This window comes from Dermacentor andersoni, chromosome 3, assembly GCF_023375885.2.
Source record: "Dermacentor andersoni chromosome 3, qqDerAnde1_hic_scaffold, whole genome shotgun sequence".
NCBI lineage: Eukaryota > Metazoa > Arthropoda > Arachnida > Ixodida > Ixodidae > Dermacentor > Dermacentor andersoni.
The window spans coordinates 30044391-30116479 of NC_092816.1; the positions used below are offsets into that span (position 1 = coordinate 30044391).

At 44.8% G+C, this 72089-nt stretch overlaps 1 protein-coding gene across 1 annotated transcript; it reads left to right on the forward strand.

Moving 5' to 3' along the window:
- The first annotated feature begins 14998 nt into the window (after window positions 1-14998).
- ksr (kinase suppressor of ras) lies at window positions 14999-56099 on the forward strand. The gene is made up of 19 exons (XM_050167975.3): window positions 14999-15294; window positions 17122-17262; window positions 19982-20126; window positions 21416-21779; window positions 22329-22477; window positions 25470-25524; window positions 27373-27453; window positions 28475-28572; window positions 32376-32630; window positions 36875-37005; window positions 37495-37596; window positions 39435-39520; window positions 39663-39750; window positions 39868-39956; window positions 40521-40617; window positions 41899-42032; window positions 44385-44522; window positions 47190-47319; window positions 54101-56099. Exons 1-19 carry the CDS (start codon window positions 15136-15138, stop codon window positions 54251-54253), a joined length of 2595 nt encoding a protein of 864 aa, XP_050023932.2. The 5' UTR covers window positions 14999-15135; the 3' UTR covers window positions 54254-56099.
- Window positions 56100-72089: the final 15990 nt, after the last annotated feature.

The window sequence follows — 72089 nt, forward strand, 5'->3', positions numbered from 1 at the left end:
ATGGTAAAAAAAAATAACCTTGGCTATATTCAAGGAGGATTAGGCATGTCTTCTTCAGACGACGACTCTTTTTGCACTGGCCCCGTCTGCTCTCCGTGTCGCACTTACTGTCTACTAGACGTTCTTTTTATGCGGAAAGCCTTTCTAGGCTCATGGTGAAGTTTGTGTCAGCAGACTTGACCACCGGAGTGTCCGCCGAAGCGTCGTCACGCCATGTGAAGACAGATTAACGACAGATTAAAGAATGAGAAATGATTGATAGTGACAGTTAGTGAATGATAACGTTATAATAGAGATTGGTTAATGACTAGTAATGACTAATAGTGACTAGAACATGACCAATATGTCTTACGACGGCTTGTAGTAACCACAATTGATTAGAAATGACTAGAAATGTATAGTAATCAGTAGTAATGACTAAAATGACAACTAACGACTTGTAATGACCACTAATGACTACGAAATGACCAATATGTCTAACGACGGCTCGTAATGACCACGCTTGACTACAAATGACTAAACATGCTTACTAGTGAGCAGTAATGACGGATAATGACTGAGATGGCTTGTAATGACTAGTAATGACTATGAAATGACGAATATGTCTAACGACGAACTGTGACGACTACAATTGTTTAGAAATGACTAAAAATGCCTGGTAATGACCAGTAATAACTAAAAGAAAGAAGAGGAAGAAAAAAAGGCGGATGATAAGAGAAGGAAGAGTAGGCTTTCGTCGTCCACCCCTTAAGAGAGATCTTAAGAGGCCCTACAATTTTTTATCTCGCCCCCCCGCACGTGCGCATCGCTTCGTGGTCGCAGTATCTGGTGGCCGCGTCTGGCTTCACACTTGTGCACCGTGACCGGCGCGTCAGTCCCTGAGAGAGTGCGCCCGCAGGCTGTTCCAGTTCCCCGGATGTAGGTCATACCTTATGTACCTCGTTTGAACCAATCCCAGTGAACTGCAATGTATCCAGTGCTCCTCGGGCGCACGGATCCCTGCGTGTTATCCACAGCAACGCTATTTGGCTGTGACCAACGTTGAGCAGCAGATATGACTTACTCCAATGAGGAAAGAGCGGTAATGGTTTTGGCTCTAGGTGCGTCAAGTGGACATAGAAGGCGCACAGTTGAGCTATTTCAACGCTTGCAGCCAGGTATACGCGTCCGAGCTCAATGACGATTGTTCGTGCATATTAAACGCTGAGTCAGACTGGGACATTTACGAAGAAACGGCATAAATCTTCAATCCTGGGCGAGGACGTGGAGACAGATATTCTTGTCAGTTTTCTTCAGACCCACATGCAAGTGTTCGTAGTGTGGGTGCTGAAGCTGGAGTGTCAAAGTTTTCAGTGTGGAGAATACTTATGAAGAGGCAACTTCATCCGTACCACGTGCAGCTGCACCAGATGTTGGAGCCCCGCGATTTCCAATATCTAAAGGGCTTTACAAACTGGGTTATAATCAAGACGGAAGAGGACCCAGGCTTTGCCAACAAAATACTGTGGACCGATGAAGCTACTTTCTCACGTAATGCCCAAGCGAACATCCACAACGCTCACTATTGGAGCGACGAAAAACGTCACTGGGTTTTGAAGATACATCACCAATATCGGTGGTCGGTTAATGTGTGCTATGGAATTTACGGTGGCACTGTCATCGGCCCCATGTTTTTTGATAACACGCTTACAGGCGAAAGACACGTCAACGACATCCTTGATGGGGTGCTTGAGGATTTTCTTTGCGAATTGGCTAGAATCAAGGATATTTGGTATCAGCATTATGGCGCTCCCACGCACGGCAGCAGCAAAGCTTGCAAATGGCCTGCATGAAGTATTTCCGTAGCAGTGGATTGGACGGCAGGGGCCGGCCCATTGCTTGGCTTGCACGGTCGCCAGATTTGACTCCCTCGATTTCTTTCTCTGGGGCTACGTCAAGGATCAAGTATACCGGACACCAACCACAACATCAGAGAACCTAACAGAAAAAAATAAGGCAAGTCTGCAACTGCACGCATCCCTGATACCATGATCAAGAACGCCTCGGAAAATGTGCCTATGAGATGTCAAATGTGCATTGCAGCTGATGGCGACCTCTTCGAACACGGATTATAATAAAAGGGCGCTTTTTGGATTGAAGGTCACTGGAAAATCATTCCCCCCCCCCCTCCCCGCCCCCCTAACACCGCCTCCCCACCCAACACCATTACACTCCGTCGGCACGCTGCCAGCTCTTGCCCATTTCAAGAATCAAATAATAAAGCTGTGCTCTTGTTCTCTTCGTCTTCTTAGACGCTCTATCGCTTTGGCACCGCTCGGCCAGCAGCACGCACTTGCGCCGTCATGCGATAAAAGCCGCATGCCCAGATACTTACACCAGACATAACGCCCTGTCGCGGGCCAGTCTCGCTGCAGCCCACCTTGTTCATCCATCGCATGCTTGAGGAAAGCACAGTAACAGTGCGCAATTGCCCCGTCACACGGTATTTTTTTTTTCATATTTCACGGACTTTCTTTGGAACTCGGAAGAAAGGACCACGTGAGATATATCGTGTTGGAAACAATTTATTGAGAGGTTTCTCAAGGTGCTCTACAACTTTGCGTATCACACTTGGGGTCTGCAGCCAATACTTAAAAAGTTGATTAATTAAACATAACTAATCCGTTAGTTAAGGGGAAAATAAAAAAAAATAGCCTGAGTAACTCTATAGGCATGTGCCAACATTGTGCATTCGGTTCAACTCGCGTCCGGAGTGCCTTTCATTTTTAAAACTTTGGCTCAAGATGTGTGGGATAACCTGTATATGCGTTTCCAGGATAAAAGAGCGCGGGCACGCAAAATGTAATTTATGCAGCCACTTGCGAGACGCGATTCGTTCTCGCATGACGGCCGGAACGAGGAAAAGTGAACGGATTAGCTCATTTTGCGCGGAGCCTCGTGACTTGCGTAATTGGATAGAGCGCCGGGAATGCCGCCTCGTATAGTCTTCGCTAACTCTACTACGCAAAGATTGAGACTCGAAAATAATAACAAGGAAACGCACACAGCGACTGTAGGCGTGGAAGCAGACTCACTTACCCGAAACATGAGAAAGGCAGTTCCGTACAGAGGGTATGTACGCGTGATAGCCAGCTGCTGAGACCAAATACAGGGCGAGGTTTAATTTCCAGTCATGCCCGGCAACGATATAAAGCGGAGACGGAGAACACCGCAAACAGGGAGACATGGACGCTGTGTGACAGCAATTGAAAGAAAGAAAGAAAAAAAAGAAAGAAAAAAAAGAAAGAAAGAAAGAAAGAAAGAAAGAAAGAAAGAAAGAAAGAAAGAACCAGAGCCTCGTCCCTAACCCGTGAATGCCGTATAGATTGCTGCGATCCGCGGACTGAGAGGTAAGGGCAAAGTGAGGGGAAAACGAGCGGTCGTCCAAATGACAAAGAAAGGCTTCGCACCGAAGAATCCTGTTACAAACTCAAACTATGCGAAGTAAACGGCACTGACGACTCGGAACGGCCAGCGAGTTCTGATGTTTGCGCGTTGGCTCGGAATTACGTTAACTGCGCTGCGTCTGGATGTTCTTCTTTCTCTCTCTCTCTCTCTCTCTCTCTCTCTCTGGATCTCTAACAAGCGTGCACCGTGCCTGTCGCGAGACACACACCACTCTTAATGAAATCTCATTCCTCGCATGGCTGCCGTCGCTGGCGTATAGTTTCCATCAATTGCCTCTTCTTCGCTCGTTTGCTCCCGCAGGGTACCCGAGGACAAATGTAAAAGTAGACGCTCCGAACTTCTTCGTCGTTAGACTGCCAGTGTTAGTCGTGATCGATAAACGAGCCGTACCAAATGAAAGGACCGCGGATAATCGAGGGAGGGAACGAGGGGTGAATGAATCGTGGAGGTCCCTTGTAGCACTTTTGCACTCAGTGAAAGAGAGAGAGAGAGAGAAAGAGAGAGCAAGCGAGAAAAGAAAGAACGGGCACTTATACGGTAACATTGCTGCAGTGACATTGCATCGTACACTGTTAACCGATTTACACCCTTACGAATCCTTAAGAGTGCAAATTGGTCTACAACTCACACCGTTACACACCTAATGGGTGTAAGAACGGGAGTTATGTACAGGTAAGGGTGCAAGTCGGTTTGCAAGAGATTAGGAAAAATTTTAACTCAGATCTTACGGCGGCGTTCATTATCAGCTATTGTGACCTCTGGTATTTTCATCGTAATATACGGTAAAATAAGAATCACAGATACCTCCACTAAGAAGTACGGTTTAGCAGACTTAATACATATCTATATTGATAAATCTCATATATGTGTCATTAAAGGGGCAGTTATAGGGTCAACGCTACCTGCGTAAGTAATGCACACGACCTTATAACATAGACGACAAGGCAGCGCCAGAATATAGTATAGGAATTGGTGGTCGATACGCAACGCGACACGTAAGAGCAAATGCATTCAGCCGAGACGCGTTTTAGACCCAACGACGGTGTGCAATTGCATTCATTGGAGCAGAGAAATGAATTGGTTCATTTCATATGCAACTACTTTTTATATGACCAGGCAACAAAAATGCCTAAGGACATCCCTCGCCGACGTTCTCTTTCCTATGCACGGTTTCTTCATCAGGACGTTGCAGCAGCTAGTAGCCCTGCATAACAAAGCAAGCTCTCATATTTTGTGTTATCTTGTTGTATAGGAGCGCCGTCTGCGGTCCCATGAAGGACGTCACCAAAATTTACATACCTTCGACGAGGATGCCATAGAAATAAAGAAAAGGCTGCGCAGCCTTCTCGCTTTCTCATTATCGCCCACGATTGCAGCGTCGGGCAATAATTTGCAACTGCTTCTTGTCCGCTTATCTCCCCTCCGTAATTTCCTCGCATTGCTTAACTAAGCATACCAGGCGAGATTTTTCGTCTAATTCTTTATGGCGTCACCACTCCCATTTAGCGCTTGCGTCTCTGAACGAAAGAAGGAGAGAGGAGCGCTGGCCTAATAGGAAACCAGAGGACGTAAAAATGCATGAGATAAGGTATGGAGGTTAACTGTAGAACAGCGTTCGGTTTGAGGCAGAGGTAGCTGAGGGTGAGGGGGAGGGGGACTCACCTGTCGTGGAGACCATGCTGTCTCGTTCGAAATGGAAAACCACCTTAACTATACTACGTCGGAAGTTAATCTCAGTAACATTCGTCAGTACTGTGCAATGACGAATGCTGTTGAATAACCAATGCTGCTTAGCTCAGGTTACGTTTAGACAGACAAGACAGGACAGGATGGGATATACAGCGCCCTTGACCTGTCGAAAGCAGGTGCATTCAGCATGACACGGCATGTGGGGAAGACAATGGGGCCAGAAAAAGAAGAGACAGATGAAACGAAAACTTGATGAGTCGCACGCACGAGGAACCGTGCTGCACAACTAAGAATGTTTAGACAAACCAGTCAGTCAAAGAAACCATAGCAGGGCCTTCATCGTCCTGTGACGGTGAAGGGGCCTTACGGTCCGCTTACCTGTGACGTCACACCTTGTGATTTGTGAAGCTACCACTAAACTATACGAGCGGCTTCACTTATTGATCTGCGAAGTCCCTCGCCTAGCACTGTCATCGTACAGGGGCATACAAGTGGACCCATACGCCGAACCTATTAGTATAACTAATTTCCTACTTAATACTTCATTATACATACATATATATTTCTTTCCTGCTTCTTCGACCGAAGCCGCGATCACTCAATTCGAGTGTTTTCTGTACCGTGACGTTTATGTCGAAGAAGAGCCGCGCACTAATGCAAGTTCCCACTTGTTTCTAATCGCGTAATGGCGCCCGTCGTTCTCAGATGAAATGCGTGCGTCCTCGCTTTAACTCAGGCTGTTAGCTATTTACACGTTCGGACACTACATACCACGTTCCCTTTCACACACCTTAGATCACCTTGACAACGGTAACGTGTTGAAAATAGGAGAGAGGAAGACGGTTGCATCCCGTGCCCGTATTATCATCACTCACTTTGAAAGTGCATTCAAGACTGTAGGATAGCCGGCTAGCTCTGTCGGTAGGGCATGAGACTGCTAATCCCAAGGTCTTCGGTTTGAGCCTCACGTGCGCGCCAATGTAAGGGAAGTAGTGGGTCAGATGCTACGGCCGGCAGACCTCGGCCGTGGCCTAGCTAAAGCACTCCGGCTTTCCCTGAGCCCCCAGTGGCCGTGAGGTGAGGCTGTTCTCTCTCGCCCGTCTCCTGGCACCTACTTCCCACAATACGTAGATGGATATTGGGGAGCCACGTGTACCACACGGTGTGGGCATGCCCCTCTAACCCCGCTTACCCCCCTTTCCCCTCACCCACCCGAGAGAGCTGGGAAGCTGCCCTGCTCGGCTGTTCTACCTTAGAGAGCCAATGAGCTCTCCCGGCTAGGGCCCGAGCTGCCACGGGAGCTCCTAGAATGCGTAAGGGGCTGGCCCTTAAAGCCAGTTCCCACTCTTTCCTGTAAATAGCCTTGAATAAATGTTCTCCACCACCACCGCCTCGGTCACATAGACCTCTGCACTGATGCAGACAGCAAGAGTTGGATTAAGAGCTTGGTCAGTGAAGAACGTCTCCAAACAAAAGCCGGGTCCACAACCTTGCGGTCTGTTTACGTGGCGGTGCTTCGGTGTGGTGGCGGAGTCAGCGGCAAGGAGTATATAGAGCTTCGACGAGTATCGGCCGCCAGCGTGAGGGGATTACCGAGAACGGTACTGCGAAAGTGGCCGGCGGTGGTTTGTTTTCGCCCTTTTTTTTATTCTTTCACCCACTCTCTCTTATAGATATATCCGCCACACGCGTTGTAAGTCACGGTCACGCTACGCAGCCACGCCAGACCGCGCAGCGCGCGCGTGCGTCTGACGTGCGCTGCATTCTGATTTTGCGTTTGGTAAGCTGAGCCGCGAGCGCTATTGCACCGCCCGAGAGCGGAGTGTTTGCGAGCGTGCGTCAGTGTATGCGTTGCTGCATGTTTGCTTCGGCCTACAAAGGTGCCATAGCACAGTCTTATCACGGTAACCATTATATAAACGTGCTCATTTGCCCATTCTTACGAGGCATGGCTTCTAAATATAGGGCACCCTGCATTGGCCAGAGGGCGCTGCGACGCTCTCGTTTATCATCCCAACGTTGCCGACACTGGCCGCTAAGGATACGAAGGAAAGGAAACCGTGGAACGACATTTAAAGTGACGCGTGGACTCGGGATTCCTCGTTCGTCCGAATGTTACGCAAGGAGCTTTGTCGAGCTGAAGCTCGGGGATGCTCACGCTTTTGATCGCGATCGCAAGCATGGCGAGTTGTGCGGAGCATGCGCATTAGGGCCTTTCTCAGATCTCGAATCACTCTTACTTCGCGAAAAGCGAGCTGAGACGTCACGCTGAATGTTTATCGCCTCCTTCGATTTCATTTTCGGTCTCCCTGATGCCCTTGTACTCCCTTTCTCTATCTTCATCTTTTATCCTCTCTCTTTTCTCTCTCCAAGCGCAGGGCAGCAAACCGGATATTGTGATCTGATTAACCTCCCTGCCTTTCCCTTTATTCTTGTGTATATCTCTTGATATCATTTTGCTTCCATTTTCGGTCTCATTTTGGTCGCTAGTCTGTGCATGTGTCCTGGCGTTGCTGTCATTTTGTTAAGTTTCAGCGGAAGGTGCCTGTACAGAAGTAACAGCACAGTAGGGGGCATATTCTCGGACGGTCACTTACGGAGATATCGCTTTCAGTGCGCGCGGATTGGTTGGTATAGAAAAACCGGTTGAGTTAATTGGCTGGTTGAGCGAAACCGCTGGAATCATACAACGCATCGTGTACTATGTAATGCGAAAGTGTTAGTATCGCCGAAAGGGATTGTCCGAGAATAGGCTTCTCTATATTTTCGCATGCATTGTGTGTGTGCGTGTGCGTGGTTTTGAAAGTTACATAACCTGAGCGGTGCGTGTTATGATAATATGCAGAAAGCCTAAAGCCAAGGAGCCTACATGCAAGCACCGACACTAAACGAGTTCAGACTGGTAAAGTACTCTTTCGAAACCTTACCTTAATTAGTTTATTTATTTAAAAAAAATGTATATTATTACAGGAGAAAATCAAGGCCTTGCAAACTTACACTACTTTCTTATTTTTGTGCCGAAGCTGTAGCTCCAGTACGTCAACGTGACATCACGGATTTCATTGTTTTCTTGTTTCGCTTTTGTTTGTTTTCTTTATTTCTCCTATATAGGCTGTTCTTGTGGAGGAACATTTTTAACGTCCAAAGGTAAGTCACGGGCTGCCCGAAACGCCGTGAGGTGCTCAGGATTAATTTCTACCACCTGGTGTGCTTTAACATGCACACAAAGAACTGTCACGAGCACCATTTTATTGTTGTTGTTGTTTTTCACTCCACCCTTCACACCCATCCAATGCGGCCGCCGCGGCAGGTAACCGAACCTGCGACTGTGTGCTATTATGCAGCATAACCACGGAGCCATCGCGGCGGGTGATGTAGGAAATGGTTACCGAAACATGCTAGATTGATACTTTTGTTCTCTTAGAATGGCGATGTAGAACTTCTTTGCTGATATACAATTATATATATATATATATATATATATATATATATACATACGAGCAGACACTGCCGATATCGATGACGTCACAGTGAGCCGGTGCGGGAACTTCAAAGCGGTGTGGTGGTCCTTTCTGAATTACGAGTCCTTCTCTCGAGGTGGTTGCGCGGTGGCTCAGTGGCTGCACGTTGTGCTGGCGAGCACGAAGTAGCGGGTTCGATTACTGCGGCCGCGGCTTCCGCAGCCCGATTGGGACGAAATGTAAGAGCGCTTGTGTGCCATGCTTTGGGCGCAAGAACCCCAGATGGTCGCACACCATTCCGGAGCCCTGTGCAACGGCGTGCCTTCTAACCCAGCCCTGTGCAGTTCCGGCAGATTAAAAGCCGCGATTGTTTGGCCACAATGCAGGGGCGTAAGTTACCCGTTTAGCTTTACAGAACATTTAACCTTCATCATCATCACCATCATCATCAGCCTGGTTGCGCCCACTGCAGGGCAAAGGCCTCTCCCATACTTCTCCAACTACCCCGGTCATGTACTAATTGTGGCCATGTTGTCCCTGCAAACTTCTTAATCTCATCCGCCCACCTAACTTTCTGCCGCCCCCTGCCACGCTTCCCTTCCCTTGGAATATCCAGTCCGTAACCCTTAATGACCATCGGTTATCTTCCCCCCTCGTTACATGTCCTGCCCAAGCCCATTTCCTTTTCTTGATTTCAACTCAGATGTCATTAACTCGCGTTTGTTCCCTCACTCAATCTGCTCTTTTCTTATCCCTTAACGTTACACCCATCATTCTTCTTTGCATAGCTCGTTGCGTCGTCCTCAATTTAAGTAAAACCCTTTTCGTAAGCCTCCAGGTTTCTGCCCCGTACGTGAGAACCTTATTGCGTCCCTTTTTAGACAATGTTTAACAGACTGACGGAATATAAATGATCAGATAATGTCAAGAACGCTATTCGCATTAATAACTGTCGAGAACACTGCCTTCGCAGCGCGCAATCGGCTGTGTAGTGCCGGCACGGGATGACCCAAGTTCGACGTACCCGATGTCCAGTTCGTTATGCGGCGGTTATGTTGCCCGAGTATCGGTGAGCAAGAAATACGTGTTTGATGTGCAGGATGATTCGCTTTATCCGGGTTCGTTATATCCAGCTTAACGAGTGTACCTCGAGATCGCTATAAGAATGTTCTTCGTCTGGTTGTGAGCCTAAATATAAGGAGAGTTTGCTGTTGGAATACTTGGCACAAATTTCAAAACTTAAGTTAAGAGCAGCGCAATGAAACTGCACAAGTGAGACACACACAAACGCTGTGTGTTTGTGTGCGTTTCACTTTCTTGTCCTGTTTGATGGCGCTGTTTTTAAACTTATAACTTCAATATTTTTAACGTGTACTTTTTTGTGCTAATTTGTGCAATGTGAAATCGCGGTGTACATACGTTACCACCTGAAAACACTGTCGTTTTTTTTTTAATTGTTTTGTAAATACAAGCGTATAGTGCCAAAGTGCATTCGCGTAAAGTTGTACTCCTTTTAATTATGTAACCAATGTTTGTTAGCTGAAACATTCATTTGTTCATTGAGAATTTCTTTACCTTTTTTCTGCCTGTCTCCCTTTCTTTCTATCTCCCCCTTCCACTCTGTTTCTCTTTTTATCCCTCTTAACCCTTCCCCCTGCGCAGGGTAGCCAACCGGAACTACCTCTGGTTAACCTCCCTGCCTTTCTCTGCATTATTTTCTCTCTCTCTCTCTCTCTTTACCTTTTCGTTCGGTGGACTTAATTTTACTTTATATTTACCCATTTGTGATCCTTACTTCGGACTTTTTGTATAGTTGTATGCCCACCAGGCATGCACACAACTGAGAGCAGGAGTATCGAAAATAAATAAATAAATAAATAAATATGACAATTACAATGATGATGGTGAAAAGTGTCTCGCTTCCCTACTCCTTTTTATTTCTTATTTTTAACCACAGTGACAAAACGAGAGATGGTACTTAAATTAAAAGTAAAAAAAAATCAATATTTATAATTCAATCATTGTTCAACGAAGGAATATCATCTTCCTTTATATGAAGTCTAAATTAAGCCGATTAAGGTCGTTTTCAGAGCATGAACAACTATGGTGAGCTTGGTATTCATAATATTTTTGTACATAACTTTTCCATTCTATACCTTCATAACTTTCTTTCTAGTATTTTCTCTTCAAAAACAGGTATTGATTGATCGCGCGAATTATATACATCGACCTAGTTGCGTGTCCTTGAGAGTTGACAATGGCCCTAAAGTGAAAGAAACTTTTTATTAAACCAACCTGCTTAGTAAGCCTTTTTTTTTTCTTCAATACTGCTCGAAACTGGAAACCATTACAAGTGATATCGTGAAGATGATTTCAAATGATGTATTTGTAAAGTCGGGCCAAGTTGTCGTTTGGTCGGTGCTCCGTAAAAGTATAAACAGGAAGATATTGTATTTTCCTACGTTATCCGCGTTATGTTTGTGAATTTTTCCCCACAGCTCGCTTGATTTCTTCACGACTTGTATTCATCTATTGACGCCGGATTCCAGGTTGACGCCGTATTCCTAGCCTTCTCCAAAGCTTTCAATCGTGTGCCTCATCACATACTCCTGGCTAAACTTACAGAACCTAACATTCATCCTCCTGTTTCAGAATGAATAACTGAGCTAATAAATAGCTAAAGCACAACTCAAACTATGTACCTTTAGTCACGTCATGTCCGGAGTGCCTCAGAGAAGTGCGCTTGACCCGTTGCTGTTCTTTGTGTATACTGACTTACGTAACGGTGTTTTGTCTTGCATTAGACGTTGTGCCGATAATTGTGCACTTTATCGTAACATTTCTTCTGATAGGAATCATGTAGCTCTCCAAAATTATTTAGACGCAAACAACCCCTAAAACTTAATAAAACCTAATTTATGCCTTCTTCTAAGCAAGCGACATGAGACCCCATATTTGCATCCTTTAGAACGTAGTGTAAACTCGTCTCAACCTGTCTAGGCGTTCATTTGCCTTACAACTTAGCGTGGAACCATCACGTTTACCGCACCCTTGCAGCTGCTGATCGCTCCCTTAGCATCATCAAACGCAACCTAAAGCATGCTTCTGTTGAAGTGCGGAAACTTGCTTATATATACGGTAGACACTGATCCGCAGGAAGATCGAGCGCTCATCGGCAATATGGAATCCAGGTAAGGCACACAGTATATCATCAACGACAATGAATCTGTGCGAAACCGGGCTACTCGCTTTATCTTTTTTACACTAGCGTTTCATCATTAAAAGCTGGTGTCAATTTACGAAAGGTATTCATTCTCTGTAAAATCAGCGTGTCTTTGCCTGTTTCACAACCTTTATCATCAGGCTTCCCTTCATGACGATTTCTTTCAGTCAACGTCTGCCGTCTTTCCATGCCTGGATCACCGTTTCAAAATCAAGCGCGCATCATCATGAGACCCGTTACAATATGCAAGATTTTATTCCCGCACCATCACTGAATATAACAGCTTGTCTTCTGATATTGCTGCGAAACCTGCCCCAATAAAGATTCACATGCTACTCACTGTCAATTAGACGCCTTTACATTAGCATTTTTGTGTGTGAGTTGCTACGAAATATTTAAATTACTACCGTAAGCTATGTGAGCCTGTATATTTTCGTCTTACGAATATGGTCTCGTATATTACTATTTCCTGTGGCCTTTTTTGTTGTTGCTGCTGTTATTTCTTTATTTTGTTCTTGCACTTCGTGTTTTTCACTAGGTGAACTCTGTTAGCATACATTTTCAGTATTTCGTATTATTGTTATTGCGACTACTAGTTTGTAATACCACTCTTATATTTATATTGCACCTCCTCCTCCCCTCCCCTGATTATCATATACCCACAAGTGAGGGCGATTCAGAGGGCCCCTCACCAGGCCCCATAGAAAATTTTGGTTATATGCTGAAAGTTGTTACGTGTCCTCCAGGGAGCGTTCTATCACACAAAAATTTCAAATCGGCTCATTAATATCCGAGATAGAAATATTTCAGTGCTGCAAACCCGTGATTTCAGCAGGCGAGCTCCACTGCCAAGCGAGACACTCTCTCCACCTGCCCCGTCTTACCTCCGCAAGCGAAATTCCTTCCCTGCCTTCTCCCATTCCGGACCTCGAGGATCACGTGACGCAGACGTCACGGGGCATCCTCCATTTTTTTTTCTCCCCACTTTACTGCGGCGCGGCGCATTGTCTGGTTTCGCGCAGCGCACGATTTTGTGCCATGTGCACGAGGACACCTAGGGCGCTATAACGTAAAACTATTCCAAACTTTTCTATTCCAATTCTGCTATCAGCCCTCCACGATTGGTCAAAAACTTTTTTCGACCACGCCCACTTCACCTGTCTGTCACGCGACGTCACGAAAACCGCGATACCTCCCCATCTGATATAATGTGTACACACTGATTATGCATGGTTTGACAGAAACAAGAAAAACAGTTATTTCTGATTCGACCCCTTTTCGCCATTAGCCCTCGGCTATTGGTAAAAAGTTTTCGGGCTGCACCCACTTCACCTGCCTGTCACGCGACGTCACAAAACCGCACAAACTCACCGCGTCAAAGTGACGTGTACGCGATAAAGACGCATTAATAAGCCGAACAAAACTGAATTTTCTTCGGAATAGCCGCAGGCTGCCCCGTTCCGAAAGGACTAAAAGATGGCTGCCGCCGATTACTGAGACGCTGGCTACTCGCACCTGCCGGAGAGCATGGGTGCATTTGCGTATAATAAAACTTCTTGCGTGGCCGTGTAACGTTTTCGAGCCCTTTCGGCACGTTTACCACCTCATTCTGCCAACTCTTCTTTGCTGAGGGTCAGTTTTAGCGCCATTCTTAAGCTTCCGTTGCACGCGGCCGTGATTTTCGATCAGCCACCACAAGCTAAGTAAGGGAAAGCCGACCAATCGCAGATGCCGGCACCACCCTCTTCATCCGGTTATCGATTTTCAATGCACTGGCTCTGCCCCAATGAATCCCTCTCCACTTCAGCGTTCTCCTCGCCTCTTGTCAGCCAATTAGATACGACAAGCCGCTCAGTGTAGGCAATGTTATTCGTTTTTCAAGCAAACAAAAGTGACCTCCTATGAACGAGGAGAGCGTTTGATTGGTCTGTTCAGACAACTCTGCGCGTGACCGCCCGGTGCTTGCGTCGGTGGTTACGCAAATTTGACGTCAGGAGATTGGAATAGAAAAATATTGGAATAGTTTTACGTTATAGGGCCCCTGACTAGCGCTATAAGTCCGTGCTACACGAATACTGAGGCAGACACAAGTCGATCGAAGAGCATGGTCCCGCGCTGGAACACGGTAGAAAACAACATCAGTGTCTGCACACGCGACAGCACGACGGTGGGGACAAGCAGACGACATGGAAGTACATCTCTCTTGCTGCGGTGCGAAGTAAAACAAAAACATGCAGACATTCGATTTGTGTGTTTTATTATTTCTCTAAGCTTTAATTTGTGAATTCGAGCAACATATCACGCAAATAACAGATGTTGCCTTGAGTAATTCATAGTAATTCTCAAAATAACGAGTCTCGACGATTATCGTCACACTGCGAATACGAGTATGTAGGCACAGGAACACGTGTACGTCACCATCCGGCTAGGTGCGCGGTGGCCGCTAGGGAAAGGGAAAACGGCGTTCGGATCGAAATTTCCTACCTTTCGGCGGCGCGTAGCGATGTAATACTTTGCAAACACGATCGTTAGCCGCATTGTATGCTCTGCGCGTGTCAGCTCAATATGGCCAGACCTGGTGATGGGCCCTGGTGAAGGGTACTGTAAATAAATAAATAAGGAGCCTTCCCACCTTAGGGTATGCTCGGGACACTGTATCAGTATCTCTCTCGGTATCAGTATTCCGAATTTCGGGTACGAATTTAGTAACCTTTATTTATACGCATTTGATCGACACTCTCAATGCTACGTCATGCTGATAACGCGCATGCCCTTCGTTACTGGGAAGTACCGAGCTCGCCGCGTTAAAGTCAGGAAATGCGGACAAGACAGATGACGATTATCATTGCGTGGCAAAAGGGTGTAATTTTGCTTAAGCTGTAAGGTGTATCGGAATATAGCGTAGGAATGACTTTTTTCGCAGTGAAAGGATCAGCTGTGATTTTATAGCGCGGCGTAACAAATAACATTGTAAAAACACTGAAAAACGCTTCCTCCGAAGGTGTAGCGCTTACACGCTAGAGTGAATGTGCAATGATTCTTCGAAAAGCCGCTTGCATAGTTTGTTGTCGAAGTCGACGATTCGGTTTCGGTTTCGATGACGTCATTCGCGAGTCAAACCTCAGCAACGCCGCATCTCGTGCATTCTCGCCAGCCACAGTGCTTTGGTAATGGCGGGCATGGTATAGTGCAGTGGGTGACGATGGGAGAACTAAGTGATGGTTACAAAGCTGTCTTACCACCGGGCCCAACATGCTGTCATGATGCGTGGTCGTCCAGTAGCGCAAACCACTTACAAGTAGCAGCCAAGTCGCCATGGCCGACGCCGAGGCAGAGAACAAAGTAAAAAGTGCCATTGAAGTCTGCGCCACAGCACAAGCGATGATTGATATTAATTCCGAGCATCTCGAAGGTCTTCGAACACGGTGTGAGACCAGCGCAGAATTAACGCAACATGAAATACGAGCTCTCGAAGTAAGTACAACTGTTGCGCTTTTCTTTTTCTTTCTCTTTCCGGATTCCCAGGCGTCGGCCGGAAAGATAGCCGGCTGCTCTGTGGACACCCAAGTTTCCATTGACTGTGAGACAGCCAGCAAAAAAGCCGGAAAACACGCTCGCTGAACACCCCTGCAATGAAGTTCGATGCAGTTTTCTCGTGCGGCTTAATCTGCGACTTAGAGTGGCAACTTCTCTTTTTTTTTAAGCGCCGTAGAATCTGGGACGCATTGTTTTCTCGCTGTGGGATAAGTGTGTCACCTGTTTTGTTTCTTTTTTGTTGCTAGCAGTACGCCGGGCGTGTTTTCGCTCGTCTTGCCTCTATGTGCTGTTTTTACCGGCTCTGCTCAAGATTAGTCATGTTCGGCTTCACCCCATCAGTGTGTGCTGTTCGTGATGTGACTTTCGATACCATCACAAGACATTGTCATTCCAAACATTCGTCATTGGGAGAATCAGCGCGATCATTTGTCTGCGTACCAAACGTGCATTACTGCCAACTCTAACATGCTATAGCTACCTAGCAAGTCTGGTATTTCTGAACCATGAACGCCTTATTCAAAGAACAAAAACAGCATGTTCAGCACGAACACAAGTAGCGGCAAAGGTGTACGGGCGAAGAGCCTGTAGCTTGGCGCTTTACTCTAAAGCACGTTAGTTGACTGTTTTTCTACTGTATTCACATGCGTAAATTACTAGACATTTATTCGGGCTTTTGGGAGATGCGCTGCAGAATTTAACTCATTGCAAGCGCCTGGAAGGCACTCGGGAACAGTGTATTTATCGGGTGATAACTCGACGTAGGTATTGTTGCGTGTGTATTGCAGTGGCAAAGTGTCATGGGCACGCTGATAAAGTTATGCGAAGTGTAGAGTCAACAGAGTACTTCTGTAACATAGTCATGTTGTGCTGTCACTTATGTTGATGCAGAATGCTAGCAACTCTTTTTCCATTATGCCAAACAATAGTGCATTTCGTGAGTTTATTGTAATTTAGGGAACCACCAAATACTGTTTTACAATTTTTAATAAATCACAAAACATCTGCCTTATAAAATGAAGTAATAGTATACAATGGTATTGTATTGAATGCTGTATGGTTGCCATGAAATCTTGGCAACTGTCAAGCCTTCCTGTTGGATTTGTTACAAGTACTTCAGGTTAATACATAAAGCACTATTATTTAGATCACGTGCAGGTGGGGCATGACTGCTGGAGTGGGAAGTCAGCAGCGCAATGCATTGTATATTGAAGTGAAAGCATGCACTTGCCGCACATCACATTTTATGTTGGAAGAAAATATCTATATGGTGCATCATTTGCAAGGCCAAAGTCGTGCTTCACCATCTTTTTTAAAAGTGTACTGACACATACATTCCAAGTTGTAGAAACTGAGCAAATATGGAGGCTATGAAACAATTATAAGATATTTTAATTTGATACTAAAGTTAGTATAGAAATGCCAGACCTGCTGTCATCGATATTATTGTGATGTCATGACTCATCTAAATTTGCTGACGTTGAGCACGTGTTTCTTTTGGCTGCGCTAATGGCTGGAAGTCGGGGCACTCGCAAGAACGCTGTGAGCCTGTGTGTTGTGATGAATGGGCTTCTTGCGTACCAAAACTTAAACTGGTTTGTAGAAGCAAGCATAACAGTAAATTATCCAGGCCTGTCTGACGCCTGCCAACATCTTTTCTGGTGTCTCAAAACGGTTTGGACTTCAATTACAAATCAGAAACATCAAGTCAGTACCTGTTTGATGGCAATGTTTACAGTTCCTGATTCTGCCGTCTCTGTTTTCCAGACAAAACTCATCAAGCTATTCAGCCGCCAAGTACTGGCGAAACAAAAGTGCAGTGAATGCGAAAATGCCTCGGAACTCAAGAACTACCCAAAACTGGTCCTGTGGCTCAAGGTTGTTGGTCTTACGCCCAACTCTATTCAGGTATGTATTTCTCAAATTATCAGACGGCATACTGAATCATGCGGTGTTGTTTTATTGCCAGGCATAGTCATCACGAATGTATCCTAGAATACTAAAAAGATTTCGCGCCAAAACAACACACACAAGAAAGACGACGGCACCACGGGCGCTGCTTCTTGTGTGTGTTGTTTTGGCGCAAAATCTTTTTAGTATGCAAGATCACCAACTAGCCCAGCAGTTAACAATTCTAAAGTATCCTAGAGCCTTGTTGAAACCTCGTTTACTAGTCAGCGGCATCACCATCAATTTATTGTCTTAAATCTCTGCATGTTTATTAGTCTGCTTGCATTTTAACGACAGCAACATTTAATACTTCATGAGAATCGGAATTTATGGCCTTACGATCATTGTTGCTTTCTTCTCATGCCTTATATAATATGTACTTTGTATAGATACAAATAAAGTTCAAAGTTCAAAAGCTTCCTTTCCGTTTTTTATTCTGATAGACAACCAAACTTTTTTGTAGTGCGTATACAGGAACACAGCTTGTAGCAGCTGTATCTTTTGTTTCTTTTCTTTTTTTAATCATGTTTGCCTTGTTGAACAGCAGCCATGTTTTCTGCCACTCTTAAGTGGAAGCTTTAGCTCGGGTGCTCCTATCTAAATACATGTAAAAGGAGAATTTTTCTTTCTTGCCAACCACTGCACCAAATTTGACGAGGTTTGTTGCATTTATAAGAAAACCTTAAAATCTAGTGAACCCGCCGTGGTTGCTCAGTGGCTATGGTGTTGGGCTGCTAAGCACGAAGTCGCGGGATCGAATCCCGGCCATGGCGGCCACATTTCGATGGGGGCAAAATGCGAAAACACCTGTGTACTTAGATTTAGGTGCACGTTAAAGAACCCCAGGTGGTCGAAATTTCTGGAGCCCTCCACTACGGCATGCCTCATAATCAGAAAGTGGTTTTGGCACGTTAAACCCCATAATTTAATTTTAATTTAAAATCTAGTGACTGTTGGTTTGAAATATTTGATTTAGTTCGTCAATTTTCTATTAAAAATTGGCAAAAATTGCAAATTTTTTGCAAATGAAACTATGAAGTTTACAACCCTCTAACTCAGCAAGGAAAAATTATATCAATCACAATCCTGTGAATTGCATCTAATAGTACATCTAAAGCGGACAAAATTCATATGTTACACGTGAATCTAAAAGAATTCTGTAATATGGAAATACAGCTTTTGCAGAACCCCTGTACACAACGTAACAATTTCCCGTAAGATATAAATTGACATGTCAAATTTGTCTGCTTTGAATGATCTGATGGATGCCGTTTACAGAGCCGCGATATCTGTTCTTTATGCAGAGCTATTAACTTTTAAACTTTGTGCGTCTATTTTTCTTGAACTTTAGAATTTTTGAAAATTCTTTTCACAAAATTCAGGCTCTAAATAGAAATTATGCTTCCAATAGTCACTAAAATTTAACTTTTTCTCTCAAATGCAACGAATCTCATTAAAATTGGTCTAGTGGTTATCTCAGAAAAATGTTATTGCATTTTACATATATTTGAATAGGCAGTGTCGGCGTTGGGCCCGAACTAAACCTTTCTCTTAAGACCACAAGTCTCTGAGCTATGAATGTGTAAACATTGCTATGGCATCTTGTGTTAAAGCTGGCTTCCTACAATGCAACCTGTATGTTTAGAGCACCTGGTAAGGTGTGGAAAAAGTGGTTCACAAAACACTTGTCTGCCTGGATGCCACCTATTAACCCAGCAGGATATTCTCGGCTCAAGGAAACTCAAGGGAATATGTAGATGGGAATACTGCTGCATGTGGGGCAACAATATTGCTCGAAAAGTTCATGACCAATGGTTATCTTGTGCTGTCTTGCTTCCATTGTGATCTGCACTTAATCCTAGGCTGTACAATGCAATGGGGACGTACTACCTACAACAGAAGAAATTATTGTCAACATGTAGCATTACTCATGTTGATGGAGGAGGAAATGACTTTATTGAGTCCTGAGGAATCCCTCCCCACCCACTCTTGGTGTAGTGGTTGGCAGGGGTCGTGGGCCGCACCCACGTTGGGAAGGGAAGCCCGTGAGCTTCCGCCCTTTCGTGAGCCCTCTGGATGGCCCTGAGTTGGGTCTGGTGGTCTTCGCTTCGCAGGGCGTCCACTCAGTCTTCTTCTTTACTGAACATGGTGCCGCTTAACGCGGAGCATTGCCAAAGCATGTGCGCTAGCGAGCAGTACGATTCGCCACAGTCCGGACAGGCTCTACCTCTGGTGAATAAAGGCTCAGTCTGCCTCTCGAGGGGAACGATACTGTCTGAAGCATTCTGAATATCGATGACTGGTCTATTGAGGTTAGCATGGGGGAGCGGGAAGGTCCTCCTCGACAGCTGATAGTGTGTTATTTTGTTAAAGGTAAGCAGCTGGTCTCGGTGCTTATAGCTTTTTTCCAACTTGCCATCATTTCAGTTTATGCAAAAAGAGAGAAAAGGGATGTCTAGAAAGGCTGGTAGTTTAGCCAGAATTAACTCTGGTTTTCTACTTTCAATTTAGTGGTGGAATAATGGGAGAGAAATGGAAAGAAGGGCAGCATGAAGAATGTAAAGCTCATGCCCCTTATGCATGCTCAGCTTGAGATCAGGGACATATGTAGTGTTTTAGCTGACTACTTGAAAGTGTGTGTTTGTTATAAGCTTCATTCTCATTATGTGTCATGAAGGGGCTGTCCAACAAGTTCACAACATTCGATGACATGCTTGAGAAGCCTGAACAAGAGATCAAAGGCTACCTTAATGATGTCAGTGCCCGGGAAGAAGAGAAACGGCGATTCCTCATTGCCATGCGCAACCTCAAGACCTACACTGGTGAGCAGAACACTTCCTGCTAGTATTCGTATGTGAATATGTCGATTCATGGTAATTAAAACTGTGTAGGGTTAGATTGCTGCTTCAACTGTGGTTGGTTTGCATTACAGGAAGTAATATCATGTGAGAGGAAGGCATATTTGACCATGTTAACAGGTGCACAAATTCTACTTGTGCTTCATTCTACAAGGCTTCAACGTTATCAAATATGTGCACCTAAATCTAGTTTCGAGCTTTTAAAGAAGCTTTGACTCTGAAGAATAGCATAATAATTGTCCGTAGTTGTCTGCTTTCCAAAGCGTATTTGAAAACATTCTTTGTTAGAGCCACATATTTTAATAGGTGGTATATGATCAACTTTCCTTTCTCTGGCTGTTCTTGGTCACGCAAGCTGTGTTCTTTCGTTGCTACTGTTGACTTCCATTATTTCCTTGTGAGCTTAAATCTCCTTTTATTTCAACATTATTTAAGATTCCAGCAGAATGCATATCATGATGAATGTCAATGTTAATGCAATTAGCATGGAAGCATGTAGCGACACATCGTATTACCAATGGCGAAACATGTTTCATCCGGGCTCCACTCCCTCGCACTTCTTACTGCACACACTGCGCTATCTGGCGGCACATTATGAACTTTATGGTCTTCGAAGAGCAGCACAGACTGAGTGACACACACTCAGCGCTCCCAACTTGGCATCAAAGAGGTTAATTGAAGAGCTGTACATACCTAGTGCCACATAGCCAAGTGTCGCATCCCCAGTTGGTGTCAAAGGGGTTCGTTGAAGAGCGGCACATGGGTGCACAGTGCCGTACACCCAGTAACCCAAGTAGGTCCAATGGTTTGTTCCAAACCCTGCTCTCTCAGCACAGCAGCCTGATGTGCTACCCATTTGTTAATGGACTACCCTGTGACCCATGTTGGAGGGAAAATGGTTAGAAACATAGGTAGATAGTCAGTCTCCTTAAAAGTGCGTGAAGTACCTTACAAATTCTAATCACATTAATATACTCTAAAAGCAAGCGTATTGAATATGACACACCACATAAACGAAACCGATTTTGCATGTCTCAGTGTGGCTTCCTTAACATACAACTCAAGTGTGCATTGCTACTGAAAGCAGAATGTTCAAATGTGTGGTTCGTTGTGTGGCTCTTAGAATAACAGTGTGTGTCATAGGAAGAGGGACGTAGTTGAGTTGAACAGATCATTGTGCTGAGACATTTTCTTCCTGCAGTGGAGTTTGGTATGCTTGCGCTGGTGACAATGCCCTCCCTTTTGTTACATAGAACGGCAACTTCAAGGCGTGGCACCAAGTGCCGACACCGACCTGCACTGGGACTCATGGGATCGGGCCGGTGTGTCTCAGCTGCCCCGACGCATACACACATCAGTGCCCTCTGAGGAGCTATGCTCCTCTTTCGGTGGCACGCACTTGGCCCCTTTTGGAGGTGCCCTACGGCCTCCAACAACACCCCCTGCGTCTCGGAGGAGAGTAGGTGCTGGTGGCAGTCCCAGTGGGAGCCTTGTAGCCCTGCCCGACGCCCTGCCGCCCCTGACCAAGAGCCGTTCTCATGAGGCGCACCTCGAAAACAGACTCGACCTGGGATCAGACAACAACAGTGTAGCGTTGCGGCAGCCCCCCACACTGCCGTGAGTTTTACCTTGTCTTGAATTACCTGCCATGGTGTTACCCGACCATGAGGTAGTGGGTTTGACTCCCTGCCATTGTGGTTGCATTTTGATGAGGGCAGAGCGTGAAATTGCTTGTGCTCAGTGTAGAACCCGGTCAAAAAGATTGTGACACCTTCCATTACGGCATTTCATAGCTCTTGCAAGAGACTACATTATACAATGGCAGCCACATGGCTGCTACCAGGAGCAGACATGTGCCTTGAGTGCTTTGGGACTTAACAAGAGTTCAATAAAAATACAGCAGTCTCACATTCATTGATGCAGTTCTCAAATCCTATAGACTTTGTTAAATGTATATATATTATAACTGTACCTTCAAGTAGTAGGCCTTTTTGCCTCTGTTGCCTCATGCATGCATTAGTCCATGTGGAAGCTGATGACTAGTACACTTTGCAAAGAGAAATGATACTCATTGATAATCAATCGTCGTAGTGCATAAGCACTGTGAGTCTGTGACAACCAGGGGTACAATGCAGCAGATGCTGAGAAGGTGGCCTTGAATCGCAGGAACGATGGTGGATTACGGAGACGCCTCGCCACAGAGCCTGGACTGGAACTGGCCAACTGCTCACCACTTTCGCCAAGTCGATCGCCACCGTTTGTATCCCCTGACCAGCAGGGAGATTCATGCTTTGTGGATGAGCCTGCCACTCAACGTAAGTCTTGTTGCTTTGTGTTGGGTGCATAGGTGGGTGGACATTCCTACGGTGCACCATTTCATTGTAAACGAAGTGTCTGGTCTGGAACTGAGTGATCCAGATTATGTAAAGAAAATCTGCTATCTAGAAAAAATGGGTTAAAGCACACTTAGCAGGTGGCCCTTAGTCATTAACAGTGCCTTGCCGTTATCCATGAAGTGAAAATTATATGATCAGGGCATTCAAGCCAGCTCAAACGCACACAGCCAAAACTTGGAGGTTAACAAAGAAACTTGAGAGAAAGCTAGGAATGACACAATAGTTGGAATTCAAAATTATAGGCATAACATTAAGAGACATGAAGATGGAAGTGTGGATTAGAGAGAAAACATGGGTACCTGCTTATCCTCTTTTAGATGAAAGAAGAAGGGCAGCTGGGCATGTCATGCATGGTGTAGAACATATACTAACCACTTATCTCCTACTGAAACAGAATGGGTGGCTAGGAAATGGGAATGTAGTTAAGGGTGATAAAGATTAGGAAATCTTTAGGTACAGGATCGAGTGGGTGGACCCAGTGCAGGGTTGATAAGAGATTCCTGGTAGGGAAATTTGTCGTGGCAGTGGGCTTACCTACCACATGTATATGTATTAAGGCTGATGACAATAACAGGCTCAATAGTGTTATTCTTTTTCAGAGAAAGAATGGGAATCTAGTCAAGTCCACTGTACTTGTTTAATAACAGCTGAGATTTACTCTTGTTTATTCAGGTTTATAATGATTGGCTTCTACAGTAGCAGTTGGTTGCTGATACAAGTTGCAAGAAAATTGCACCAAAGTACAGGCCTCAGTGCATGTGTTGATCTTCCTGAATATGACTTCTCTTGTAGTGAATGAGGCTGACAGAGTTCCTAAATGTATTTGTCAATCATTCAGGTCACTAGCCCTAAATAAAAAGGCAAGATTATGTTTTAACGAGCCAACAAACTTCGCCTTTTCTTCCCATTTAAGTTCAATACACAAACGATTATTCAAACAAGCAGAGCACTAGTATATCTTTATTTTTCAGTGAATTGCTCCTCTGTAATCTCTTTAATGATAAATTAGAGGGGTAAGCATTTAAATTTATTGCTACTTTTGCTATTTGTTTTGACTATCCTATGGTATACCTGCCATCTACTTTGTCTTTGCCAACATGATGGTCTGTGCAACCTAGGTAGTGATGCACATGATATCAAGGAGGGGTACATTTACTTGGAAATGGCTCTAGTGGTCAATGCCAGGATGTTTTGAGTCCCTTAAGCATCTTAAGGGTCCTGAACCACCCCTCAGGCTTTGTGAAAAAACACAAGTCTGCGGATAGCATATGATTTTCCAGTTACGTGCGGTGCATGGAGCTCACAGGTGAAGCTCGAAGTCGCCTCTTTCTCGAACACTCTTTTCGAACAAAGCCTTCTACTCAACTGCCTTCTACTTCGAAGTTGCCGGCAGCTGCCATGTTTCATCATTAAGCAAATTCTCATAGAAGGCTACTATTGGCCAGTAGCTCATGTCAATCAAGAAGGGTGTTTGGATCAGTGGGCTTTCTCCTACTACAGTATATACTCGTCTAATGGCCGCAGGCCTTTTGAGATTTTGGGGAAAATTGGGGGTGGGGCCATTTCACGGAAAAAAATATTTTTTTTCGTAAATAGTTTCAGTGGTACTTACCTTTATTGAACTACAGTACTCGCTTATACTGGCTCTGGCTATTCTTGGCTGTTCCCGTAGTGTGTCACCTGAAGGCTGGAATAAATGGTGACATCCCACAGACCAGCGACGGCAGTGTCTCGGAGGCAGCCTCTAGATCTCGGAGGCTGTGCTTTTGCTACCTAGAGGGCCCGAAAACCCGGCATGCCCGTCTTATTTTGTCAGTGATTAAAAAAAAAAAAAAAGAAGCCTTGGAATTCTTGCACCACACGACAGGTAACACTGCCAACCTTCTAAAAAATCAAGTGTCCAGCTTATACATGTGTAATTTTTAAATACATTTTTGGGAGGACTTTTGTTTACAAAGTTCTTGGTGCAGTGTTTACGTGGGTGTGGCCATTACACGAGTATATACGGTATTACTGTGTATATTTATTGGCGTAGTTGACACTGAAGAAGGAGCGGTAGCACCATGAAGGGGCTCTTTGGTTGCCCATAACTCCTTTTGCTGCAGAGTATTTCTGAAATAGTGTATTCTACTGTAAAATGCATTTCTTCTATAATAGGTGTTGCAGTGGCTCTGAAACACTTTTCTAACTAATCATAGAATGCCACTACTGTTAAATTATGTTGCCTCGCGAACCTCCCGTCATAAAACTTTTTTCAAGTTCTTCAAGCACAAGCAAAGTTAGACTAGGTGTCGGACTGATCAGCAGCTTTCTGTCTCCTTTCATTTTTATTAGTGCACTAGAAGCTACATAGGGGAAGTGGCAAGGGAGTAATGCCCCGCTGGCCTCGCCCAAAGGTTGAATGCAAGGTGGCGCTTGATGGCACCCCGTGGCGGCCACGGTATCTATGCTACACTTTTCATCTCGAAGGTCGTTGCGCAGCAGACGCAGCAACACGAAATTGTTGCATTTAGACCGGCATCGCAAAGAGGAAATGGTCTTTCTGTCTTTTCGCGATAGCAGACGTGTATATTTTTCATTTATTTAGCTGAAATGAGCAATAATTCTACTACTCAGAATGTTCTCAGGTTCACGAAATCAGCCATTAGTAATTGTGGGTCCACTGCTTGCAACGATGCTGCATGACAACATTCTGAAAGTGAGAGCAAGTGATTCTTTGCTGTTTCTGACACGACATTGTAATTTCCCTGCTGCATGCAATGCAGTAATATTTGGCTCACATGTCACAGGAGCATCTTTAACGTATCTGCCACATACTATGTTCAAAAAGTGTTTCAGGGCCCCTTTAAGAACCTACAGTGCCCTTCTGTTATATAAGTTTGAATGCTTACATTCGTTTTTCTCTTTGCAGCTGTTGTTCCCCGGTCTCCACGAATGCATGGAATGGCCCATGCTATTCACCACAGGTGTGTAGTTTAAGTGTTGAGCATTTTATAACTACAAAGGCTATGAATTACATGTCTGTAAAGCAAGAACAAGAACATGCAACTTGCGAACTATGCTTGCTTTTACTAGACTGCTCTTGCCTGTTGCTTTAAAGAGGCAGTGGATGTAAAACTCGCAGTGTCTATAATAGTTATCAACTGAAGATACGATTCCCAATGTAATTGGAAATAAATACAGGCTGTCTTTGTTAATGAACAATCATTGTTATGGTATAAATAACCTCAGCTTGTCCTTGTGAAAAATCGTACAATTTAGATGTTAGGTAAATGGTTAATGGCTAGGTGCAACAAAATTTTGGACCTTGTAAGAAGGCTGGTTTGAGATAATGCTTCTTTACGAATTTTTACTTCTGAAATACAAACAGATGTATCCCAAAATGTTAATACAAATAAGCGGTTTTGATACCGAAACTATGCTAAAAGAAACGTCATTGTTAAATTCGCTAGAAATTATGCAAAACATGGTATGGATAATATTTGGGTATGACCTCAGAGATTGGGCAATGCGTACGGTGTGCTGAAAATATTGGAGGCCATGTTCTGTGATTACTTCATATCTGATAACCATCAGGGAACCCCACATTGTCTTTTAGAGTGCTATTTAATTGTTGATAACTTGAAAAAAAAAAAAGACAATTACCAGCTCTGCAGCTTCACCAAGATAGCATTTGGTGGCGCATAGTAATACAGTCGTCGACCGATGATTCAAACTCAAAGGGGACCGCCAAATCACCAAATAATCGGGAGTCTGAAAAACCAGATTCACCAGAATATTAGTGAATTTATTCCACAAGTGGCCAAGAAAAGTGTGCCATATTCTCGGAATGTCAATTTCGTGAATACCTTAAATTATGTGCGACTAGTGCAAGGTGCATCAGTGTTTCCGGGCGACTGCACGCTTGGCACAGTGCAAAGTACATTATGTTATCACTGTGCAGAAACACCGCCGCCTGCTGATGAGTCCGGTGCTAGTCACATGAAATATCAGTAAAATATCTCAAAGTGGTCATCCGAAAATATGGCCCAAGTTTGGCAATGCATTGCTACACATATGCTTGCGTTTGGCCGTAATAGTCTGTGGCCGCAATTTTATAACGATGCTTATACTCCTACTATTTCATTTCACACTTTTCGCACTTTGTCAGTGGTCAGAATGCCGATGTACCCTCGTTATCAATGCGATTCACCGGTTATGAACGGTGTTAAGTAAAAGCAGAATGGAACTGGCACAACAAATTGTGCAAATCACAAATGCAGCCTTACAACTTAGTGGCTTGGCTTTACTTGTCCAGCGGTTTGAGTGCGGGTGGTGAGTGCCAAATTGACTGGGCTTTGCTAGTTTCAGTTTTGAGGAGGTGCTGGTGATGTGGCTCGCAACGTATCAAAACATAAATATCACTATTTCTGCATGACTCAGTGGGCAAATTAGCACTTGACAGTGCAATAGGAGTCTGAATTATCGCACATTGCGCTATACAATGTCAGAAATATTGGTCATCCTTACGTTGAGTTTATGGGGCCTCTTGCTGTGCCGCGGAGCTGTCCAAGTAATGAAGCATGTCCGAATTATTAGTGTCCGAATAATCAGTCAGTGACTGTACTCACTTATAAGTTATAAGCAATTCGTCCCAAGTAGAATTTCGTTGCAATTGGCCTTTCAAGCTTTTTCCGAGAATTCATTTAAATGGTTTTAATTACAGCTCTCATTGCAGCTTAGCTACTCTTGGCTGCTTTGACGACTTTTGTTTGCACTGTCATACGCATGGCTTCAGGTTACCGTGTGGTGACTTACTTGCTTCATTTGTACAGGTTCACATCTAGTGTCAAAGTCACCACCTGCCAGCAGTGTGACAAGGCCATGTTCTTTGGTTACAAGTGCAAGGAATGCAAGTGAGTGAATTTAGAGATGCGGCATAGGTGCTCAAGAAAAACAAACATGCTGTCCAATAACGATATTATCCATAAAGAATTATTATTACTATTATTCTTTGCTGATAGTTTGTTTGAATTTGATTACTTTGATGGCCATCAACTCAAGAGCCATCGAGAATCAACCATGTGACGGTTGCAGTATGCATGGCCAAGTCCACATCCCTGTGTACAAGACAGTCAGCAATAGGCAGTTGCCAGCATGTTGCCTTGTAAGAATCAGGCTTTTCTAATTTTAGATTAAAGTATGCAGAAGCACCTAGGTTGTTCGGAAGTGATCTTATTTTCATGTTCATAACTTGCAAGAATTCTGAGAATATAAAAGTGTTCAGTATGCTGAAATGTTTTCCTATGCTTGCTTCTGGTCAAGTTGGGAGTGCTGCCCAAAATATCATTATTAATGATCTAAAAGTGTTCAGGATGCTGGAATGTTTTAATATGCTTGCTTCTGGTCAGGTTGGAAATGCTGCCAAAAATATCATTATTAATTCATTATGAAAAGAGAGCTGGTGCATCTTTTTCAACAGGTTTAACGGGGCATAATACAATATTCAGCACGCACATTGATGTTCGCAGCTACTCTGAGTTCAAGGGTTGGGTAACAGTTACATTAGAGAGTTACTGGACTTGATCCCAGAGGTTCGCAATAAATAAAAACTGAGAGCTGAGCGAGTTGGTGTGGTTCCATCTTAACGAAAAAGTTAAGATGGAACCCAATAAAGCTTTGCAGATGCGGGAAGTGATGCATAAAGATTTAGGATAAGGTTTTGTGGTTGTGCTTTACGTCTTGCACATGCAATGCCTTTCAAGATCCCTATTCTCAATGTATTTTATTGACTGTTCTGTTGATCACTTTAACAGGCTGTCAGATTGGGATGGGTATCATCTGATGGAACTGTTACGCCCCTCGTGCAATCAATCGTGCCTTCTGTCCTCTGGTCAGTAGAGACTGATCACTGTCACTCTGTCCTGTCGTGCTCAGGTTCCGATGCCATCGTGACTGTATGGAGAAAGTGCCTCCCTCGTGCGGATTGCCAAACGAACTGGTGGATGTCTTTGCAGAGCACATTCAGAAAGGAGGTGAGGAAAGAGACTCTTCTTTCTTGTCATGTCTTTAATGGCATGACCCAACAGCTAGCCCGCCAAGCTGGGTCAGCCTGTCAAGGGCATTTCCTATCCCTAAGGTTGCAAAGCAGTGTGCGACGCTATTACTGCGGCATCTTTAGCACATATAGCTCGTGTCTAAGTACCATAAGAACCTACGTATTATACCGACCCGTGTATCATACGAGGTGTAATTTGGGGATAGCAAAAACGAAAAAAAAAAGTTTTCATCTGCATATAATGTGAGTGAGGAAAGCTCACAGAAAGCATTTATTTGCGTTGCAGTAAACGTTGAGTCATCATTTGTTTGACTGGCGCTGTCTCCCGAAAGCTCCTTGTCGGAGATATCTTCCCACAGGAAGTCGTCTTCAGTACCATCAAGCACGTTCAAGGTACCGCATTTCTTAAAAGAATGACTGACGAGCTCCTCGAGGATGCTGGCTCATGCATCCGCGACCGAGCTACAAAGCACTGGTGGAGAGGCCCGTTTCAGCTATCTGGTAGCCATTACTACCGGGTCTCCTGACCTCATCCACTCTTGGTTGCAGCACTTGATCTGGTCTTTAAATGATGCAAGCATCCAACGGTTGCAACTGGCACGTCATCCCTCCAGGAATGACAATGAGTTTGGTACAAGATTCATGCAGTAGTTTCTTCATGGAATCCGCCAGGTGACAGCGACAGCCTCCAGCACAAGTAGTGATGGGAGTGCCAGCAGTGTTCCAGGCCGCCAACACCAGACAGACTTGATCCAATCAAGCACCAGTGCTTCATCAGTCTGCCCTTTGTCCTGGCATCGGTCAAAAAAATTTTAAGGAAATTTCTCATTTTTCGGCAGTGTATTTCACTTGAACACTACTTAGGATGGAAGCTTGCGACCATCCCCGGTACAGGATAACATTACGGCGACCTACGTCTTCACATTGCCAGTCGACCTTATGCAAACTTGTTTGGAGCCTTTCTCCTGCATTGTGAGCGCCGATGGCATGTCAAGGTACACAGGCGTCTGTTCAGCGTTGCAGATCTGGCCCAGCTTAAAGTCAACATTCTTCCGCAACTTCATGACATGCCATTGAATAGCCACAAGCTGTTCTTCATAGCTTTCAGGAGGTTTCTGCGATAATGACATACGCTGACGTAAGGAAAATTCAGCGCGGTGCATATAACACGACACCCAGTTTTTGCTGGCCTTGAAGTCATTCTTCAGAATGCCTTTCTCCTGGGCAATTTCTCTTGCCTTCGCTTGTAGTAGCTCAATGTTCGCACCCAGGTGAGCAGCCTGTTGGCATCACACAATGGCAGTCAGCCCCTGTTCAATCTTGGGAAATACTCCGTTCTTCGGCCTCCGGAAACTTCTCAGGCCGTTGCACAAAAAAATTGTCTCCTTTTGCTTCCTCCAGCCGTGAACGCTGCCCTCGGTGATCCTGAAGTGCCGCTCTGCGGTGCAATTCCCAATGGTTTCAGCAGCTAAAAGAGCTCATTTTAAAGGCAGCTGACTACTGCTTTTGCGGTCCCGACATCGTGCGATATTGACTTTAGGTGAACATGCTGATTCTTGGCGTGGTCAAAATGGCATCGATTGAAAGAAGCAGCAGCCCACTGACACCACCACAAGGTGACGCATCCTCTGCTACAATTCTTGGTGATAACACTGAGCAACAACGAAACCGAAACTGCAAATTTTGGGCTGAAAACTTTGGGATCTGCATATAATGTGAGGCAGAAGTTTCACATGGTAAAATTTGGGAAAAACAAACTTATATTATAGGTGGTTAAAGTTGGTAGGGGGCGACATGGAAATTGAGCAGTAGCCTGTGCAAGTAACCTCACCCATCAAATCTGGAATATTGTAAAGCATCCGGTCACCGTTGTAGGTGTAAAGTGAAGCTCCAGAAATGGTCTTCTTTCGTATCACCAGTCCTTAACACTTTCAGTGCTCTGCATATGTTGCTACAATGCTCATTGCTTTTTTGAGTGGAAGCAATCACTGGAAGAGAATGTGACCATGGCTACGCGGCTCAAATTGTTTATGATTTAGGCACAGAACAACACTTCATTTTAGCTGGCTAGATTGCACTTGCAAAGTCCCCCAAGACAAGAAGGAGATACATTAAGGCCACTTCTTAAACCTTTCTTTTTGTCAATTACCTAATTGGTGGTCAAATGCTTCGGCTATCATCTGCTACCTTCCTTGAAAACATAGTGTCATTTATGTGTACGAAGATATTCAAAGGGTGGATGCTCCACTGGTAGTTTACAGCAGACTTGTTCAGTATTTGGTGCAGGTCATGCACTTGAAAATGCAATTTAATCCTCATATAACGATCCCAGATAAAAAGATATAATGGTTATAACGACTACATTTTACTGCATTTATGATTTTCTGACCCTGCCTATAGAAACTGTGCAGAGATAAACATTTTCAACAGCACCATTCTGTTGCAGAAAGCACTTCTAACGTGGTCGCAGTAAAAGGAGGGTGCACGTGAAGTTCCTAAGCTCGGAAGTGCAACTGACCTGTGCGAACAGTGGCATGCCCCTGCTCCACTGCAATCATAACGAAGATACGAGTGCCTAAATGAGTGAACGCTGCGCATGGATTTGAGAAGGCACGAGGAAAGTCGCTTGCTTTCAAATATGCTATGGTAACCATGTGTTCAAGGCTCGTACACAGCACGCTTCAGGGTGAGGCAGTACTGCGTATGGCGACCTTGGTCTGCAAGATAGCTGTGGCCTCCGAGATAGCACTCGCACATGTGCCGGTGCTGTCTCGGAGGTCATGATAGCGCCACTCTAGTTTTTGTGCAGTTCTCTGTGCGGCACCGCGTGCAATTTCGGAGGCCGCTACAACTATTTGGACAATTTGGACCAACGGCCGCTCAATCGTTCCTGGTTTATCATTGCTGTCGATATTCACGCGTCACAACGTGTCACTGCTACGCAAAGTGGCAACTAGTCTGCGGTTACTATGCTGGCTGTTCGTCTCGGTTTGTTGATGCTTCGTTTGCAGTGTTGCTGAGAAACATTCGCAATGGCATTCTACCTTTCTAACTTTGTACTTTTTCTGCCAAAGCGACATAGAAAACTTAACTTCACAGCTCTCAACACATGTGTGGCTGATGCTGCAGCTGTAATAAAAAGACCTTTGCAAAATGCCGGCATGCTGCAGTAGTTTCTGCCTCCAGCCAACTAGAATTCTGTATGCAGAATCCACTGGTGTCCCACAGATAGTAAAATATATCACAAGTTCTTGAAGAAAAAGAAAAAGGTGCACATTAAAGAACCCTGGGTGGTCTAAATTAATCCGGACTTCCCCACTACGGCGTGCCGCATCAGATCGCGGTTTTGGCACGTAAAACCCCATAATTTCATTTTTTGAAGAAAGAAACAGCATGCCTGTACACAAAGTTTCGAAGTGGCAGGTGATCGAAACCGGCAGGGCACCATCTTTCAGGAGATGCAGCGCTGCATTTAGCTTTTTAGATTACATTTTTAACAGAAACTTGCAGCTCCTATATGTGGAAAAGTGCCAGAAATTGAAATTCAGAAACTCAAAGTACTATTTTCGGACCAATGTTGTGTCAAATCGTAACTACCGATGCCAGCTTTAGTATGGTTAATTTTTGCTCGTCTTGAAGGGCGAGTCTGTACATAATGAGCTACTGATACGTGACCACTTTTCACAGAACTATTGGGTTCATAATAAACAGATTTTACATTACACGGCACTCATTTCACCACTTAGGGTTCTGTCGTGCCTGTTATTCTTTGCCTTGCAGGCATGCAGTCCCCAAACCATGCAGCGGCACACCTGGGCAACAGTCCCTTGCATGGAGGCAGTAGTTTGCGCTCCGAGGGGAGCCGCGGGGGGCGGCCTGCCATCTGCCTGCCCCCGTTTCATGGTGCAGGGGGCCCCGACTCGTCTTCCTCGTCCTGCAACTCATCGACGCCCTCGTCGCCGGCCTTCCTCATGGCAGCCTCGCGGCAGAACACGCCTTCCTCGGCCTCCCGCCCACAGCAGTTCCATTTTCCTGGTATGCACCAGTCACTAGTCCTCGTTGCGGTGATATTCTTAATCACTCGCTATTGCTTGACATAACATCCAGCAAAAGTGCCTCGCTGTATCTACTGGCCTTTGTTGGGCATTACTGACGTGATGTTACCAACTTGCCTTTTTTTTTTTTCGCAATTGCCGTAATACGAAGTTCTAAACCACAGAAAATTATAGTGGTAAGAGTCATGGTGCGCTGAATGATTTGCTACAGTACAGTCACCACCAACTGGCTTTTCGCAAATCAGGAGGCTGCAAAGTTGTTCAAATCATCAAACGCTCCATATAATGACCTTCAAAGAAAAATTTTTTCGTGTTTACAACACAAGCAGTACTGATACTAATTCATTTACAGAGTTTCTCTCAGTGGCTGTGCATCACTAAAGTATTATCAACATTCAAATGTTGTCATGGTTGAGAACTTGGAGGCACTTCATGTTTGCCCGTCGCTTGGCCCAATGTGCTTCTCGTGTTGTCACGACGGTGCAAAGAACCAGTGGCACAATGTTGACAGCTTAGGCAGTGCTGTGCAAGTTTGCCTTAGAGTTTTGTACCTACATGTGAGCCTAGCTCATTCAGTCCAGTGAAGGGCACTGACAAACTTGGTGGGGACGCCTGCACTAGCTGTTGCCTGCTGACTTGGAACATGCTTCTGTGGTTGTCAGCCTCCTTCACGTACATGACCTCAGGCCTGATTAGTGATGATTTACCGTATTTACTCGCATAATGACCGCACTTGCGTAATGATTGCACCCCTGAATTTTGTCATCAAAATTTGATTTTTTTCATTTCCCGTGTAATGATCGCACCCCGAACTTGCCGCAGCGATATGTCGTGTGCCATAGGCAGTCTGAATGCATTTTGTTCACGGCCATCATCTTTGCAACAATACCCACGCTGACCTTGTCTGAAAAATTGGGCCCAGAGCTTTTCAGCAACCGAAATTTCAATCACTGTTTTCACAGACAGGATGTAGCGAATGGATAAATGAAGGAAATGCAATTTGCCTTGAAATCTCTGTAGAGATCCATGTGTGTAAAACCTCGTTTAAACAAAGTAAAATTGTCCTGCCAATGGATATAATGAACTAGATTCGTCTCTGAAAGCAAAAATATTGACCGTTGCACACCGAGCATATCGCTTTCCACCAGGTTCCTACTCGTTCAGTGTGGCAGTTCAAATTTCCCGCATCAAATACGCCGTCGAGCAACACTGGTCTTTCTCATATCCGTGCACGAGCAGCACTTCTTTCTTATCTTATTGTGCCTCTCTTGCTGTGGGCGCGTAGCTGGCAAAGCTGGCCGCACTCTTTGAGATCGCAGTTTTGTAGGCCACACCTAGTTGTGCTGTGCCACGTATAGATAATGATGCTTGCGCCTGGCAATTTCATAGCCAGGGCCCCCATTCCTCTCTGTCACTGCCCCATGCCGCGCTGTGCTGCTGCAGCTAGGCGTGACCTCCGAGATTGCATGGAACCGACACGAGCTGGCCAAGCCGAGCCAACCTGCTCACACAGCGTATCCACAGATGCTGTGAGACCACGAGAGAGTAGTGGGTCAGCTAGTTTCACTATCATGGGCCCAATGCGTCCGCATGTGCGACTGTGTTTCTGTTGCTGTGCCCAGTTCTGTCTGCCATATACTTTATGGGTTCATGAAATCTCACGAAAGTGAAGCAATCTCCTAAAGTCGTGGAGGTCGCCCGAGAATAGCCCAGCTGCTTAGTCGGTGCGCCGTGTTGGGCCACGGGCTGTTTGAACACGATGAATTCGCATTGCAGCATGCTAACTGTTCCCTTCGACCACGTCGTTGCATAGCTATTTTGACTACATAATGAGCAAGCTAAGTGGAAAACGGAAGCAAAAAACCATGGCGTTGGAACAGAAAGTTGCTATCGTAAAGGCTGTCACGTCAAGTGCTAAAAAGTCATGTGACACGCTTGAGAGTCTTTTGCGGTTTTATTAAAATTTGATCACATATGTGACTGCGTAGTGGTTCGGCAGGCCGTGGAACTGTAGTCTTCTTTGCGTGTTGAAAGTTGTGCACACCGTTAGGCACATAGTGCAGTCAAGGACAATAATCAGTACAACGAAGTAATGGATATAACAAAGTAATTTCTGCTTCCCGTTCAACTTCGTTATTACGAGGTTTGAGTGTTGTACATCGTTTCTAAGGACAAGATGGCGGCACTACAGGGATTTCGTAATTACTGAGCAGGTTCGAATAATCAGTCGGCGATTGTCCTTGTTTCTGCAAAACAGTTTCAATTTTGGTATCCAGGAATGGATGCGTCGTGATACGCTGGCTTGCTCCGTCCCTGTGATCACTGCAGCAGCCACATGTAAGCGGGGCCAGAGGAAACCAGCACAATTCTCTCGTTTATTGTCTTCTGAACAAAGTCATCATACCTAGCTTTATTGCTACAAAACATCAAGAAACTTCTAGTCTAACGTACAGTTCTGCAATTACGAAGGCAAATGAGAAAGTCCTTGGCCCAATTTTTTTATTAGCCAAAATAAGGTACATACAGGTAATTACAAATATATGTACTGTTCCACGTACCTTACACTACTTTTCCACATAGTCCCCGCACCAGTTCAGACATTTGTCACATTGCAGCACTAAATTTGAGATTCCCCTGTGGTAGAATTCGTCCGGCTGACTGTGGAACCATCGTCGGACTACTGCCTTGGCTTCATCACTGCATATCAATCGCTGTCCTGCCAGAGCTTCCTCAGCAGACCTAGGGTCCCGTTTCAGTCTTTGACTTTGAGACCCTCATCTGTATATTGTATCTCACCAATTAATTGTATTTAAAGAATAATAAACTGAAACTGAAAAAAAAGAAAAACGTGGAAATCACTAGGGGCGACATTCGGCCTGTATGGTGGGTGGTCCATACTCTCTCTGTGAAATGACCGGAGCTTGTTGGATGTTCTGGTTGCCACATGCGGCCTCGCATTGTCATGGAGGATAACCTTGTTGTCTGCATTGAGAATCCCTCGGCGTTTTCGCCTGATGGCAGCCAGCTCACGTGACACTCTGAAACAATAACTGTCGGCATTGATGGTTGCACCTTGGTGCATGAAATCCAGCAGGAGTGGTCCTCGGTGATGCCAGAAGACCATTAGCATCACTTTCCCAACAGAGACAGAGACAACAGATGACTCAGTGAAGCAATAATTTGCTTGCCTTTGATCATCTTGCCCAACTGCTTTGGCAACCGCCAACATGAAACCTTCCAGTACCCTAAGGACCCGTGAATGTTGTAATAAACACTCCCATACAAAATGCCAAGCTCCCGAGAAACGTCATTGGGGTGCACGTGCCGATACACTTTTACCATTGCATTCATGTAGGAAATGTCGTCGGTCAGCGACGCACGCAGCCTCCCCGAACGCTCATTGTCATGCAAGTCTTCATGGCCTTTTGCAAATTTGCAATGCCACCACCTCACGCTTCTCAAAGCGAGTCACCTTTCCCCATACGTGAGCTGAATTTCCCTGTGGATTTCAATGGGCGTTTGTCCTTTCCTCCATAGAAAGCGAATCACACTTCGTTGCTCGTAGGCCGTGGACGTGCGAAGCACAACCACCATCATCAGCAACTGACAGCTGTGCCATGTCGCGGAGCTACCAGCAGATAGGGCCGGGCCGGTCCAAGAAAGCTCCACCGCTGAGAACGGATATGTTGACTTTGCATTTACAACCATAGTTTTGCTGAAAATAAATAGGGGCAAATACTTTCTGAATCGCCCTCGTACTAACTAACAATGTTTAACTAGTGCATTATCGTGCAACCGGGCTATTCTGCATGCACATGGGTTTTGTATATATGTTTACTGTAATACATATACCATATTTATTTATGTAAGGCGAGCCCTCATGCAAGGTCCACATCCAGTAAAGCAGAAGTGTGGGCCTTGCGCAAGTAAATATGTTGTCCTCCTGTAATAATGTTTTATATATAAATAAATTAACTTTTTATTTAAACATTGAGCTTCTTGTAGCAGCTTGTTATTTACCACGGAGTGAAAACTCTTTTGCAAGAATTTTAATGTGTGCTTTGTTTAGTGACATCTCTGTGCCCTGATGATGCACATTTGTTTCAAGTGCAGCTTGAAGGGTGCTCGTTCTTGGGTCCTTAACTTAAAATTAACAGATATGGGACAGGAGCCAAAAAGTTCCTTATTTGTGATCGCTTTTGCTACATCTTTTAATCTTTGCAGAGATCTTGTCTTCTGAAAAGGAATTATCGGCTCCAGTATCATCACTTGTCCAGTCTGACGTGGTGGAAACGATTAAGTCCACAGACAGTGACAGGACAGTGTCTGGTACATCGGGATCTGGAAGCATAAGCGTGAGTTGTTAGAGCTCTCTCATTCACCTAAGGCCTCTCTCTACCTTGAAGCAGTGACAAATAACATGGCTTGAAGTAATGGCATGCATGTTACTGTATTTTATATTCAAGGACTATTGTTTTTTGTTCGTCTTTTCTTCTTCTTTAGAATAAGCAACACGAAACTCATAGGCTGGCTGATATTTGACAATAGAGACTCGTGTAATTGCTTTGTGCTTAGACATAAAAGCTGCATTGCTCTGTAGCTAAATGTGATACACTGCTGTAGCCATTGTAAGCTGGAAGAGACCCTCTTGTCTAACATCATATCAGCTTAGGATCAAACCCTGCTTTGATTCAGTTAAATAAAGTATTTGAGCAGGTTGCTTTTGCTAATTGATGTTCACTCTGTGAATTCGATATTTAGTTGGCTCCAACTGGCCAACTATGCGCACCACGTGCTTCCCAATAAGTTCCTATTGTGTGTCACATTTGGTATTCTTCTCCCAGACGGATTCTGAGAAGACACTGGCCTCAACAAGAGTGGACTCGCAGGACAGTCAAGTCTCGGATTTGGATCCGACTGACAGGCTCTGGCCGCGGCAGAATAGTGTATGTGTCTGACCTTGTTTGCTTGACAGCAGCGTTAATTAGCAGTTACCCTGTATTTAGGGCACAGTCATTGTGACCTTTGTATGCCTGGTACTCCATTCCTAATCAAATGTACGTGGACTTACCCAGGATTGACTACACTCAGCTAAATAAGAAATGGGGTCAACACTGTAAGCAATCACTTGCATTGGCTGCATGCTATAACGAATTTTGTTTGTGTTGGGTTAGCTGTCGCTGTAGTACATGTGATGTTTATTCACATTCTCACCTCAGTGCCAAATGAGCACGTACAGTACTAATAATATCAAACGCAAGCAATTCTAAAACTACTCCTATACATTATGGTAAAATCCTGATAATTCGATATCTCTTCATTCGCATGGACGGATAATTTGAACTGCCCTGTTGGTCTTGGCTTGTTCCTGTGTGGTTGAATAGGGAAAACTGCAAATTTGAACTCGATAAACTGCACAACAGTTATTTTGAACAAAATTTCTTGCTCCCATAGACCACTTTTCTGACAAACCCAAGCCAAAGGCGAATGTTCAGTGTGTTGCTAGCTATCGTAAAAATGGCGAGGAAAGACTTGTGGGCAGCCGAGGCCATATGGAGCGAGCAGAGCAGTGCATGCCCTCCTTTCCCATTTGGCTTAAAAATTTGGTGGACGCTTAAGCTTTGCCTTTAAGAGTGGAACACGATAACATTCGAAGATCACCTACTGCTTCTCATGCTTCCCGGCAACAGGAGTGCATGTAACCATAATGTTTACCGGGAAACGTTGGCCGTGAATGCTATGCACGAAGGTGGGCTTTGTGGTAGAAAGAGGCCACGATGCGGTGTAAGCGAGCGCCAGCTGGAGGTATTGCAAGGAACCAGGCGTGCTGCTTCGTGGCTCTCGGGACACCCACCAGTGCACCAGCACACGCAAATTGCAGATGCCGTGGCCGGTCTGTGAATTGTAGAAACGCTAGAAAACAGTTTTTTTTTTAGTTTTCACGTAACAGAATTACATTTTCTCAGTCCGAGAGCTGTTACGTCTGAAGGTTGTGTGTTAGTTGTAGTTTACAATTTTTCCATGTATTTTAGCTTGAGGAAGTCAATTAGTTCAATAAATTTCTTGCGTCACATGGAGGGCATGGGTGTGTGTGGTTCAAAAATTTTTTCATGAAACGACATCCAACGGCGACACCGGATTTTCTGCAACATGGGCTCTCTAACGCTGTCGCGTTAGAAGGAGCTGGGATGAAAAGGGAGTTGCAGTTTGGCACAAGACGTGAAGCATAGATAGTGATAGCAAATCATTAGACAACTACACAAAGTAATGTTTGTAGTTTTATCGGCCATGTAAATTGCAGTAAACATTCACTTGCTCATTAAATTAACAAGCATGCTGTCACGCAGACCAGAACAGATCTCACTCGATGACCACTAACACTCGCTGTCGCAACACTAGTGTGATGAAGAGCATCAGCCTCGGAGAGCAAACACTTCGGGCTGCCTCTAGTTTCAGTACGTGTCTGGCACTTGAAATTATGCGGCCTCCTTGAGATTACGAAGCAGGCGGAAGTTGTACTTCATTTTACGCCAGGTATCCCTGATATGCAGAAATTTTGGTGGGTGTAGCATGAAATCGAAAAAGATTTTGGTTGGCCTTCCTCTCTTTAGTAGTAGTATATGAACAATCTTTTTCCACCGAATAAATGAAAATGGATTTTTAGAGCATACTTTACCAGTACAAACTTATGCAGTGTTGCCCTTTAATGTCTTTGTGAAAAACGTTCCTGAAGTGCATTTGCAGTCGCTTTATGCCACCCGCTGAACTTTCTGTACTTTTCCAGCTTTCTTTGCGGGAGTGGGACATTCCTTTTGACGACGTCCAAATCAAGGAAAAGATTGGTGAAGGCCGCTTCGGGAGCGTCTACAAGTAAGAGAACACAGTTTTTCTAGGTCCTAACTGCTCAGAACCATGCATTCTCAGAATTGGTGGCAGCATATGTTAAAGCCCCCACCAGCTCCTGTACATTTCGCATACTTCTGTGGACTCATTCTTTTTCCTCTAATTTTAGGGGCAGTTGGCACGGAAGTGTTGCTGTGAAAATGCTCAATATGGATCACATAGATGACAGGAAAACGCTGGAAACATTTAAGCAAGAGGTACAATTTCTTTTCATTTTTCTTTTTCTACCCCCCTTCACCTTCCTCCCCCCCTCATTGGAAGGCGGATAGGTAACAAGAAAATTTATTTTTTACCAAATTTATTTTTTGCACTAGGTTGCAACCTTCCGCAAGACGAGGCACGAAAACTTAGTCCTCTTTATGGGTGCCTGCATGAAGCCACCAAAGCTTGCTATCATCACGAGGTGAGTGCATTCACTTCTGTTTTCTTTTTGCTTGTTTGTTTCTCTTTTATTTATTTATTTATTTATCATCAGCTATAAAATGTACAGTACATGTTTGTTGCAGTTGACTTACATTGAAAATCACTGAAAACAAAGTTTATTCTTTCATAACTTCTTGCGTTTTTTCTGGTGGCAGTGCGTTGAAGGTATATAGCCTGAAAATTGAAGGTGGAACTTGCTTTGTAAAATTTTATGTCAAAACCAAAGCGAAATATAATGGCTTGATGACACAGCGAGCATGTAATTGATATTGGTTACACTCTGTCACATGACAATTGTAACCTGAGCAGAAGCCCACAAAAGCTACCTTTGTAAGATGACGGGGATGAAGATCATGGTTTATCTCGACTTGAGGGTGGCACTTGAGGTCAAAAGGTGCACTTGTGTTTTCCTGTCCTTCAGTTTCACCTTAGGCTGTTCTCAAAACACTCCTACTTTTTTTTTTTTATTTAGCCTTGAACTGTGATGAATGGGTTCTCAGCCTGGTTTGTTAAATGTATATTCTTGATGCCCATTTTGTTCCAGTTTATGTAAAGGCATGACATTGTACAGACATATTCATCTACGAAAGGATAAGTTCAACCTCAACAGGATTAGTGGCATAGCCCTGCAGATTTGCCAGGTCAGTGTGTGTTTTGTTTTGGGACTGTGTAAAGCTAGCCTGAATCAAGGTAGCTTTCCATCTCTAGTGATGCTAGTGACTTTTTCATTATGGTGAACATATCAGAGTTATGAATGCATGTTATCTTGGTGCAAATTAACCTTTTGTCACTATGTCTACATGGCTTGCATTTTCTGCTGAACACTTATTTATTTATCCCTGTAGCCTCACTGCGAACAAGGCATTATAGAGGGGTGATCACACGTTGCACAATATGAAATACAGTTGCCGACCTATAATAGGGCCACTGATAATTCAGACACGCTTGATTATTTGGACAGCTCTGCAACACCGCCACTAGCCTCGTAGACTTAAATTGAAAAACTGAAAAAACAACTTGCCGCAGGTGGGAACCGAACCCACAACCTTCGCATTTCGTGAAGGTTGTGGGTTCGGTTCGTGAAATGCGAAGGTTGTGGGTTCGGTTCCCACCTGCGGCAAGTTGTTTTTTCATCCACTTTGATTTCCATTAATTTATCGTTTCTTCATTTCATTTATTAGGCACACCTAATTTCCCCTATGTTGTCCTTGGTGTCAGTGTTTGTTGGCTTCTTATGATATTTGGGGTTGTGTTATTTACACGCGAATATTTAGCCAAAGTGAAATTTTGTAGCAGTTAGCGATTAACACCAACTTTATTGAGCTAGGTGAAGATATGGCAGGATGTTATTAATTGGAAGGGATGCAGAATTTTTGCTAAAGAACAAAACATGGAGCAGTACTGTAAGATAACAATAAAAGAGACTATGGGAGTCAGTGCATAAGGATGTATCATTCACTCATGCTTGTGTCCTATTGGAGTGCGAGCCTGCACCGAAAATTGTACGTATTGTGTACGAAATAGAGGGTTCCAGTGGTGTGCAAACTTAGTCATCATGTACAGGTTCATCGCAGTGTGCTGCGCATTGCCGTGGACTTGCACCACACCTTTCTTTTAGAGGGCAGAAATGAAAGTGAGGACAGCATGTGAAATTCCTTCTGGAGTTTTGAACTTTCTTGACATTAGGGTTAACTTGCTTACATAAATGTGTGAACATTGTTGACGTGGTTACTCAAATGGATTATGTGCACGGATTATTTCTTTACTTCCTCAAGGGCTGTAATTAGGGAGGGCATAGTGAGATGCAGGAGGGGTTTGTAGGTGTAAAAGTATGGCATTCCTTCATTGGAAAAACACTTTAACAGTTGTTCAACTTGAGATGTGTTAGTGTCCGTGGGACTAACCTAGTGTTTATTTAACAGGGGATGGGCTACTTGCATGCCCGGGGCATAGTTCACAAGGACCTCAAGACGAAAAACATCTTCTATGAAAATGGAAAAGTGGTAATCACCGACTTTGGCCTCTTCTCAGTGACCAAGCTCTGCCAAGGAAACCGGTAAGTCGCAGCAGTTGGCGAGTCTGGAACACTTTTAGATTTGACCTGTGTTTCAGCTGCAGCCTTTTTCACATTTAAGAGCAAAAGCAAGTCATTTTCACGTGAAAAGAAAAAAAAAAGAAAAGTAACAAGAATGTGTTACAATGTCTGCTTATCACTGTTGAGCTGTGGCCACAAACATATGTCCGTGTGATTTCTGTTTGCTCTGGTAGAAGTGTGTATGGTTTCATTTTTGCTAAGAATGACTGGTTACCTTTTGGGGCAAGATTTGTAGCTAAAAAAAGTAGAACTACATTTTTCTTTTTGTTGTAGCTGTAGCCTGACTCCTTGAGTAAAGTTATCTTTAAAGAAAGGTGCAAGAGCACTTGACTGTTTTATGAAATATCCTAAAAATATGAGCGGCTCTTACATGAGCCTATGCGGTGTGTGGCAGGGTATCCCAATAAAATGGAGCTCTGATCCCCACTTAGAGCTTTCGTCTTGCGCAATCATAATTAATGTCGTATTAAAGCTTCTTCTCGAGCTATAGTCGGATACAACTTTAGAAAAAAGGGGAGGCCCCGCCCAGATGACCGAAGCGTGACAGCCGATTGCCTCCGCGACTAAAATAGTCCCGCTCGAAACATCGTGCTCCTGAAACACGTAATTGTCGGTATAAATAAAGACTTGCATTTTGATAACTGGTTTATTAGAGCTCTCATGTGCTACAGCACATGCTGGATAGCGGCAGAAAAATAACCCCGTGCCTTTCACAATGCTGCCCGTCTGCTCTTTAGCTTCATTGCAAGTGACAAAAGTAGAAAGAGCAGCTCTGCAACGCTTTTGCACTTGTTAACTTGTACACGGCATACCTACTACTCGTTTCTCAAGCTTAAAATGAATCAGTTGCTATTGAAAAAGTACTTATATAAAACAATGCATTTATCGCAACCATTACAAACCTGGGGCGAGAATACGGTCGAGGCAGGAAGGTGCAAAAATGCTTCATTCATAGCTTTAAATAAATACTCGTGGTTTTAAATAGCATAAAATTTATATTTTTTGGTTTTGTGTTTTCACAATTTGCCAGCACGCATTCTACAGCTTGCGCGTGCGGTGAGAGCTGGTGGACAGCAATCAATCGACGATGCCACACAACGCTCGAACACCATCGCTAGGTGTTCGGCTATCTCACTGCTGACAATAGAGAGGTTTAGCTTGTCCGGTATTCCGGTAAAATGCAGGCGGACGGGGCATTGGGGCGTTGGGCAGCAACCCGATTATGCCAGTGCCGAAAATTTACACCAGCAGCGAAGAAGAATACACTCGGTTAATGCAATATTAACTGTTTCTGTGTGTTTGAGCACTGCGCCACCAGGTGGCTGCACCATGCAGACCGCTCGACTGCTCATGTTTACGCCTCTGCCCCAATGCCCCAACGCCCCTGGCGTCCGCCTGCGTTTTACCAGAATACCGGAAAAGCTAAACCTCTCTATTGATAGTTTACGCTAAGTTGTCAGCGACAAATCTTTGCGTTGAAGGCTTCTTCTGCAAATAGTTTCTGTTGCGCGCACTTTTCTGATTTCTCCTGAGAATGGTTTTGCTCCATCACTTCACCCCGTCCGACGAAAAACGCAGCAACACAGTATACGAACAGACCCGCCGCTACCGTAGGCACCAGTCTTTGGAAATCTTTCTTGCTGTAACTTCACTCGGGAGCGAAATAAAACAACATGGAACGAGCACGCAGGATGTGTGTTTGCAGCGGTCACCGCGGGATCCTGTTTACAGGCAATGCGTAGCGCAGCGCCAGCGATGCTCGCTGCAATGTTCCTTCACCGGATCACGGCTCAGAATAAATGCACGTGGCACAAATGGCGCATCGTAAGCTCAAAGTAATATTTCCGGCCTGATAGACCATCACAAACAGTTCTGGAATTCACACTGACGAGGGGCTGAAGCACACAGCTTACGCGACCTCGCCCAGTTCGAAGCGCGGGCAGCCATCTTCTCCGTTGGCGGGGTCACCGGCCGTCTGGCTCATGACATTTGTCCAGAGCGCGCGCCCATTGGTGGATGCTCGTGTGCCTCCGCCTCGGAGGAGTAGACGCCCCCCTTTTTCCTAAAGTTGTATCCGACTATAGCCAGTTAGGTTGTTAGCTAGTCATTGTAGTCGGCCCATACTGAAAAAAAAAAAAGCAATTACCATAGTTTTAATATGACGGACACAAGAAAAGTGACAGTATATATAGCATTTGACCAGTTGCATTTCTTCTGTCCACCGTGTTAATGCTACATTTATTGCTTTAAGTCAGTGTAAGCTGTGGTTCAATTATGAAGCGTCATGTGCATATGCACTGTGATTGCTTGCAGGAAGGGAGACTGGCTGACGATTCCCCAGGGTTGGCTCTGCTACCTGGCACCCGAAGTAGTACGTTGTTTACGAGCAGGCAACCAGCATGATGCTGATGACCTCCCTTTTGCCACCGCCTCCGACATCTATGCCTTTGGGTGAGCAGTTTTGCTTGCTCTATGGGAGCTCTAAGAATATGTTCTTAGTTGTTAGTACTTTTTTATGCTACAAAGTGACCTGGAAATGCAGTCCAACGCCTGTGGCAGCTCCTCTACTTGAGACATTGTTTAGGTAAGCAAAATAACATAATTGCCAGCAACGGTGGGCCAGAAATGCCTGTCCATGGATGCCACAATGGTTCTGTTATAGGTAAACCAAACATTTGAACCATTTCATGATAGAAGAGGCTATGTGTCTATTGCCACATCAAATTTTTTAATACATGTGGAAGTGGAGCATGGCACTGGTTTGGGTGCTTGAATTGCCGTCTGCATAGCCTTTTGATCCAACTTGATTTCAACACCCTTGTAAATTTTTGTAATACAGTGAAACCTCGTTAAACCGTAGTTGGCCGGAGCTCGGAAAAAGTATGTACTAAACGGTAGTACTGCTTAACTGAAATAGCATGAGATCGGCCACTTACCTGTCAAAAACGAAACTCAGAGAGAGTCGATGAAAGAGGAGAAAGATATACAGTATTTATTCACTTCGCACTACAAAAGTGTTATTTTCGTTTGATGCGGTGGCGGCCTGGCAGCGACGACAGTGGCCTCAAACTTACTTAACCTGCGAGCCAGCTTTTCAGCCAACCCCCTCTTCTCAACAAACACTTGCATGGTTAGATTCCTCGTTGGTGTTGCATGTTCTCCGTGCATGCTGGCGGTAGCGCTGCAGAAGTTGCAGGGCACCTTTTTCATTGCGGGGTGCTGTTCTCGTCGCGACGATTGCATTCATGAAGCTGACGTAACGTGCAGCTTCTGCCACTGCCGGGCCTGAATCGCCCATGCTGTCACTTTCCATGTCATCCTCATCACTGTCACTAGGCGACACTTCAGCAACAACAGAGGCAGTGATGGTGAAAAATCGGACCTCGTAGCCGACATCTCTTCGCGGTCGTAGCAGTGCTGCCGAGGAACTGCTTCGCATTCGAAATGCCACACACCGTGGTCAACAGTAGATCCCTGTCGCATGCCAGCGCCGACTTCTTCGTGTCACATTCGATAGCATGAACAATGTCTAATTTTTTTTCTATGCTGAGCACCCGGCGTCTTTTCTATCCGAGCTTCGGCATTACACAAGTCCTTGTTTGCACGACGCCACAACGCTCTCTTGGCTCTCTGTCACGGCACCAAAATGATGTTAATGTTGACGTGGCTTCACGCTGTTACGTTTCGCCTACGACGCGCGGCATAGCCGGCGCGGATGCAACGGACGCCGGGGCTTCATTCAAAGCGGCGGACGTTTTGGCCCGTTCAGCGCTGCCGTAACGCCTCCTGCCATGCGCGTCCAGGCATGTTTCAATGCCACGTGTCTTCGTGTGTGCGTGTGTGTGTGTGTGCATGTTGGTGCCCACGCTTGTCAAAGCGCGGCAGCCGGGGAGAGGAGCTCCCCCAACTGTGAAGCGAGGAAGTCTGACCGGCGCCGGCCTGGCGGATGCGTCACCTACTCGTCTCAACGTGTCTCTCAGCGTGTCCGTGCCCCGCATCACGTGCGCCTCTGACGAGGCGTTCCTTCTTGCCCTCGACTCCGAGAGTATAAAAGCAGCTGCCCCCGGACGCCAAGAGAGAGGCTCCAATTTCTTCCGTTGAGTAGCGTGCTCTCCCGTCTCTCCACTTCGGTCGACCTGACTGGCCGCTCTTTTGCGATGCTAGAATAAACAAGTTGTTCTGTTAGCAGTCGACTCATCCTTTGCCAGCACCTTCGTATGCTTCCAGTTGTGCCCCAGGCCGCCAGGCCAACGCTACCCTTGGGGCTTGCGACCCAGATGCAACAACGCGCAAATGCACAGGGCGCTTGGAGGCCATTGTTGTGGTCTCTGAGGCTTGTTGTTCTGCCAGGCTACCCGATGGAGACGACGCACCGCTATATTTGTGCTATGAAAAGTGGGAAACGCTACATGTTAACAGATATGTACGCAATAAGCTGGTATGGTTTATGCGGATACAAAACACATTATGTTCAATGGCCGCTGAGTCGGGGATTTAACTTTACTACTTTTAAAACGAAGCTACTGTTTAAGTGGGTGCGGTATAACGAGGTTTTACTGTACTCAAACCAAGTTACACATGGGCCCGCTGACCATGGTTAAACTTAGATTCGGTAGCACTCTACTGTAGTTAAGCAGTGACATACAGAAAACCTGCTCAGTTCTCCTAACCATTGTAATTGCATGTATAAATACAATTACTTTACGTTTATGTCGTAAAGACGACCCTTTCTTTAACAATTGTTATAATGAAAGAAATGAGTGCCTTAAATTAGGGGTTTTGATTTATATGCAGAATCCACCTGTATGGGTGGATGCCTATTCATGGCACACATAATTTTATGCACGTGGAATCTGCTTCGTACTCGGCCACACTATCAGCTGCAGCATTGGTTTCGGCTCAGAGTCGGTCAGTTTCTATGTAATTTTCTTACCAGAGATGACAAATTGATAACAAATCATTTGCTTGTTCATGTTGTGGATATCGCCAAGACATTTGCACTTGAGTGGAATCTTACCTATTTAGCCGACAGCTGCTGCTGCTGCTGCTGCTGTAGAGTTCTTGTTCTATTGTATGTCCTCATCACAGGTGTCTCCCTTTGCTCGTTTGATGGCGCAGGACGGTGTGGTACGAGCTGTTGTGTGGGGAATGGCCCTTCCGTGGTCAACCTTCCGAGTCCATCATCTGGCAGGTAGCCAAGGGCATAAAGCAGTCACTGGCCAATATCCAAGCCTCGCAAGACATCAAGGTACAGTCAACATACAATTTTCCGGACTCCCTAGGGGCTGCAAAAGCATCAGAAACGTCGGGCAGTCCAAAAAAATGAATGCATGCCTTTTAGTGCCCCCAAAAGCTCAAATAGCCACAGGCATGTCCGGAAAACCTTTGAGGGCCTGCCAGCACGCATATTAAGCATATCAGTGCTCGTATTGTGACAGGAGAAGGCGGGTGCGTGTGTGTATAATTAAATACATACTGTGTTCCATGACAATTGCCCCTTTGCACTTTAGCATGCTTCACCGCAATACATCGCGTAGGCTTCAATGCGTAACATTGCTGTATTGCGGCGAAGCTGACTTTTGGAAAGTGCTTCGAAGCCATCAGCAGTGGCGTACCATTTCTCGAGTGGGGGGCAAACCACAAGCGATCTGACCTTTCTCCCTGCTCTCTCTCCCTCTCTCTCTGTCTATATATATATATATATATATATATATATATATCTAGCGAATTGCTATTACACTAAGTGAAAAAGCCCGGCAATGCTTCTGTCAGTATTAGTTAACAGACATGGACCTATTTATCATTCACACATGGTGAAACATAGGGGGTCTGAAAAATTATTTGAATTTGCAAAAATTTCTTGCAATTTCATAAAATCTCAAGATGATGCAGGGACAAGAGGCAGTGAGCGCCTGACACAGGTTCTGGATCCCACCTAGTAGCAGCAGTAGAGCGCACAAAAAAAAAAAAAAATGCGTGTTTGCTGCAAACAATTTTAATAATTAAACAAAGAATTGTACTTGTTTATGCCTACAGCATAAATCATCAATAGTTTACATAATAGTATTACAGTAAAACCTCGTTAAACCATACCCGCTTAAACAGTAGTTTCAGTTTAAGAGTAGTAAAGTCAATTCCCCGACTCAGCAGCCATTGAACATAATGTATTTTGTATCCGCATAAACCGTACCAGCTTAATGCGTACGCATATGTTAAAACGTAGCGTTTCCACTTTTCGTCGCGCAAACACGGCGGTGCGTCGTCTCCACCGGGCGGTCCGGCAGAACAACAAGCCTCAGAGATCGGTACAACGGCCTCCAAGCGCCCTGTGCGTTTGCACGTGAAGCCGCATCAACATCAACATCATTTCGACGCCGTGCCAGAGAGCGTTGTGGCGTCGTGCAAGCGAGGACTTGCATCATTCCGAAGCTCGGATAAAAAAGACGCCGGGTGCTCAGCATAGAAGAAAAATTAGACATCATCCGTGCTATTGAACGTGACACGAAGAAGTCGGCGCTGGCCCGCGACATGGATCGGCTGTTGGCTACAGTGTGTGGCATTTGGAATGCGAAGTTCTTCAGCAGCGCTGCTGCGACCGCGAAGAGATGTCGGCTACGAGGTTCGACTTTTCGCCATCGTTGCCTCTGTTATTGCCAAAGTGTCGACTAGCGACAGTGATGAGGACAACACGGAAAGCAACACCACGGGCGATTCAGGCCTGACAGTGGCAGAAGCTACGCGTTACGTCAGCCTTGTGAATGCAATCGTCGCAACGAGAACAGGGGCGCGATAACATAACTATTCCAAACGAAAAGTTTTCCGAACTCCGGCACCCGGCAATGAAAAAGGTGCCCCGGGACTTATGCAGCACTAGTGCGCGCGTGCACGGAGAATACGTAACGCCAACGAGGAATCTGCCGTGCGAGTGTTTGCCGAGAGGAGGGGGGCTGGCTGAGAAGCTGGCACGCAGCTTGAGTAAGTTTGAGGCTGCTGTCGTCGTGCTAGGCCACCGCGGCATCAAACGAAAATAACACTTATGTCGTGCGAAGTGAATAAATACTGCATGTTTTTTCCCATTTCATCGCACTCTCTCTGAGTTCCGTTTCCGACAGGTAAGTGGGCGATCTCATGCTATTTCGGTTAAACAGTACTACCCTTTAGTACGTACTTTTTCCGAGCTCCGGCCTACTACGGTTTAACGAGGTTTCACTGTAACGAGGTTATAGGCAACGAAGCACAATCAACATAAGTTACTTGCAATATCCACAGGAAAAGAATACAGCAGATGTGAGTGACCTTGGAGACTTACGTCTGGATTTCCAGTTCCTGTTCCTTTCGAACGGTTGCAATAAATATTTGTTTCTTGTAGTTACATTGCATACTTTAAGAAGTTGTATATGACTGCTCCATTTGAATGCTTGCCTGCATGTAATGCTTGGAAACATTTATTGTTGTAAATTTTTGAAAAGTCAGTAATTGATCAACACATATGTTACTTTGCCATAACATTTATCACGCATGTCCTCCCCCCCTCCCGACCCCATTCAATTTCCACTAGATTTGATATCGGTTGAGTTCATAGTTCTCTCAAATTCATAAAGCTCCAGATTGCTTGTATGCATGGTTTACTGCAAATGTCATAATTAGTCCCCTGTCTTTGAAGTTTACCTAGATATTGCCCATAGGGCGCCCTTTATTTTCGCCAGACATAAACAAATTGTTTTGTTTGTTCACCGAGAACATCGCCGAAACTTAAGTCGGAATGTGTTACGACTTCTGAAAATAAGAAAACAAAAACGACGGCTCAGTATTTATTTTCAGTGCTACTAACTAGACCAGGAACGTAAAAATATTGTCACACATTGCAGTTACCGTGGCCCTCGTCACCTTTCCACAAAATATAAACCTGTTGTAACCTACAGTTATGTGGGGACACTGGGAAGCATAGCTGATAGCGGCCATATCACATGCTCTAACACTTTTATAAGATTTTTTTTACAAAGGCTATGTTTGATCCAACTGCATTTCACTTCAAACAGAAAGTTTCCGTAGCGTACCACCAATTTGCGCCAAATTTGGCCTTGGTGGCTTTCATAGTTCTGCTATGGCAGCGGGCTCAGTTCTTCCCTACGTGTTAAACACACTCAAACACTCTAGAGTGCTTGCATACATAACTTATTGCAAAAGCCCCAATTACCCATCTCTTTTGAACTTCACCTACACATCACCTATATTACCTTGTCCTTATAGGCGCCACACATAAGAAAGCTGCCTCCTTTAGTTCAGTGAGGACACCAGGCGCAACTTATATATATATAACACATGGAAAAGTAAAAAAAAAAAAAAAAAGATGGGGGCTCAGTAATTATTCGTAAGGCTTCTAAATAAACCAGAAAATTTAAAACTACACGACACATTGTACCTAAATTCTGCCTATTTCTTCAAAGTATAAAATAACTGAAATGCAGAGTTCTTTTGGGAAATTGCAAAACCTAGCTAATAGCAACAGCGTAAACTTTCGAGCACTTGCTCACAATTTATTTAACGCTGTATTTGACCAAAATGGATTTACTATCGTACATAAGCTTGGCGCATTGTTCTCCTTATGTTAGCAAAATTTGATTTCAGTTGTTGTTATGGAAGCGCAACCGCCTAAGTTCTACACCACTTGTAAAACAGCCTAATAACATTATGGAACACTTGCGTAGGTATTCTAGTGGAAAATGTGCATTAAACCCACCCATCTGGAACATTGCCTAGACATTGGCCATACCATATCCCTAATATTCCCCAGATATAAACACAATGCCATGTTTAGCTCACCGAAGACACAGGGGAAAACAAACTACGAATCTGGTATAATGCATGAAAACACATGGAAAAGCGGGGGCTTAGTAATTATCTGCAACACTTGCATTTAAAACAGGAAAGTGAAAGTTTCGCAATGCATTGTGTTTAAAATTTTATTTCAATCTATATCTATATATTCTATATCTGTCGTGTTGTTTTAGGAGTCTGGGAAACGTTTTGATTAGCGGCAGTACGACGCCCTGGAACGCTTCATTGTGTAACTTTCTGGAAAGGCTGTAATGAACCTATACCGTATAAACATATATTGCTAGTCATTCAGAACATTGCTTCGTGCTTCAAATAGCACCCCCTCCCTCCAGGGAAGGAGTCGGTGCTATTGCTGACAGCGGCAAAATCTTTCAATGAAAAACACTGCACCGTACAGCAGGAAGCTTGGCAGCGAGCGTCGAAGCAGGTAGCCCCAGCATTGTTGCGGTGGTGCCTACAGCTGCCAGCGGATCGGTGTGTCGGTGTGCAAGAGCGTGGGTTTGAGGTTGCGAGATAATCCCAATGAGGAACCAGCGCTGGAGTTTTCACGACGGCCTGCAGCGCCACCCTGGCGGTCAGAACATGCACAATGCAGCCGCTCCCGTGGACAAAAATTGCTGCTGGTAGCGGCGTTGCGCGCGCTGAAAGTCGAAGGAAAACAAAAGGACGCCGCGGTACTGTTGCGTATGCATATGTCACAACTACGTCGGAATGAGGGAGGATGTATCCTTCTGCGTCTTTCCATTTAAGCCCTACGAACAAGAACGGAGGCGGAGTTGGATCCAAGCAGTCAGGCGAGCGGAGTAAGTTCCCGTCTTGTCGCCCTGTCAAGCAGTGTCGGCCTGGTTTCTAAATCGAATTTCGCGTGTGTGCTTGGTCTATTCGATAGTGAAGACGGTCAGCCGTGGCAGCCAGTGCCATACAGCAGAATCTGCAGTCGGCATTTTGTCGGAAACAAAATGAGCAATAACATGCACCATCCAGCATGTGTACCAACCATTTTTTCTTCGCAATACCACCGCCAAGCTCCTTCCAATGCCACTACACCAAGCGAACGATACGAAAGGTACTTAATTCTTGGCAATGAATGGAAACTATGTGGCAGGGAAGCTGCCTTGTAATACGAGTTGTGTGCGCATACTGCCGGAGCACGCGCGACTAAGCCGCCTATGTGTTTTTAAAAATGCGCATGTGGATGAGGACTCGGCGCTGAGATGCATCCGTTAATTTATGTAATAAGTGCTAAATGTAGCCAGGGTTGTTACGGATCAAGCAGCGGAGCACTCAAACCTTTGCTTGTACGAGTCAGCTGATGCGATAAAGCTTTCTTCTGCATTGGCTGCTGTAACATCAGAATTTCTTATGTCTAGTCAGAGAAGTATGGAATGTCTTCAGGCCAACTAATACTTCCGAAACCATAGCGCAGCAAGACCGGCACTGTAGCTACTAGATTTGCGAGGCAGGCTGCCACACAAGCATGGGAACGGCACATGGCGCAACCGTTAAATAAACGCACGTGCTTGCCGCGACACACTGTGAAAGATATATAAAGCTTAAAAAGCTTCTTTCGTCATTTCTTCACTTGGTGGCGCTAGCTTCTTTACGAAAACTGTCCACTTGAAGCTGCGCGAAAACGGAAACATGCGAACCATATGTGCGAACTATGAAACGCCCGCGGACGTGTAGTCTGATCGAGCGGCTGGCATATGCCGCGTTTCGTCGCCAGGGCGGCGTGCAACGCACTCTTTTCGACGCGCCACCTATCCATCGCTGGTTCCCCATGGCGGTGGTGTTCGCTTCGATTAATGCCGTTTGGAACCTGCAGTCACGGCAAAAAGTCCGCAAAATCGGACACCGAAGGTTTTGCGTTCGAAATTTCATGTGTTCTTATGCATTGACTCTATGGGGTACGTGGCACTTCTGCAAAGACGTCCTAATCAATGGACATATCCGAAATGTCGCTCATTGACTGTAATTGATTCAGAATGTGGTGCGTCAGCTCAGTTTTTATCTCTCAGAAACACCTTTTCTTGAAGCCAAGAAACTCACTGGAATGAATGTGATCTTGTTCAAACAATATGTTAATGTAATGGTAGCTTCATCATCGTTTGTAGCAATCCTTAGAATAGAACTGTTAAAAACCTTTGAATATAAGAATGCTGTTTCCAGAGACTTCCAAATTCATCGCTTCCATCAGGCATACTTAAAATAATTTTTTTTACCCTATTAGAGCACAATATCCACTGGAACAGGACAAGAGATCCCAACAGAGTGCTTTGTCTGCTTATTTTGTACTGTCCCTGTCTCTATCGCACTAATAGGCTGAAAACGGAATATAGCAACAAGCCCGAACTTATATATTTAAATATCCATTATTTTCCTTTTTGGCTATGATTGCCCCTTTTTTAAGATGTCCAGCTTCAAAGTTGACGCAAACACAATCTGGGGAGCAGCATCGTGATAGGGAGTCACTCTACCTTGGCCGCGTAGTGATGACTTGCTTGCTAAGCCTTTTTCATGTACCTTTCTTCTTCTGTAACACTTTATATTTATTTTCTTTGTGTGCAACAAAATATTTACAAAAGAGCCCGTCTCACTTTGCATGTTGACAGTAATGCAGTTAGGACTGAGGCAATGTATCAACACACCGTAGTACTATTGCTGTAGCTTAATGCTATGAGGCGTGTGCAGCCAGATCTACTCTCACGCTTCCCACTGGACACACTGCGCCATCTAGCGTGGCATGTGTGTGAATATATATGACATGCGTTCAATTTTGCCCACCGATATCTTAAAGGATTATTTTTGTTGAAGAACAGCGACCCAGTGGCACACACCAATTGACCCAAGTTGGCATTATAGAAGTTTGTTAAAGAGCAGCACACTCCCAGTTATCGAAGTTGGGCTGATGGTTAATTTTGAACCCATTTCCCTCAGCACAGCAGCCCACTGCTCTAGTCATTAGACCATGGACTACACAGTGTCACAAGTTGGTGGGAGAAATGGATAGACACACTGATAGTAGCTGCCAGAAAGTGTGTAAATGCCAATCACATTAACAAATATTTGTTTATTGTTTTTAAGACAGTTTTCCGCCTGTAGTCCTTGAAAGCCTTTGAAAACCCTTAATGAAGTGTTCTTTACGTGGAAGCTGCTACAAATCAACCCTCTTCGTGCCTGTCACTCTGTAGGACTTCCTGATGGTGTGCTGGTCGTACAAGCCCCAGGATCGGCCGGCGTTTGCCAAGCTGCAGGTGCAGCTACAGAGGCTGCCCAAAAAACGTCTCGCCCGGAGCCCGTCACACCCGACTCACTTGTCTCGCTCGGCCGAGTCTGCATTTTAGGTGCTGGCTATGACCGGCGCTTCCTCGTTCCTTCTACTGTGCTCTACTTTCATGACCTCCTTATCATTTGACGACCTCTGAAGAACAGTCATGTTTGACGTGTAGCTAAGCTGCCCAGACACAATGACACTGATTATTGATAAGAAGGAAGCTTTACCTCCAGAGCTCCTAAGTACATGGGGAGAGAGAAATTGTTTTTCTTGGCATTTTCTTCACCAATTTTAATTAGCTGTGTTGCATTTTAATAGTGAAAGTTAGTCTGCCAACCGTGGGAAGCAGAGTTCTATTTACGCTGTCAATTTTTATACAAAAAAGAAGAATGTTGAAAATCACGAAATGGATGTAACTCAAGCACAACGTTTAAAACTCTGTAGCTTGGCAATAAACAGTGATATCACAGTTCTGTAAACTGTTCTTATTAATACATCTAAAATGGACAAAATTGATGCATTACATTCCACTCTGAAATATACACCACTAATTTGTGACTTACAAAACTCTCCTAAATATGGCAATAATTTTGCATAAACTGTAAAATCGGTTACATCTGTTCATTTTAGATGCTTTAACAGATCTGGCTTACAAGACTGCAATGTCTGTTTTTGCGGCAGTGTTATGGACTTTTTTTGTCTGCTTTATTTTTTATGCTTAACAATTTTTGAAAACATTTTTATGAAAATATTCGAGGCCCTAAATAAAAACTTTTCTTCTTGCAGTTGGCAGAATACAGGTTTCTCTCTAAATGCAACAAAGTTCATTGAAATTGGTCTGGCAGTTGTCTAATCAGGGCACTTGTGCATTTCACATTTAGGTATCTGAATGGAGAAATTGAAGTTTGCCTCACGGTAGAGCTTCCCCTTAAGGTGCCTGTTAAAACGACACTAATAGGGGGGAAGTGCTGAGTCATTTTAGGAAAACAGGACACTGGATGATTTGTTAGTTTGTAATCACTGGCTGTGAAAACAAGTGATGACAAAGGAGAGGTACAGCAGAAACTTAATAAAACAAACATAGATACACTCAAACCACATTGTAATTAGTCACATCTGTCGCGAAAATATATTTGTTATATGTTATATCCATTATGAGCGTATATTTGTTACTTGGTGATATTGATGAAAATAGATTTCATTTATTTAGTTATGTTCTATAATTGGTTAAATCCATGTTATCTGTATCTAGGTTCAACTTATAACAAATTATTGAATACATATAGTGAAGTTAGTCTTAAGCATATCAGCATGTAATGAATATGAGATACAATGAACGTATTCTATACTTCAGATGTGACTTCATTAGGAAAAGGTTCAACTGTACAAGATCAACAGGACACAGCAACTCTGCAGTCTTGCCAGTTTGTCTTTCCTTTGATATCATTTGTTGGCACAGTGGACAGTCCCGTCATTTCTTGCGTATTGCCTTTGTGGTCATTTATTTGCACTGAGGTTGTTGTGAACTAAGTCACGCTATTTCCGTTTGTTGGGCATGTTAGTAAACTGACTTGGAAAGCGCATCTAGTGCCAGCAGGCAAGGACAGAAAAAGAGATGACAACACAATGCACTAACTTTCAACGTAGTCTGGAAGACTAACCTCACCGATGGTTCTGACAGCACAGGGACTTGTCAGTCCCTTCGTGGGGATGCTGGCGCATAGGCTGGGCTAGGTTCTTTGCCACATGATTTCCATGCCGCTGCTGATAATTGCTAAGAACTCGCTCCACTTCCCGCTGGCACCTTGTAATCTCCCTGGAACTTCCAGAGCTACCCTTAGCAGACCTTTCACCACCCATGCTTGCCTTTGGCACTCGCTTCTCATAATATTTAGGACTCTGATGTCATGGCCGACTGAAGAGGTAAGGCTACTGAACAACTGCAAGACTTCATTGGATAGATGCTTGCAGTGGATGTAAAAGGAAAATGGCCGAGCTTGGCAATTTGCATAGCTCAGGAGGGGAGCCACTGAACATGTTAATGATGAACGCAGAAGAGACCTCGATGTCCTAGAAATAAATTTTAGCATTGCCATTTGTTGGATGTGTTGGTAAACTAACTTGGAAAGCATATTTAGCACCAGCAGACAAGGACAGATAGGGAGACAACACAATGAAGGTTGGTGCATTGTGTTGTCTCTGACCTTGTCTGCTCTGACCTTGTCTGCTGGCACGAAATATGCTCTCCAAGTCAGTTTACTAACACGCCCAACAAACGGCAATGCTAAAATTTATTTCTAGTACATCTGGCTCTTTCCTGTGTCCATCGTTAAATCTCATGTTTAGTGGCTCCCCTCCTGATCTATGCAAATTGGCAAGCTCGGCCATTTTCCTTCTACATCCACTGCAAGCATCTATCCAATGAAGTCTCGCAGTTGTTCGGTAGCCTTACCTCTTCAGTCGGCCGTGACATCAGAGTCCTAAATATTATGAGAAATGAGTGCCAAAGGCAAGCACGTGTGGTGAAAGGTTTGCTAAGGGCAGCTCTCGAAGTTCCAGGGAGATTACAAGGTGCCAGCGGGACACGGCCTATGCGCCAGCATCCCCAAGAAGGGACCGACAAGTCCCTATGGTGTCAGGATCATCAGTGAGGTTAGTCTTCCTGACTACATTGAAAGTTAGTGGACTGTGTTGTCGTCTCCTTTTCTGTCCTTGCCCGCTGGCGCTAGATATGCTTTCCCAGAATACTTCCCGCATTTGTTTGGTGCATAGATACGTCTTGTTAGCTAAGAAAAAAAAATTCAGTAAAATGCCTGATTTGCACAAACCACAAGCCATGACGACATTGCACAACGCAAAGAGTTTTGTAGGTTTTTTTGCTGTGTATCTGGGCTTTTTTGTTCAGGAAATTCCTACAAGGGTTGCGAAGTCGGCACTACAAGTAAAACAATATTTCGGAGCTAATCACTTGTGATCCTCTCAGCAACTAAGTTGCTTGTCAGCATAAAACACAATTCACTTAGCTTAATCACTTTAGTTGTTGAATTGGTAGTTAAGTTAATCTAAATGTTAAGTTGCCAACTAGATTAACTCATTCCTTGGCTTTAGTGTCCCTCCAAGTTCGCCTTGTCTCACAGCTGCGCTGCCTCGGCTATGCAGTGCTGAGCATTGAACCCTCATTGGCAAATGCAGGCGGAGTTTAATTTAGAGCGCACGTATTACACACTGAAAATTTTGTGTGCTACACGCATAATCATTATCACAGTTCTGTATTCATCTGCGTGTCCCAGGAAGTCATGCATCGAGGGAAAGCCACCATACTGTTTTTTAAGACGGAATCTTAAGTGTTTGTCACATTCCGTGTTGCACGGTGTGGCAAGCTTTGGGGCCGCCTGTTTTTCTAGTGGACCTGCTTTTATTTCATTCTTCATTCGTTTCATTCTTCACGGTGTTTGGTAAGCCTGGAACTCGCAAGCTTGTTCCCTGTTCCTTTTCTTTTTCTATGTTCTGTCAAAAACAGGGAAGAAATTTCATTTAAGGTGTGCTTGTTTACCTCGGGAGTACAGATGTCGATTGAAACAAATTTAGCACTTCCTTTGAAAATTTATTGGTAACAATATTTCCACTGACAACTCTGTTACAAGAACCAGATGCTAAGCAATTTCTCAGTGCAACGACGGTATGTTTTTCTTCCTTGTCAATATTGTAGTGGTGCTGTAAAGAAAGTCATGTTGAAATGAGCGAAGTGATGGTGCTTTAGACCCTTGGTTTTAATTTCAAAGGGGAAAGCAGAAATGACTGTATCCTATGTTAGAAAGCATTGGTGGTGGCCCTTCACCGAGTCAGTGTGACATTGGAGACACAGCCGAGTGTGTGGCCTCTGACGTGTTTGATGAATCGTCCGCACCCTGGCTCATGGTAATTATGCTTCTATGTGGCAGTGGCACACTTTACGCTCATTGTGCTTTTAAGTTCCACGATAACATCTTCAGCTTCAAGCTATTATTCTCTCAGTACTACTGCTGCTAGCAAAGTAGATGGTATTGATGCACCAGTCAGTAACTGAAGCTGCAGTGTTCATTAAAAGGAACTGTTTTGCACTTCTCAGCCATTCATGCTGCCGGATGCTTTCATATTGTCAGACGTTTTACCATTAAACTGTTACTGCATTTAAGGTTGACATCAACCCAGAAGGGCAGGAACGTAGAAGTTGTGAGGCGTTGTTCATTTCATGCAAGGAGCTTTGAGCTCTAGGAAGACATAGTGGTTTTGCGCCATGTTTTTACTTCAACTTCAAGCCCACTTCCTTTAAAGGTGCAAGTGAAGCTGCTCTCATTGTGTAATCAGTTCAGGAATGCTTTATTTTTTAATATTTTTTTTTTTCGGTTAAGTGGGCAGATACATAATGTGACATGTACTCTGCAGATCAAACTTAATGTGCAGTCGTTGAGTTTGTAAATTATGATACACGTCTGTAGTCCTTTCTGCTAAGTTTCCATGCTTGTGCATTGCTTCAGTCCTTTAGCCTCTGTGGAGCTGTGTGTTATTCTTGGAGCATGTTGTGTCAGGTTTTGGGATCAACAAACCTTCACGTCAAAGTACATGCCGAGCTTCCCCTGTTAAGAGTTTCTGGCAACAGTTTTCACTGAAGCTGGTATCGCGAAGCTGTCTTGATTCTTGGGGGTCTGCTTGTGTCAGTGCAATGAATTTGCAGCAGTGGAGAGTTCTCTCACATGGTTGATTGACATAAATTTGGTGGAGGCAAGATCTAGTGAGGTGAAGTATCTGTGACTCTGCCTGGTTGCAGTTCCTCCCTTACTGTGGTGGCTATGGGTCTTTTGAAGTGCCAACTGCTCCTGTTAGTGGAGTATGAACTTTCTTACTCTTAAATGCAAAAGCTGTGTTGCTCTAACTCCATATTAACAAACAAGTCTCAACTCAAACCTCCACCTCTACTCCACTTAATGCTGAGTGGTAATGCCCCTTGACTAAACTAGACATGGTGCTTCAGTAATATTTCTCCATGGCTGCTGGAATGAGGAGTTGCTTGGCATAGGCTTCTCCACTCTAGTGTCTTTTGTTTGACGCTAAGAGGACCTCGTCAAGAGATTTTAGCTCGGAAATCAATTAACTGTACTAAAGCACAGTTGAGGAGGGGCTTTCAATAACAGTTATTTATGATTACTGGGACTAGGAGTTACTTGACAAACGCTTTTAGACTCTCAGTGTCTTCGAGACTAGTACAGAAGGCCTCATTATAAGGGTTTTTTAGCTAAGGAATGACCAAGCAACTGTGCTAAAGGGCAGTCCAGAAAGAGCTTTGTCCTTTACATTTTGGAGTTGAGGTCATAAAAGTCAAGGAAAATGGGAAGCAAGGCTGATGTAGCTAAAGTGCTGAAGCGCATCTTGATATGGCCAAAACAGCAGCACAGTAGCTTGCTTTATTGTAGTTGATCACTTTTTCTTTTTACAACATCATCGTTTTTTTTTTTAATCTCCATGCGTTCCAAGAGGAATATGCTGGTCATGACATTTGACATATTATGTTGAGGCTTCTAAATGTACTGCAGTAATATGTGCGCTGGTGATCTGCATTCAAGCTTGCTGAAACGAACACAAAAGTACCACATGTTGTAAAGTTCATCAACAGACTTTCTGTGACTTGTCTTGTGGTGCAATTCAACTTTCTGCTATGGAACTTGAAATTATTTGTTTCTTTCAGCGCCCATAAGGCATTTGCCACTGAACTGATGTATTTTACAATTGTTTGCCAGGTACTGTGCTACATTGCTGCCTTATTGTATCACTGTTCATTTAACATTCCATCATTGCTAGGACATGTCCTGTTAGCACATTGAGGGTAGGGCGCTTATGAATAGTGGTTAAAACCACACTTCGATAATTGAGGTATCTACAAGGTTCCAGCCCACATTACTCTAGAGTTGAGCTCAAGTACAACTAACATTGCTTTTGGAATGCATCGTTGCACACACATTTATATAGTTTAAACAGCTGGTGTGATAATAACAACTAATTTTCTTTCGTCTGCTAGTGTAGTCACAGTGGAAATTTGTAGAAAGGGATTTGCAGATATCAAAAGCTGTGGCTAACTTATGGCATGGTTAAGATATATATATATATATATTTGGCAGATACTGGAAGAGAGAGCAAAAATGAACGTTTTGTTACCATAGCAACCACCTAGGCACTTGGTTACTAGGCATAGCCAGCTCCCAAGAAGTTCTACAGGCACATTATGAGCCTCAAAGGTCTTATTCCTTTCTATCTGCTGGCTCAGCACTGGTCTGTTAGTTATGTGTACATTTAGTCTGAAGTACCTGGTCCGCATTGCATATTGAACACAGTTGGCAAAAGAACTGTAAAATAGGTATTGCACACTCTCAACTTCAGAGCTTGAAGACTGGGGATCATTGTTATCCTCGGGTTTCACAGATTCACAGCAGCAGAGTTACTTGAGTCCCAACCGTGGTTCGGTGATCACACTATCGGTTCCAAAACTTAACTTTGAACTCGAGGTAGTATACCTGGTAGGCACTTTGCTAGGGTCAGTTTACTTACGAGCCAGCACACAAGTGACAGGATGTAAATTTGATGCATAATAGCTTCTCACTCGGAAAAGCAGGTCTCAAGATGGTAAATCTGGCTGCCCCAAAACAATGTCCCAAATTAGAACATTGTTTAGGCAAAGGACAAAGGAACCAGTACTGGTAAAAAGGGCGCAATGAAGGCATGAAAGAAAACCAGTTCCCACATTGAAATTTGTTTCCGATACTGTGACTTTTCGTTGTTGCTTTCTAAGGTTTTTCCACCCCACCCTATCACTTTTCGTTCATGTACATGACCAAGTTCTCACCTAGTCTATGACACTACAGTTCTCTCATCTCTCCTGCATAAGCTTTAGAAACATTTCATCTAAAGCAACACGTGTGACATGAGGACAGGGTCGTCACGCAAGCCTTTTTGGCGGTACTTCGTGTAGACACCAGTCTTTCCTTAAACGTAGTAACATTATTTTTTGTTTCTATCCTGTTTTCACTGCATTTTCAGTGCTATCTATAAATGCAAAAGGAATGTGTCTTTAGTCTAACACTTCTCTTATTTAGCTTGTTACGCCGACACTTCGGACAGCACCTGCACTAAAGTTTGTTACTTAAATGCTCGCTTTCCGGTCAGGTCTGTATTCGTGACCCCTGCTATTTTAAGTTACTGGATGAGGAACAATCGCTGTGTTCGCAGGCCCGTTTGCATGCACATACGGGCTCTTTATACACCACGTCAGTGTGGTAGTTTTGCCCAGGGGACAAGATACCTCTGAACGATGGAAATATAGTTGCAAGATTAAGGTAATTTTTAAGTTGTGTGACATAGTACAATTAACTGCAATCATAAATGGCCATCTGATTGCACTTTTGTCCCATTAAAGTGACCTGCATTTTACTCTAATAACTTTAAAAGATTTAGCTGCTTACCACTTTCGTTTATCACTCATTTCGCAACATTGTTGTATTTCTTGGTCCACAATGACTAGTAAAACAGTTATCTGCATGTTCTTTCTGGACAATGTAAGCTACCAATGATGCCAGGTGTTTTATTGAATGATGCAGACGCGAGAAATTTGAGTGAAAGCAAAGCAGTGGTAAGTGTAATGTCCTCTTTTAAAATTGTCCTAAACAAGACCTATGCCACTGTATATATCAAATTGGATTTGTAGCAGCTTCTGAAATGCTGCAACTTGCTATTTGTGTGACTGCAGTTATTTTGGTGCATCTTTCGTATTTCCATGTTCTGTGGCTTCTTGCGAGAAAACGCTAGCTTGCTACTTTCGTTTGTTGTGTACAAATATATGACAAAAAAAATCCATGCCCATGACCAGTGGTCACACGTTGCTGTGTGCACTGCATGGACAACAGTGTGATACCTATTTACTTGGTTGCCTTTGATCAGCAACTATGACAGATATTTTAGCGAGGTAGAGCTTTCATCATTTGTACAACATGAATGTGAACATTAGATTGTCATGTTTGTGCAGGTAGCCTTTGTCACAGCTTGGTCGAACAACTGTGTAGCACAACTTCACCGCAGTTTTGTTAAGCAGTATGTTTCTTCTAGGAGCACATTACCAGCTCTTGGACGTATGGAGGGACATCATAAAGGGGAACAACTAACCCTAGCTTAAGCAACTCTTGCTGCAGAAGTGTGGCCTGAGACCTCACTTACTAGTGTGTGCTAAGTAGCCCACCTGTTGAACAACCAGCTTCCTTGCACTTTCTGGATTTGAGTGCAAACACACTAGGACAGCTTACTCTCTTGAATGTAAGTCAGGTGTTCCCTTTCTTAGTGTTCCTTGCTGTACATATCTGGTGCTTGGTTGTGAGGGTCAAACTTGCATCAACGTTTAAAGCAGCTGATGGAGGCTCGCATTTTACATTGTATTGTTGTTTATTTCTTGCTTCACAGCATTAACCTTGCTGAGGTTACTTCTTTGGGAGGTCAAAGAGCCCATGCTCACTGAAGCAGACCAGCAGACAATTTCTTAACAGAAAACTTGGTGTGGGGGGCTGTAGGTTCCCCTTGACATTTTATGGTCGCATTTTATTGAGGCAGTGCTAAACAGACTTGCTGTACATAAGTACTAGAGCTCTACTGTTGTACCAAATGTGAGATAAAAAAGCACCTATTTGTAAATAATAATAGACTACAGTGTGTGTCACATGAAAAAAAGAAGTGTTTCTAGTAGTTGACAGAGAAAAAAAAAAACTTTTTGTGCTCAAGTTCTTGCCTGTGTAAACAACTTCGCCTACTTTTTCTATAGAGGTATCTTTTTATAATCGTTTGTCATATTTTTAATGGTGCTGCTTGTGTTGTCTTGTGTGTGGCCTCGCTGCTCAGCGGAGACATTTGTTTTTCAGTCACATGTTTGCGCCACTGTTGGTTGAGTTAGGTTGGCAAAGGGCGATTGAGTCTGTCATTGCCACACTTGATTTTCTAAGCAGAGCATTGCTGCTATTACCAACTGCATGTAGTTTCTCAATGGAATCCCCTGTGGTAGATAACAATGACTTAGAATGACTTTCTGAGACATGAATGTTGCATCATTTATGGTTGTAAAGAATGCTTTACTGTGATGTCGATGACTTTTCTTCTGATTTACGTAACTTACAAAGGGCTTGGAATAGATGTGAAGATGTGTGTGTGGTTAACTGGCAGCTTTCATGGTGTCTGTTATCTGTCGGTGCTCTTGTGTCCCAATGGGTGTGGCAGGACCACAGTGTGACGCGCCTGCAGCAGTAGGTTTCTAAGTCTCTTGCAAAATAGAAAAAAGAAAGGTATGATATGCAAGAATGTCTGCATTATTCTTATAACATGATTTATTGAAAGTACCTTTCTCCTTGTCAGCAGCGGGTCACCAGATTGCTAACTCCTCATATTCTAAAATGCTCCTCTACTCAACCTAATGGAGTACAGTGTCAACCATCAGCTGAAGTAGCCACGAATCTATGGTAACACTTTTCACAATTCTTGAGCTGTAATTTATGATCAGGTACCTTGAGCGTCTGCTCAAAAAGGAGGGAAGCAGAGGAGTGTTTCGCAAGCAACTCGTTATTGTGGCAGCCAGCAAGGAGTGTTCTTTAAGCCTCATGGCTGTCACTTCTGACGAGAATGAACTTGGTGATGTCTAGGAATGAGTTCAAGATGAAGCCATTTGTCAATACAGGGGTGAAATGCTATGTTCGCTTGGTAGAGACCTACTATTATTTCACCCGACTTCACTCAAGATAGGTGTATGATTGCCATGCGTAGAAAGGAGCACAGGGTCACTTTGTCAGCACTCAGCTGTTACGTCTTCCTGGTACTTTAGGGGCAATTCTGCCATAATATTTATCTTTCGAAAAGATATTCCATTCTTTCTACTGTGTAGTACCAGGCTTTACACCATGTCACATTTCAAGTTATGTTTCAGGCCAAGTCTTACATGAAAATGCTATCTTTTCTGCAGACTTCAAGAGCGTTGTTGGTTGCTGTGATGGTAGGCATCCGTTCGAAAGCTTTGCCGCTTTGTTGAGTCACCACCAAATATGCATGTGCACGGATCTCCTGTTGCTACTGCAAGCTGAGAAACCTTAACAATATTCAGCAACTTTTTCCATAGCCTTTGCAAGTTTTGGTTTAGCATTGCTTGACATGCATTTGTGAAACAAGTGTGTAAAATGTATCATTACAGAAATCATAAGGCAGGCAGGCGACAAGTAGCAAGACATTGTAGGCAGGGAGGAAAGCCGCTTGTGTCCCTTTCTCACATCCATGTCGAAATTGTAACCATAAAAACAGCACCACCAAAGTAGCACAAGGTCTTTGTTCATAGAGCCGCAAGCTCACACAATTGAAGGTCCATCATTTTCCCTGCCAATTATGGCATGGCGAGAGCACGAATGTGAGAAGCACATCTTTGCACTTGTTACTTTTGATGGTATGGGCTGTCGGGACACTTTTTTTCACATCACAGCTTGGAGCATAAAGATCTTGTGTTGGCTAGTTAGTGTGACACATCTGACTGAAGACGTGAGCTTTCATGATGTGCTCACATTCTGATGCATAGTAGGTGTCTGCAGTCTAAAGAGAAAGCATTCTCCTCGATGTTGCTTCTCTTGCAGTGAACCAAACGTCGAAGACAGTTATACAGTTGACTTAATCCACAAATGTAGGTGGCGAATTTGGGAAATAACTATTTTTTTGCATGCATATTATGTAGGGAACTGTAGCTGCACTTAATGTATATAATGGTAAGCAGCACGAAATGTCACATTGACGTATGGGGCAAAACAAAAGGACAGCAGCCCTCGGACAACTATTTTCTTATTCCCCTTCCCGTTGCCCCCCCCCCCCCCCAAAAAAAGAAAGCAATTCCTGTTGTCAAGGTGAAAGATCTCTCGCAACGAAAGTCAAATACGCACAAAAAGAAATCTGATGTCCTTTATGTCGTACTTGGAGTGCAATAGTACGTTTTGCATTTCATCCTTGTGGACAGCTCCATTATTTGGTGAACCGCTGCTGACTTGTTATTACAAAAGAAGAAATAAAATATATTATTGTGGACACCCATTGTCTGGATGGCGCACTAACAGTTTTCCAACACAGAATCTACATGTAAGGTGCTTATGCCTGTGCACGTTCACTGTAAATGATTGGTTTCACTCTGTATCATTCAGATGCCTTTCTTGTGCGCCTGTGTGCAAGTGTGTAAGGAAAACAAAAAATGAGAGGCACGTGTGTGAAATGGTGCATTGAAGTGAAACATATATAAGACGAGCATCACAATAACAAGTGTTGTGGATGTTTGTACATACTGTATTCTCAAGAGGTTTGGATTACATATTTATTTTTGAGCATGCGCACGTGTAGGCTTACGCTTAGGGATAAGTAGGTTGTATTTCTTTTCTTTCGTCTGTCACGGGGCATGTAACAATGCGGGCGTCTGTGTACACAACCTACTTAGTGTTTGTTGTGTTAAAAACGAGTCGTAGCGAGTTGTTCATTGCGTATACATTGAATTCTGTCTGTCGACTCGTAGTTACTGCAGAAAGTTCTCCTAGTAGATGTACATGCAAACTCTATAAATACTTATGTGAAAAATAAAGGCAAGGATGATGAAATAGTCAAAGCTGTTTTGCTTGCTTATCCTCGCGTGACATACCTTTCCAGGACACCTGTCTCATGTCCTTGCATGAATTCTGACAGAAGACTCACGCCTTCTGAAAATGGTGCACTAGGAAAGAATATACTTACCCTGAAACAGTGCCTCTGGCCTTCAGGCTTGCAGCGAGCGTTCAGTTTCCTAGGGTGTCGTCTGCGTTATTCCGACCATTTTAGTGCAGACTGTTTTCATCGCTTGCGGTTCCCACCGCTCACGTTTCACACCCTCATGGACAGCGAGATGTCAAATTTTTTTGGTGAGCTTGTCTCCCAGAGACGCAAGCGATGCATATTCAGCTGGTTTGCAAAACAATAAACTCAATTGGACCGTGGCCTCCTAAATCGAAAGTGCGCCGGTGCGTTATTGGAGGCCGCGAGTGTCCACTCCATAGAGGCATAGGACACCATCACATTCCACTATCTCGATTGGCTACAATTTGGATCACGTGCAGTAAACTGCGAAAGTTTACGGACCGCAGGATCTGAGACCGCTGAATTTCGGAATATGTAGTTCGTGACAATAGCCATTAAAACTGTACAAAACTGTTTTCCTAGTACAAGCCGTAAACCCAAATACCATACTGCGTTCCTAGGCTGCAAAGGTATTCAGCTTTTTATCTGATCCTGTGATGGCAGAGGAGGGGGAAAGTGTAGTGTCTGCAAACTTACGTGGTTGACTATACAGCTTTTCTGAATTGCTGAGAGCAGGTAACATGGCGTAATCGACGCGAAATAGGGACAGAAGCATCGCCCTCTGCCGTCGCTTTCCTGGTATGCGTACAAGACCGCACGGCCATAAATGTGACATCCTGTGACATCCTGTGACATGACTTTCAAGCCTGTGCATGCTGCTTAATGTATAACTATCCAGTATATAAGGAACAAGCCGTCGGTCCATTCTGCATGGACAGTCAATTCTATAGTTGAATTCAAACTCTCATGTAAATCGGGGAGGATGCGTTTCCAATCGCAATCAGAAAAGCCAAAGTGATTCAGCATAGCATGCCACGTTGTATAAGAAGGTAAACAAAGGGCACACAGGGCACGCGTCCCACGCCCTAGAATTTCTGTGTATGAGCCTGCTGCCTATCCAGTCCACTCTCCTCCCCTCCTGGCCTCAGACGGTCAAGTGGGTGCCCCCCTCCTACCGAAAAAAAATTCCTGGCTATGCCACTGGTTACTGGTGCTGCACATCGATGGTGCACGAGATGAAACCACACTTGTACCCGTTATAGAAAAAAAAGTAACCAATTATAATTACAACTAAAATCAAGAGTTTGAAGAAAACTTGTCTGGTCAGGATTGCTCATAGTCAAGGGTAAAATGGGCGCCGGTCAAAAACATTAAAAGAAAATAAACCAAGACGTTTTGGCTCCCATATGGGGGCCTTGTTCAAAAAGAAACCAAGACGTTTCGGCTCTCATACGGGAGCCTTGTTCACATGTGAACAAGGCCTCCGTATGGGAGCCAAAACATCTTGGTTTCTTTTCTTTTTATGTTTTTGGTCGGCATCCGTTTTACCTTTGATTATAATTACAACTACTTCATTAAAGAATGTGATTAGTTTCAGTTACCTATTACTACCCCACAGAAGTAATCCAAATAGTACCCAATAGTAATCGAGTACTTCTACGTTACTTTCCTGCAGCCTTCTATTAACATTTCACAGATACTAGTAAACAGAACAATTCCTCATTAACAATTGCTTTTCAAAAATTTCATTGGTCTTCCCTTGTTTTTGTTGGGAAGACAACAGCAGCGACACTGAAAGCTTGCTCGTTGTGTGTGCTTGAGGGAATGCCGGTATTGTAACATACGGAGATGCGGTAAAGAAAATTGGGCACCCACCATGAAATAAAACTTTAAAAGAAAGTGAACGAGACGTTTCGATCGGCTCCCGCGCGGGAACCTTATGCACAGATTGTGAAAAAGGCTCCCGTGCGAGAGCTGAAAAAAATCTCGTTTTCTTTTAAAGTTTTAGTTTTTGGTCAGTGTCCACTTTATCATAATCATCCCCCACCAGACGAGTTCTCGTCAAACCCTGGATTTCAGATGCAGATCCTGCGCGAAAGATTCTCGTTACTCTGAGCATCAGGGTCTTCGTATGGAGTGTCGCCCTTCAGTGTTTCTGAGACTTGCAAAAGATGATTCTTGGTGGGCCATTGAAAAGCTGAAAAATCGTCAGTGGGCAACTTGCTAAGTAGATTTTGCTGTCGAGACGTACCAGCACCGGTTCAATTCGTTGGCCAACATCTGGTGCATATGCAGCCAAGTTCCTCCCTCATGCTTGCCCCACTTGGATGGATGGATGCTATGAACGTCTCCTTTGGATACGGGGTGATGGGTTGCACCACCAAGCTCTTGTTATTATATTGCCTAAGGTCCTACCTACGTTAACAACTACAACTCGATTACTGTAATGTCATGCATGTCGCACTAGGCTACGCAGTCTACCGGCACCGTCGCGAAATCCGCGCATGGCACGCACGTGTGAATATGTATTCAGACTAGATTTTATGTGTATATATGACACAGGTTAGATTCTGTCCAGCACCGGAGACCGAAGGACCAGAAAAAAGTTTTACCATACCATACCATACCATACCGCAGGAATATCTCATTTTTTCGTCGGTGAAGAGCAGCATAGAGCAAGTGATTCAAGCTGGGGTGAAAAAGGTAATTGAAGAGCGGGACATACTCAGTGGTCCATACCCAGTAACCCAAGTTAGCATGAAAGGGATTCATTGAAGAGCAGCACATACGCAGTGACACATAGCCAGTGACATAAGTAGGTCCGACGGTTGGTTTTGAAGACTTCAACAGCACAGCTGCCCGATGTCCTTCCAATGATAACACCGTCCACAGAATGCCCGAATGGAATTAAAGGTAAATAATAGGAGGGATGGCTGTTGGCAGCACCAACCCGCGAGTAGCAAGGTGGGCCTCAGCAAGCTCGATAGCCTGGTTGCAGTCATGAACTCTATGAGAGCCCCTGAAAACTAGGCTGCGGTGACTCCTGAGGAAGAGCAAGTCCGCAGAAGAGCTAGGCAGCAGGCAGGACCAGGCGCCAGAGCGATGAAGTCGGCTTCGAACGCTATACTGAGTGCGAGGCACGATCACTGGACGTGCTCCAGTATCTCTGATGCGCCGCACGCTAAGCAGGCCGGGGAGGTTGCTCTGCCCTTGCTAAACTTTCAGCTGCAGTTTAGCAGTAACCAACTCGGAGGCGTGGGAGGACAGATCGCTGTCGTCTTCAGAACCCTCCCTCGGAAAGCAGGAAGGGAAGGTTCCCACCGGGTACCTGAGGGTCGAGGTGGGGTGCCGGTGAGCACCCGCCGCAAGATGTGCCTGGTGAAGTCGAAGACCACCACGGCTGTGCCGATGGGAGCCAAGTATCGTGCCCCTTTGGACAGGGTATCACCCTGGATGGCCGCGAGTACCAGGCAGCCGATAACCCCCTCGTACAGATGGCATAGATTTTCCATTTGTGAGGCCGGCCGGATCCGTAGGTGGTACAGGAGGGCAGACTCATCAGAGGCATGGGCAGTGGCGTAGCTAGGTCACGTGGCACCCGGGGCCCTTAGGTCTTCTGTCACTCCCCCCCCCCCCCCCCGCTGGGTGTAGCCGGCGTAAAGAGGGGTGTCTTCAGACGTATATGACACCCCCCCTCCCTCACTGGCCCCTTGCACCCGGGGCCCACGGCCCCCCGGCCCCCCCTGTTGCTACGCCACTGGGCATGGGCCAGCCGGTCTATGTGAGTGAGGCCGTGCTGCAGGAGTGGTAGTGATAAGGAAGAATATGGGCCATCATCCAGTCTCTGCGAGGCGTCGTGGCCACCTGCGGGTACTGATAAAGATTAAGACGCATCCGAATTGTGTCGCAATTAATGTTGGCGTTCCAGCCGGAGCAGCTATGGTGGAGCAAGGGATACAGGTCGCAATGCGTACAGCATACAGGGAGCCGGAAAGTCCCTGCAGCCCATACAGGCGGAGCGCCCTCTTCGATGAGCAGCCCTGGTCCTGCAAGAGGATTCGACCCACGACCCGCTAGACTTTGTCTACTTGGACCGTGACGCCAGTGAGGGACTTGACCGCCAGAGTCCACGTCAGTAGGTGGTTGATCGGCAACCCCAGGTAGCTAACCAACCTTTGCCATGGCGGCCTGGATTCACTGAGAGCGAGGCTATGCACACCTGAACAACTTAGGTCGCGATCTCTTAAAAACCCTAATCCTTAGAAGCCACCCTTTTCCCTGTCATCCATGTGGTCAATGCCAACTTAAATTCTGCGGTTTTACGAGCCAAAACCACGATCTGATTATGAGGCACGCCTTATTGGGCGGGGCACCGGATCAATTTTGACTAACTGGGGCACTTTAACGTTTGCTCAATACACGGTACTCGAGTGTTTTTGCTGTGCGTTCCCATTGGAATGTGGCTGCCACGGCAAGGATTAAACGCGCGACCTTGGGCTCAGCAGCACAATGCCACAACCACGCACTGGGCTACCGCAGCGGGTGGTCAATACAAAGTGTTGATCGTATCGAAAGAGAGAAAAAAAAAAAGAGTTCGGCAGATACATGCAAGACTGCTTACGTGTGCGAATGTGAAAGCGTTAAACCGTTTGTAGACCTTGGAACGCGAACACCATGAACACGTTCATGTTATACACTCATGATAGCCAATGAACCACGCACTAGGCCGCACCTCTAGTCAGCCAGGTGGCTGCAAAGTGACGTGTGCAATGACTCATGCACTAGGCACACCTTTCGTCAACGAGAACCGTGGAGCCGACGTGGCGTCGGGGAAACGTGCTCGTCTCGCACCCGGGAGGCCCGGCCTCTATTCCCCCCCCCCCCCCCCCCCTCAGATTTAAATTTATCAAATTTTCTTTTCTAAGCCATTAATTTACTTTGTTTACAGGAACCTCCCTGAGATTTTGACGTCAATCCGAGCATTTTTTACGTGTTTTGACTCTGCGCCGTCGGCCATTTTTGGTAGCACCTTTCGGTCACGCCGACGGATTTTCGCTTAATGGAGCACATAATGCTATCGCGTTAAAAACATGTTTCACAAGCAAGACCGCTGTCCTGCATGGCTCCGGCAGAGCCGAATGAACGGAGCGGGATGGCGCGTCCGCTTGGCTTGTCATTAGAGACTTTTAGCTTGTACGCTATTCCGGTAAACGGGAGCGGTTTGGGCGGATTACCGGATGGTCGGGGCGTAAACGTGAGCGGTGAAGCCGCCTGGTGTTGTAGAGCTCAACCAGACAAACGCATAGCTAAAACTGCAGTAACTCACCATATCCTGCTTCGCCACCCGTGCAAATTTTTGGCAGCGACGTATTTGTGAACACGGCTACGCCACTGTCGAAAATTTACGCCAGCAGCTAAGCAGAATATAGTAATTAGCTCTGTGTTTGTGTGGTTGAGCTTTGCGCCACCAGCTGGCGCCACCAATCTGGCCGCTCACGTGGACGCCCCCGCTAAACCGGAAAACCGCCCGCGCTTGCCCGAATACCGGACACGCTAAACGTCTCTATTAGAGACCTTTAGCTTGTACGCTATTCCGGTAAACGGGAGCGGTTTGGGCGGATTACCGGATGGTCGGGGCGTAAACGTGAGCGATGAAGCCGCCTGGTGTTGTAGAGCTCAACCAGACAAACGCATAGCTAAAACTGCAGTAACTCACCATATCCTGCTTCGCCACTCGTGTAAATTTTTGGCAGCGGCGTAATTGTGAACACGATTACGCCACTGTCGAAAATTTACGCCAGCAGCTAAGCAGAATATAGTAATTAGCTCTGTGTTTGTGTGGTTGAGCTTTGCGCCACCAGCTGGCGCCACCAATCTGGCCGCTCACCTTGACGCCCCCGCTAAACCGGAAAACCGCCCGCGCTTGCCCGAATACCGGACACGCTTTCTTGCAGCCAAACGGACTGCGTGCCTCGGGAGACCTATTGGGGGCGAGCTCCACCACTGGAAAAGCTGGCGCCACCGTCGGCGTGACGTGGCATGAGGGATCACGTGGCGACAGCGGCCGCGTCGGCTGCTTCGGAAGCGCCGAAGCCAGCTGAAAACGAGTCTAAAGTCACACCTGCGCTGCGGTTCTGATTAAGTGGTTAGGCTTTCCCGGCTTGGGTGACTGCTTGACAACATTTGAAATCACTATAATAGATAGTGGCTGCCTTTGGAGG

Coding starts and splice junctions, on each gene's coding strand:
- ksr (XM_050167975.3), top strand. CDS start 15,136: ATGGCCGACGCCGAGGCAGAGAACAAAGTAAAAAGTGCCATTGAAGTC. Junction 39,521..39,662: donor CGCTTCGGGAGCGTCTACAA/GTAAGAGAACAC, acceptor CTCTAATTTTAG/GGGCAGTTGGCACGGAAGTG. Junction 39,751..39,867: donor TGGAAACATTTAAGCAAGAG/GTACAATTTCTT, acceptor TTTTTGCACTAG/GTTGCAACCTTCCGCAAGAC.